Below are 72,089 nucleotides of genomic sequence, written 5' to 3' on the forward strand. Positions count from 1 at the left end.
ATGAGGAAGGAAGATCTTGTGAAATATTGTAATAAATGGTGGCTGCTGTGTAAGTTCGATGATTGGGAAAAGTGTCAGGAGAAAAGAACCTTGAAGTATAACACTTTGTTGTTTCTAAAGCGAGAAGAGCAGGACAAAATAAAACTCTACAAGAGATCATTGAATAATTTCAGACAATTTTACAGGCGGAATGGTTTGAACTTCAACAAGCTGGAAGAGAATTAATTGAAAACACACGTCATAGAAAACTTGCTGAATTCTGCGAGATACTTTTCCTTATTAACCTGTTTTCTTTGTAGGTATCTGTTTAAGCATATTGCAGTTTAATAGGTCTTTGTCTGTTATACGGTACAGTAAGTTCATAGACTGTTAAATCATGAGAATCTATGGACTCAAAATGTGCATTTCGTGATAATACAGAAGATCGTAATTCAGTTCTTTACTGCGTGAATGTGATTATAAGATTTTGTGTGTGACAGCCGTTACTTTTCTTTCTAGCATGCTAGCTTTATTCCAATATCCAGACTTGTGCAAATCTGTGATAGGCTGTGTCTCATCTTGATGTGCTGGATTTGGCTCTTTTGTATGCACACCAAGTAAAGAATCCTGGTTTTGGAATAACAGTTGTAGCGCACCAGATGAGAAGCTAATAAAAGCCTTGCCCGGTCCAGCTTGCTGCAGTGGCAGGGAGGTGGGTGCCGACTGGGCTCCAGCGCGCACTGACCTGTTTTGTCAGGGAGACCCAGCAGCACCTCCACCTGGCTGAGCAGTAAGCGGCCCAAAGGTGCAATGCTAAAATCAAGATATTGTCTTGAATTAATGTAACTGTGATCTATCTGCATATTTGAACTTGGTGTTTGGTTTTCATATCTGAGCTCAGTATTTTAATTTGCATATTTATCTTTGGTACCAAGAGAATTTTGTTTGGGTGATAATCACAAAATGGGAACTGGTTCCGCTACTAAAATACCACCTTCTTCCCCCTTAGAATGCATCCTTACAAATTAGAGTAATTGCTCTTATTGTTATTTAATAATTTTGAGACCAGAAAAGAACTGAAGTTGTTAAACTCTGATTCGCATTGAATTTGTGTCTTTGTTGGAGGTATGGGAAAGAAAACTGAATGCTATGATGGATGTGAACTCGGAGGAGGTTGTATTTAAAAGTTGCTAGAATATGACCTGATTTGGATCTAGGAAAATTAAAGTAATCAATTGATAGTTAATATGCTGTTTATTGACATCTGTAAGACGTTGCAAATGGTAAATGGGGCTGAGGAATGTAACTATTGCTCAGCTAATTAGAATTGCATATAGAGTGTATTATGGCTGGAATGAAATGGGAAAATAAAAAAGCAAAATATCCCAGGCCTGTGATGTTCTGTTTGAACATTTCAGGCCTGTGTCAAGCTGGAAGATAAACTTAGCTCCCGGCAGCTCCCACTTAGCACCAGCAATTAATGCCACCTGCGTGGCCTTGCCTGTATCTAAACTGCAGCAAGAAGGAAAAAAAAAAAAGAAAAACCTGGCTGCTGGCTTTTAAAGCGTTTCTCTCCCCCCAGTGCACCAATGTTGTAATACTTCATGGAGCAGTCTGAGGGTGAAATTTAGAGGCATCCCTAGCGGATCCATAGTTCTAATGAAACTGGGAAATTAAACCAAAAATTTGTTAATAGACTTATTCTGTGGTAACTAGTTGTAAAAGACTTCTTAGTAAATTCACCATGCTAGTTTTTGAGTTTGTGGGAAAGAAAGAAAGAACATTTTTTGAAACCATTTTTTTCGTATTGTATGAGGTTGTATTTAAAAGTTGCTAGAATATGAACTGATTTGGATCAAGGAAAACGGAATAATGGATTGATGTTTAATATGCTGGTTTTTGACATCTCTAAATTTTAAACAGTAAATGGAGCTAAGGAATGTAACTATTGCTGAGCTATTTGGAATTGCATATAAAGTGTTTTATGGTTGGAATGAAACAGGAAAACTAAAAAGCAAAATATCCCAGGCCTGTGTTTGAACATAAATGTCAGGCCTGTGTCAAGCTGCAAGATAAACTCAGCTCATTGTAACTGAGGAGTTTGCCAGAGCCTCCTATACCTAAACTGCAGCAAGAAGAGAAAGAAAAAAAAAAAGGAAAAACCTGGTTGCCCACTGCTAAGCAGAGAAAGGGGGGCTTTACTCCCCCCGCTCTGTCTTTTTTTTCCTGAAGTGTTGTCATCCATCCTTGTTGTGGCACAGCGTTGCTTCTTGGCTTTGAATCAGGGGTTGTTGGTGCTGTTTCTTTTTGCTTCAGTCTTGTTTCCTAGGTTTTGGCACATCTGGGGAGAGAGCTCATAATTTTACCTCCTTGCTGAAGTCAGTCTTTTCACACTGGTCAGCTTTGGCGGGTCAGAGTGCTCAGTGCTTCTCTGGGTCAGACTGGTACTAATTTGGGTGTGGAGTGGAGCCAGGTTGGTTGGATGTGGAGTTCAAACTGATTTGTTTTCATGCTGGGCTGGAGATCCTGCCATCTCAGATGGGGGCAAGAGGGAGGTTTTATTTCCCCCTGCCCCTCCCCAGCAATGTTACTGCTAGAGAACTGTCTCAAACAGTGTCAGAGAAAAGGCCACAAATGGTTTGTACACTCATAATGAATGCTTTTGTTCCCAGCCAGGTGACCCTTACTGGACTGCTTGATACAGGAGCAGATGTCACTATAATTTCACAACAGGACTGGCCTCCTTCTTGGCCCTTGGTTTCATATACTGTGGGTGATGGGACTGGGTGGAGTCACAAACAGTTTGATGTCAGCTAAACCAATAGTGATTACTAATCCTGAAAAACAAAGGGCTACAGTGAGACCTTATGTGGCCCCAGGCCCGCTGAATTTATGGGGGAGGGACTGCCTAGGGCAGTGGGGAGTACGGATAACTACGGATTTTTAGCAGGGGTCACTGTGATGCAGGGTGTTTCTCGGCCCACTTTAGCACTAAGATGGTTAACTGAAAGACCAGTATGGGTCAATCAGTGGCTCCTTGCTCAGGAAAAACTTACAGCCCTGCAATCTCTTGCGATGGAACAGCTAGCTGCGGGACACATAGAGGTCTCACATAGCCCTTGGAATACTCCTGTGTTTGTTATCAAAAAGAAGTCTGGAAAATGGAGATTATTACATGACCTACGAAAGGTTAATGAGGTTATGGCAACTATGGGAGCTTTGCAACCAGGTTTACCTTCTCCTACAATGATTCCAATGCAATGGGAAATTGTTGTAATAGATTTGAAGGATTGTTTCTTTACTATTCCTTTAGCAGAACAAGACATGGAAAAGTTTGCCTTTACTGTTCCATCTGTAAATAATGGAGAGCCAGCGAAAAGGTATCATTGGAAAGTGCTGCCACAAGGGATGAAAAATTCACCTACCATATGTCAATGGTATGTGGCAAAAGCTCTGAGTCCAGTACGTGCTTTGTTTCAGTCAGGGTATTGCTGTCATTATATGGATGACATTTTGTTGGCCGCAGCAATGCCACAAGAATTGAGTGAAATGGAAAATAAAGCACGTGAGTCATTAAATCAGTATGGGCTGGTTATTGCACCTGAGAAGGTGCAACGACAACAGCCATGGCTTTATTTGGGCATGAAAATTTTGGATCAGACAGTGATACCACAACCTATAAAACTGCAAGTAAAAATCAAAACACTGAATGATGTGCAGAAATTGGCAGGAATGATCAATTGGGTGAGGCCTTATGTAGGAATCCCCTCTTCTCAATTGCAGCCATTGTTTGATCTCTTGCGAGGAGACACTAATATTTCTGCCCCTCGCACTTTGACAACAGAAGCACAGCAGGTAATTGCGAAAATTGAACAAGCAATCAGTAGTAAGCACGTATGGAGAATTGATTTGACAGTGTCTGTACAAGCAATTGTTTTGATTGATCAATGCATTCCTTTTGCTATGATCGCACAATGGCATGAGAAGTGGGGAGATCCTCTACGTATTTTAGAGTGGGTCTTTTTGCCAGCCAAATCAAAAAAGACAGCCCCAGGTCTTTTTGAACTGGTGGCTCAGGTAATTATTAAAATCAGATTACGTTGCATGGAATTAATGGCAAGAGATCCAGAAACAATCATGCTTCCTGTGCAAAGTGATTATTTTGAGTGGTGTATGGCTAATAGTTCTGCACTACAAGCAGCTATGATGAATTATACGGGTCAAATCAGTTATCATTTGCCCTCACATCCAGTGATTAAATTAGGCAGTCAGGTAAGATTTGGTCAGAAGCAATTGAATCAGTCAAGCCCAGTAAATGGACCTACAGTATTTACAGATGGATCAGGAAGGACGGGCAAGGCAGCCATTGTTTGGAAGGATGGGCCACAGTGGCGACATCAAGTAGAATATCAGGAAGGATCACCGCAAGTGGTCGAACTTAGAGCAATGACCATGGCGTTTCAGGCCTTTCCTGGCCCTGTGAATATTGTGACAGACTCTGCTTATGTGGCTGGGCTTGTACAATGGTTGGATAAAGCTGTATTGGGACATGTGTCTAATGAAAAGTTATTTGGTATTTTAAAACTGTTATGGCTTGAAATTCAGAAGCGTCATCATGAATATTATGTCATGCATGTTAAAAGTCATACTACGTTACCAGGTTTCATAATAGAAGGAAATGCAAAAGCAGATTCTCTAGTTTCAGCAGTGACTTTAGGACCTGTTCCTGATGTTAAACAACAGGCAATAGCGTCACATCATTTCTATCATCAAGGCTATCGTGCCTTGAGACGACACTTTGGCATTTCAAATTCTGAGGCACGTGCTATTGTTGCTGCATGCCCTGATTGTCAAGGTCAGCATATTCCTACTTATTATGGTACCAATCCCCGTGGCCTTCGAGCCTTGCAAATTTGGCAAACTGATGTTACACATGTACCTGAATTTGGGCGCTTGAAGTACGTTCATGTCTCTATAGACACCTTTTCTTCTGCTATCGTTGCCACTGCTCATACTGCAGAATCTGCACAAGATGTAATACGTCATTGGCAGCGTGCATTTTCCTTCTTGGGCGTTCCGCAACAGGTAAAAACAGACAATGGCTCAGCATATGTATCCCAAAAAGTTGCTTCATTTCTACAGCTCTGGGGAGTATCTCATGTTACAGGTATTCCTCATTCTCCCACAGGGCAAGGTATTGTGGAACGTGCTCATGGAACACTCAAGCGTTTTCTTTTAAAACAAAAAGGGGGAATGTTGGGTGAACCACCTGATGCACGCTTGGCTAAAGTCACATATGTTTTAAACTTTTTTCAGGTTTCTGATGATGTCCAGATGCCGCCCATTCTACGTCACTTTTCCTCTTTAGTGGCTCAAGAAAGGGTGGGTCCAGGGGCAAAAGTGTTGGTGTGGGATTTGCGCACAGGACAATGGACGGGTCCACATGAATTATTAACCTGGGGGAGAGGCTATGCTTGTGTCTCTACAGATCAAGGACCACAATGGTTGCCTGCGCGAAATGTGAAACCTGTGTTGCCTTCCTAATGATGATTGCTGCAGCTGCTTCATCTTGGATGCCTGCACGGACAAAAACTAACATGTGGATTACTTTAGCCAACGTGACTGGCCAGGACTCCATATGCCTAGCTATGGCATCTCCGGAAAACCCGTTCCACACATGCTTGGCTGTTATCAGTAGTGAAAACAGGACTGATCGTTCTGATGATTGTTGTGGTTGTGTTACTAATGTTGCCATGCATGATTTCTCTGCTGCAAAGGGCCCTGCAGCGGACAATGAGGGCAGCATTTTTAGCACAAATAAAAAAAGGGGGAATTGTGGGAAACTGCAGCAGGTCTGTGGAGTCCTTGACAGAAAATATGGGAGTAGAGATCAGCCTTGAAGATTTACCCTTGAGAAGGATGGGAGTAAAGGAGTATCCGGAAATATGGAGTTGTACACGTGAGAGAGGAGAGATGTACCCGTGAGAGAGAAGGGGATAGAAGAATAACATGGATGATAGAAAAATTAACCAATGAGATGTTAGTGTTGTAACTTGTAACCAATAGTGAAAAGACACATGAACTGGTAGAATTGTATAAAAATGCACTTGTAGCAATAAATGGCACCTATTACTTTCATCTTGAAAGAATTTGGTCCATGTCGTTTGTCTGTCTCAACCGTGACAATTATGCTAAAGGCAATGGGTGGTGGAACCTTTAAAAACTGGGATTCACATTTAGCAAAAGCCACTTGATTGATCAACACTAGAGGATCAACCAATCAAGCCGGGACTGCCCAATCAGAAATTCTTTGTACAGTAGAAGGAGATAAAGTTCCTGTAGTACACATGAAAAATATGTTAGGAAAGGCAATCTGTGTTACTCCTGTCTCAGGCAAAGGCAAGCCCATTCGTGGGACTGTTTTTGCCCAGAGACCTGGCAGCACCTGGAGGTTGATGCTGAAGGATGGAGAAGTTCAATGCGTACCTCAAGGGGATTTGATTTTAGGTGAGAATATTCAATATTGAACTGCATGATGTTAATTGCTACATGATGCTATATGCCATACTAACAGTGTTCAATAAGTGTCTTTCAGGTCAACACAGTGGTAATGAAACCAGAGCTGGCTTCAACAAGTGGTGCCTGACAACTTCTTCGAAGCTGATGTCTTTAACCCACAAACCATGGGCATGAGATGCACTAGATATACCATTTTTTTCTTGCCGTGGGAGACTGTTGTGATAAGTGAAACTTAAAGTCATTAACTAAATGAACTTAATGAACTTTTCAAAAGGATGGCCCATGGACTAAGAGAATGATGAATTACATCTGTGTATATATTTGTATATGTATATATGCACATATGGAGAGATATATACATATAGCAGTAGTAATTAACTAGAATGTATTGATAAGGCCTGAGGATGCTGTAAATGGTATGGAATAAAGGGTGGAATGTCCTGGTTTTGTTAAAAACAAGAGCAGTTTCTCTTTTAGTTAGTTTTCCTTTCAGATAAGTTCCTCTAATTAAATGCACTTTTCTGAATTTGGCTGCATGTTTCTTCAGACACTCTTTGCTCCGGGGCTGATAATGGTAGCAATCGTATGCAGAAGAGACCCAGGTCTAGACTTATTGCTATGTCAGCCAAGGGCACTGATAAATTTTGCACGTCCTATAAGTGAGAGGGGTTTATTTGCAAGGACCGGTGAACAGAACAGGTGACTAAAATTGATCAACAAAGTATTCCATCCCATACACATCATATACCCTATAAAAGTGGGAGATCATGAGGGTCTCGTTCTCTTCGACCATGGCTGGCATCTGAAGAGGACCCTGCCTGTTGTGCCTGCAATCTGAGGCCTGGTTCCAGACTCTGCATCCCTGAATTCAGTCCCAGTTTGCTGTGGAGCCCAGCCCAGGACTTCCGGGTGCCTGCCCTGCAGCCGCCAGAGCAGTGCTGGCTCAGCTGGACAATGCTGCGCTGTCCCAGGAAATTCAAGATTGTTTTTGTGTGGATGGGTTTCGATCAGATGGAGATTTGTTGTTGAACTACCCAGGCCTAAAGGAATTTCAAGGCCACCTCGGAAAGCTGAAAACAGGACCTGCTGTGGGAGGGAGGCAGTTCTGTAAATTGTAAAAGGTAAATGGGGCTGAGGAATGTAATGACTGTTGAGCTAATTGTAATTGTGTATAAAGTATACTATGGTTGGAATGAAATGGGAAAACAAAAAAGCAAAATATCCCAGGCCTGTGCTTGAACATAAATTTCAGGCCTGTGTCCAACTGCAAGACAAACTCACCTCATTGTAACAGAGGAGATTGCCAGAGCCTCCTACTTCGCACCAGCGATTACGCCACTGCGTGGCCTTGGCTATATCTAAACTGTAGCAAGAAGAGAAAGAGAAAAAACATGGAAAAACCTGGCTGCCCTCTTTCAAGGCAGTCAAAGGGGGGTTTTCTCTCTCCCTAGTGCAGCAATTTTGTAATACTGAATGGAGCAGTCTGAGGGTGAAATTTAGAGGCATCCCTAGCAGATCCGTAGTTCTAATGAAACTGGGAAATTAAACCAAAATTTGTTAATAGACCTATTCTATGGTAACTAGTTGTAAAAGACTTCTTAGTAAATTCACCGTGATAGTTTTTGAGATCATGGGAAAGAAAGGAAGACCATTTTTTGAATCCAAGGGAATGCCAAATTTGGAACAAAGTTTTACAATATGAATTCTTGTATTTGCCAGAAAGCCCTATACCTCTCTTGGGTCAAGATTTGTTAAGTAAATTTTAAGCTCAAATAATGTTTTCTGAGAATTCTGTTTAGTTGCATGTCCTACAAGAAGCTGCTTGGATGGTGCAGATCTGCTTGCTTCAAGCGAGAAATCTCCAAGGGAATTTCGAATGCTGCATTTCCACTAGTATTAACAGCCAATGTTTCGATAAAGCAAACACTACGCTGATAGACCTGAAACAGGACTTCGATTTGGAAAGAGAAAGCAATATCCAATAAATATGATGACCAAAATGGAGTTAGAAACTTGGATGAATACATTTATGAAAACTTTACAGGGTGATTGCATTCAATTGGACTTGCAGATTTGTCTGTTTATAGCTACAACATAGAAACAACCTGTGGCTCTTGCAGGACAGTATGATATACCGATTGTTATATACCGATTGTTACTCTGATCAAGAAATGCAGGGAATGAATTTAAGTCTTAATAGGCCATGATCGTTTTGTCATATATGTACCATTTGTGAAATCTAATTTTGATTTTTTTTTTGTAATCTGTCCTTGTAAATTGCACTAGCTGGTTTTCTTGACAGCACAGCTTTTGGCATGCTTAAATGTAAATTGCTGCAGAACCTGCAAGTCTTTAACATCAGGTCACAGTCCATACTTGTATCTGGTCTGATCCTACATGCTTGCACAGTTTTTGTTGATGGTTCTGGCAAGTCTCATAAAGCTGTAGTGGTCTGGCGTGAAGATAACAATTGGCATCATTCTGTAAAAATTATTGAAGGTTCAAACCAATTAGCAGAACTTGGTGCAGCTTTACATTACTTAGAGCTTTTTAAGGAGAAACCTCTAAATTTGATTTGTGATTCTGAGTACGTAGTCAAGGTGCAACGCATGTATCTGGTTTTCTTTGTTTGGTTTTTGTTTAAAAATAAAAAAAATAAAAACGGGAAGGAGGGGAAACACCACAAAACCAATTGTCAAAAGCATTGTATGTGATGAAATACTTTGCAAGTATGACCCAAAACCATGCTAAATCAGAAAGAACCTACATTAGTTATGATCAAATGACTAGTCAATGGAAAACGCCACATCAATTGATAACCTGGGGAAAAGGTTATGCTTGTGTCATTATAGGCTGAGGATCAAAGTGGATTCCCGCGAAATGGGTCAAGCCATGGCTGAATAAAGACAACAAAGACTTAATGGATGCAGATGGACAGGAGGGAGATAAGTTGTGAGGACTGTTTCAGATGTAAACCATGGATCCTAATTCAGTGTTATAGATGCTCACAGACCTGGTGGTCCAGAAGCCTATTAGCAAGCAGGTGGTGTACCTTCTGTGGAGAATGGCAATTTGAACAAATAGCAGGAGAGCCAAAAGGGCGATATTACACTTTTTTACATTTAAGCATGCCGAAAGCTGTGCTGTTAAGAAAACCAGCTAGTGCAATTTACAAGGATATAGATTACAAATTAAAAAAAAAAATCAGAATTAAATTTCACAAATGGTACATATATGACAAAATGATCATGGCCTATTAAGACTTAAATTAATTCCCTGCATTTTCTTGATCAGAGTGACAATTGATATTTCGGTCTTTTAGCAATCTCATCATATTGTCCCACAATAGCCACAGGTTTTTTCTATGTTGTAGCTATAAACAGACAAATCTGCAAGTCAAATCGAATGCAGTTAGCTTGTAAGGTTGTCATACATTTATTCATCAAAGTCTCTAAGTCCATTTTGGTTGTCATATTTATTGGATATTGTTTTCCCTTACCAGATTGAAGTCCTGTTTCAGTTCTATCAGTGTAGTATTTGCTTTATAGAAACATTGGCTGTTAATACTAGTGGAAATACAACAGCATTCGAAATTTCCTTGGAGATTCCTCACTTGAAGCAAGCAGATCTGCACCATCCAAGCAGCTTCTTGTAGGACATGCAACTAAACAGAAATCTCAGAAAACGTTATTTGAGCTTACAATTTACTTAACAAATCTTGACCCAAGGGAGGTATAGGGCTTTCTGGCAAATACAAGAATTCATATTGTAAAACTTTGTTCCAAATTTGGCACTCCATTGCTCTCAAAAAAAATGGTCTTTCTTTCTTTCTTTCTTTCTTTCTTTCTTTCTTTCTTTCTTTCTTTCTTTCTTTCTTTCTTTCTTTCTTCCTTTCTTTCCCACGATCTCAAAAACTATCACGGTGAATTTCCTAAGAAGTCTTTTACAACTAGTTACCACAGAATAGGTCTGTTAACAAATTTTTTGTTTAATTTCCCAGTTTCATTATAACTACAGATCTGCTAGGGATGCCTTTAAACTTCACCCTTAGAATGCTCCATTCAGTATTACATCGCTGCAGTGGGGGGGAGAGAAAACCTCCCTTTCACCGCCTTGAAAGCGGGTAGCCAGGTTTTTCCATTTTTTTTTCCTTTCTCTTCTTGCTGCCGTTTAGATATAGCCAAGGCCACGCAGCTGTTGTAATCGCTGGTACGAACTGGCAAACTCCTCAGTTACAATGAGCTGAGTTTATCTTGCAGCTTGACACAGGCCTGAAATTTATGTTCAAGCACAGGCCTGGTATATTTTGCTCTTTTGTTTTCCCATTTCATTCCAACCATAATACACTTTATATGCAATTCCAAGTAACTCAGCAATAGTTACATTCCTTAGCTCCATTTACCTTTTACAATTTACAGATGTCAAAAACCAGTATATTAAACATCAATCCATTATACCAATTTCCTAGATCCAAATCAGTTAATATTCTAGCAACTTTTAAATACAACCTCTTCCAAATTCACATCTATCATAGCATTTAGTTTTAGTTCCCATACCTCCAACAAACACATAAATTCAATGCGAATCAGAGTTTAACAACTTAAATTCTTTTCTGGTCTCAAAATTATTAGATAACAGTATGAGCAATAACTCTAATGTGTAAGGATGCATCCTAAGGGGGAGCAAGGTGGTATTTTAGCAGTGGAAACGGTTCCCATTTTGTAATTATCTCCCCAAACAAAATTCTTTTGGTACCAAATATATCTATATGCAAACTAAAATACTGAGCTCGGATATGAAAACCAAATACCAAGTTCAAATATGCAGATGGATCACAATTACACTTATTCAAGACAATATCTCAATTTTTGCATTGCGCCTTTGAACCTCTTACTGCTCAGCCAGGTGGAGGTACCGCTGGGTCTCCCTGACAAAACAGGTCAGTGCACAATGGAGCCCAATCGACACCCGCTCCCCCACCGCCACAGGAAGCTGGACTGGGCAAGGCTTTTATTAGTGTCTCATCTGGTGTACTACAACTGTTATCCCAAAACCAAGATTCTTTACATGGTTTGCATATAAAAGAGCCAAATCCAGCACATAGAGATGAGACAGCCTATCACAGATTTGCGCAAGTCTGGATATTGGAATAAAGCTAGCATGCTAGAAAGAAAAATAACTGCTACTAGACACAAAAATTTTACCATCACATTCACACAGTAAAGAACTAAATTACTGTCCTGGTTTTATTAAAAACAAGTTTCTCTTTTAGTGAATTTGCCTGTCAGCTAAAGCCTTCATATTAGCTGCATTTTCCTGGAGAACCAGACACATGTTTTGGTAAACCTAGCAATAGAATGCTGTGGCAGAATGCAACCCCCCCTCTCTCCCCCTCCCTCCTTCAGTATGGAAGGAGTGCACACATCTCCCTCTTTCTCTGCTACTTGAGGCTAACAGCTTCTTTTGTTTGGCCCAGAGCACCCTGGCTCCTGGGCCATTAGGAGAAGGGAGTGCCAGGCACACTGAGCCGCGCCCAGTGTGGGGGATGTTTGAAGGCTTCAGGGGCACCCACACTCAGTGTGGGGGGTGCAGAGAAGCTTCTAGAGTGCCTACAGTCAGATCTGATCAGATAAAAAGGGGATTCTCATCGAGGCTCCGCCAATTTCGTGTGGGTCTCTCGGAGCACGAGCAAGATGCTGCCGCCGAGAGCCCCCCTCCCCAGGATGGGGACTCCGCTTGCCTTGCCGCCACGGGTGTAAGTAAAACTTCTCACAGGATTGCGAGTATATTTATACTTTTCGTGCACATACGCACGTATAACTTTCTGCGCTCCATATGAGTGCGTGTAAAATTTACCTTCGCAGAATCGCGGGTGTATTTTCCTCCCGTGCACATATGCACGTGTAACTTTCTGTGCACATTTGCACGAGTACTTTATTTCCTCGCACAATCGCGAGTGTATTTTCATTCCGTGCACACTTGCACGCGTAACTTTCCGTGCCCAATACGAGCACGTGTATAAATTATTTCCTCGCACAATCGTGAGTGGCCGCCGAGAGCCCCTCGCACAATCGTGAGTGTATTTTCCTCCCGTGCTTCCACATAAGCACTTGTAGGATTCTGTGCACACTTGCATGTGTAGGTAAATTAACTCTCACAGGATTGCGGGTGTATTATAAATTTACCCTCGCACAATCGCGAGTGTACTCTTCCCGTACTCACTACGAGTGCGTGTATCTCTTTAAAAATAATCCTGCACCGTGTTTAGGCAAACGTGTATTCCTCCGGGACTCAGGGACGGCTCCGGCATTGTTTTGGGTGAAGCCACGTGCATGCACACTGTGGACTGCCTGTTGTATTAGTTGCTGCCTCAATAATTTTCCTCAACTGATATCCGAACCTTTATTTAAGTCACTTTTGGAGTGCTAAAACCCTGTTTCTCACCGGTTTAATAAAAGTTGTTTTTGGACCTTTTTGTCCCTTAAATTAACCTATGGGGTGCCTCCATGACAAATGCAAACTTATTGATAAGCACGGATGGACATCTCGCGAGAGGGGCAACGAGAAACCGGTGACCAAGAAACTGACCAACTGTGTATAACATTCCATTCACGTGAATACTTCATATAAAAGTGGGAGATCACGAGGATCTCGGCCCTTTTTCCCTTTTTTGCCTTTTTCTCTTTCCCTTCTTCCCTTCTGCTTATGGCTGACACTAGGAGAGGACCTTGCTAGTCGTCCCTGCAAACTGAGGCCTAGTGAAAGACTGAATCCAGCTCTGGTTGGCTGCAGAGTCTAATCCAGGACTTGGGTTGCTAGCTCTGCAGTTGCTGAGACTTTCAAGATTGGTTTTGTGTATTTTGTATTATTTTCTCTATTCTTATTAGTAGCATTAGTAAAACATCTTTAATTTTTTCCAACTCTCTTCTCTCTGTCCTTCCTTTCCTCTCGATTGCCTGTCCTGAGTGAGAAGGGGGGAGAGGGAGGGGCAAAAGGGGGAAGTTGGGGGGAGAGGAGGTTAACAATACATCTGCCAGGGTTTTATTGTCACCCCGCAATTTAAACCCTCGACAATTACTCATGGTCTTCTGTATTATCACAAAACGAACATTTTGAGTCAACGGATTCTCATGGTTCGACAGTCTGTGAACTTATCGTACCATATAACAAAGACCTACCAAAACTGTAACATACTTAAACAGATACCCATAAAGAAAATAGGTTAATAAGGAAAGCATCTTGCAGACTTCAGCAAGTTTTTCATGACCTGTGTGTTATCAGTTAACTCTCTCAGTTTGTTGAAGTTCAAACTGCCCCACCTGTAAAACTGTCTGAAATGATCTATTGATCTCTTGTAGAGTTTTATTTTTGTCCAGCTCTTCTCGCCTTAAAAACAACATTAATTGCAACAAAGTGTTATACTTCAAGATTCTATTCTATTGACACTGTTCCCAATCATTTAACTTATACAGCAGCCACCATTAATTACAATATTTCACAAGATCTTCCTTCCTCATATTTCCAAGTGCTTTCCTATGTTCTAAAACACCTCCCAATACCAATTTCTTAGGAACACAACTGAAAACAATCATTCCTGACCCCATCTCATGAGTAAAAACCTTGAGAAGGGGAAGGGAGGGGGGGAAGCACAGGAAACTCACATTCCTGACGAGCTGCTTGATTTTCAGAGAGGCAATACACAGGAGCACATAATATGTACTGTAAAACTCGCAGATAACACATTGATAGCAAACATTAGCATTCTCTACTGCTAATTTCAACACCACTGCTTCCTTAGCTTCTAAGTTTTCAACCTGCTTATTCATGGCCTCTTGAAGATGGTCAATAAATTGTATGTAATTCTCATTGGGACCCTGATTAATAGCTGTAAATGATTTGGCTGCTTTGTTGGTTTCAGGCACCTTTATCATAGCTTGATATGCAAGGTCTGCTGACTGCCTCAGGATTTCAGAAACTAATCGCGCCTGTAATTGTGATGTGTCAATTAGTGTCTCTTCCAAGAGTTGGGGGATACTCGCCACTTTCAACGAATCCCCATAATTCTGTCCTAAATGATCTATAGCTGTTACATTGCATAGGTCAAATTTTGCTCGAGTTTTTCATGGTTTTTATCTGATCTCGGGGCAACATGTACACATACTCCTTTTCAAAAAATGCTGCAAACCGTCATCCTTATCTGAGTCATCAGATAACATGGACTTGAACGGTGCTGGAGAATCATTAGTAACAGGGAGGTTCGGAACAGTGCACATTCTCACCAATATTTTCTAGCATAATTATTCGTATAACCTGAGTCCCCAGGCGCACCCCCTTTCCTGTCACAATCAGCATGACCGCATTGACGACTGCTGGATTCACTCGCTATTAGCTTATCTAATCCTTCACACAGTTCTTTTGCCCGGTTCTTATCCGGCGACTCCTTCTGCTCTCTCATGGACTTTGGAGGGTTAAAAGGCGGTAAAGGCAAATACAAATTGGTAAAAGGACTGATAGTACACTTGTTTACGACTTTAGCATTCTCAGCTTTCACAGGTTCTTTGGGCAGTTTGTCTGATTCCAGTCCTTTGGGCTTGCTGTTCTCATCAGGGTTGGCTAACAGTTTTAGGAGACCACCCGCTCAGCATTTTTCCTCCCCGCGCCACGGACTACTAGACCATCGGGGGTGCCAAAGACATAGCAGAGGATGGAGTAGGGAGGGTATCAAAGACAGGAACTGGGTAAAATTCACAGTAACTTTCAGGATTCTTATCAGGCTGCAATGCTACAAAAACTCCAGCAGCAGCAGACCATTCAGCCTTAAGATCTTTTAAGGTAGTAATTATAAGCTTCCTTGTAGTTGCTAATGATTTAGCTTCTTTATCTCCATTGCTGACCTTATCCCATAATTTCTGCCCTATCTCATCCCAAAGTTCAAGTTTAAAAGCCTTCTCGGTTTCTGCTGGGTAGCCATTAGTTCTGCACCAAACTAACAGTCTACATATGTTACTTTCTTCATATTTATGTCCTCTCATAGAGAGAATATCAGGACGAGCTTCACTCTTCCCTCCTCCTGCCCCAGCCGCTCACCTTTTCCGGTGATTTCTTTGACAAATTTGGCCGCAGAACGTCCGTATGCCTCCGCCTGGTTCTCAGTCCAGCTGATCCGCCTCTGGCTGGGCCACTCCAGGCTTTTCCCTGATCGTAGTGAGACGCCGTTCAGAGCATCACACCGGTGTCACCGTTTGTTGGAGCGAATAAAGGACTCTGCACTCCGATTCAATGTGAATCATGCTAGAGCCATTTATTACAGAAACAAGCCTCCTTATATATGCAACTATTCTCTGATCACGCGTCCACGCTCCAATCATGCATTCACTGATTGGATATCATCTATGTTCACGAGCTGTCCATGCGCTGGAGTCTCACTGCTGATAGGTCCGTTGATTTACGTCTTGTTGAGGCCTTGTTATTGCAGAGCTGCTTCTCTCCCACGGCAGGTCCTGTTTTCAGCTTTCTAAGTTGGCCTTGAAATTCCTTTGGGCCTAGCTGGTTCAACAACAAATCTCCATCTAGTAGAAACCCCTCCACACACCAGGACAAATCTAAGTTAATCAACAGGAGTGTTGTCACCTTCCAGTGATACATATGCTGTTGCTCCCACTTGTTGAGCTAGTATTACTCAAGGTTTAACAACCTGGTGTGGGGTAATTGCCCACGCAGACTGGAAAGTCGTGGCCTGTATTTTTTCAGACTGGACTTCAGTTAGATGTTGTGTCTGTGACACCAATTACATTTTTCCAGTGCTGTCTCCTCTGGACAAAACACTGGTGTTCACTGAAGATACCTGAAATACAAGAACTTGAGAATTTGATATTAACAAAGGATGTAACATAAGAGGAGAAGTCAGGGTACAAAACCATACAGCATTCTCTGGAGTTATATGAATTTTTACATCTAGATCAATAGGCTGCAGTCCCACTTTGCAATCCATTGGTGTGAATAATTCAATTCCCTCTGTAATTATTCCTGACACTGTATCCACAGCAGTGTATGTGTATTACCACCCCCTAGACTGGGGCAGAGGGCCCATACAATCAACCTGACAGGTATTCAAGGCCCACTGGCCATGTTTTATCTTTCCGCATGGCCTACATAATGCCCTTAAATTTAACTGTGTACAAGTAACACAATGATGTGAGCATGTTTTACAAGTATGTAACAGCAAAGGGGTTTAAATGTGAGCAGTGTCCCATGCATGTGCAACATAAGCTGATCCATGTCCACAAGTTATATGCATATTTAGAGCTTGAGCATAGAGCTCAGCAGAGGTCATATTATCTGCTTGCCTGTTGTTTTGTGATTCAAGTATATCAACCTTATTGTGCTCTTCTATTAACCCTTCACAAGGGGAAACCTCCTCCACAGAGGATGTATGGATAAAAGTTCTCCAGTGCCCTAAAAATCCCCGAAAGGTATGTAATTGTTTTATTGCAGCTGAAATCTGCTGGACTGTGTGCTGTACCTTATCTGGTATTTCTCTAAGCTGTCCATGCCAAACTATTCCTAAAAATAGCGCAGTAGCACTAGAACCCTGTGTTTTAGTCAGATTAATTGTCCATCCTTGGTCCTGCAAATGCATTTTCAAAAATTCAGCAGCTGCTTCAGTTTCTGGTTGTGTCGGTATAAAAATTTGCGCCCCGTGTCTATTAAAAATTTCACCAATTGTCCTCGGGAGACATCTGGAATTAAAATGTATGGGTCTTCATCATTTATCTATTGATAAGCTTTTACTTCCCAGACAGGCAGGCTCAGTTGCCATCCAGACCTTACTTGTTTGGCTTTTTTTTCTTTTCTGAATTCATGACCTGCAATTCTTCCCTCAGAGGAAGGAAAGGGTTAACACTCCTTCTCTGAGCAGGCAGCAGAGTAGTTGAAATATGTTCCTTCTTCTCATTATTATCTTGCTTCAGGAATGCTTCAATGAGACCCAAAATAATGCTGGAAGACTTTCTTTGGATTGCAGCTTTAGGAATGTCCAGTGCCAATGCCTTTCTCCAGAGTCTGTTTCTCCACTTCCAGGACTCTGCTTGAAAGTCTTTAAGTATCTTTTCCCTTGATTCAGTTTCTGTCCCCTGTGGGATTATTCATTTCACTGGTCTTACTCGATGAGCAGATTTTGGGTCCGATTTTTTTAGCTGCTGGGCTGTTCCATCCTATCTCATGGGCATGAGTGACAATGTCATGCATTAATTCTGCCCATGTGGGGATTGGAATCTGGGCAGCATTGGAGCCTAATCCATTATTGTAGTGTGTGTCTCTCCTGATTTAATCTCATTTTGCAACCAGGAAGGGTTTAAGAATTGCCGGGCCCCTCTTATCAGTGGTTTTAGCCTTGCATAATCAATCATGGCAGATTTTGGGGTTCCATTTTTTCCTCTTTCATACATCACTTGTATGCAGGCAGCTTTTGTAATAGCTGTCTGGATGTCATCAATAGATTTTATGAGGATCATAGAGGGTTCACCTTGTTCCATAACATCTGTTCCACCAGCCCAATAAGCTACTCAGCTGGTAATAGAGTGGCCATCATCAGCTGGACCAGGTCCCATATTTAAGAAAACTCCTGGACTCCAAAATTGTGGCAAAATCTGTCCTGTCGATGAACTTTGCTCATTATAACCTTATTATAATACCAAAACACACCTCCATCCCAAAAGCTACCTGTCTCCATTCTCACTGGAGCATGCTCTCTGAATTCTTTTAAGTCCGTATATTTAAAATCAAAGCGAGAAAATTTTACACCAATCAATAACAAAGGTATGTATGACTAGAGTCACTGAAGCTCCACCTAAATGTAGAAAATACTATAAAATACCCTAATGACAGGGGAAAGTTAAGGAAGACATCATCATAGAGAAGTCAAGGAGATAGTGTGATAAATGACCAAGATTCAGATAATTTGCCAAACAAGAGTCTGGTTCATTTAATAGGTGAATTGAGGCAAGCAAACAGCGCTGGGTGCACGAAGAGTCTCTGCTCTACCAACACGCACACCTTAGGTTTCTGACCAACCCCTTTTATTTCCTCGGCTAGTTCCTCTCGCACTCTGAGTCCGTGGTTTGTTGTCACTAGGGTCTTCTCTCTCTCTGATTGATGGTTGAAGAGTTCCTTCTTCCTCAGTGCTAGCCCCCTTGCGTGCAGACTCCAGGTTGTTACTGAGGGGTCTTTTCTACCCGGCTCCCCCCCCCCTTCCCCCGTGGTGGCCATTTCGGGGAAGGTCACCTTCTCCTTCATGTTACTCCCCCCCACACCTTTCCTATACACATGTGCATATGGTACAAAACAAGTTCCACAACTTTTACATAAAACTTAACTATCTTTTCATTTCCTTAAGAGCCCATGCCTTATTTGGTTATATCTGTAAACATCAACACAAATCACAACTGCATTTCTCACAGATAGTATCACAGACTTCTTCCCCAAACATAGGGATGCCTTTGTGTAAGACTAGCACATTTGGTTATACCAAGTGTTTCCCCAGGAAACTTACACTTCAAGCTTGTATTTGTAATTATATTAGTAGTGTTGGCCCAAAAACAGGGTTCTTTACCCAGCGTGCATACAAATGAGCCAAATTAGCTTACAGAGAGGAGATAATCATTTGCAGAGTTACACAATCTGGATGCTGGAATAAAGCCATCATGCCAACAAGAAAAGTAAAAGGCATTATATACAAAATCGTATCACTGCATTCGCAACCTAAAGAGCCAACTGGTTATATGTTTGCATATTGCATTACACAATCCTTTTAGTGTATAATGAGCAACATTCAGCTTAAGAACACTTTATCCAACAGTCTTGAGATGTGTTAAAGCAAGACTCAACTAATTGTGCCAGCTTCAAAATGTTTAAAGCTGCAAGGTCAGTAGTGTCTGCAGGTGTTTTGCAAGTCACTCTTTGTTATATGAGCAGACTGACCTAAAACTGAAAGGATTTACAGATCTTTAGGTAAGCAACTGCAGACAGGATTCATTCTTTTAAGTGATGACAACAGTTCCCCCCTTTGAGACTTATTTGTATATATCTGTATATCAAATGTCTCACCTTTTCTAAACTCTTTTAGTGACTTCAACACAGCACTTCATCACACATTGCAACATAACATAAAAATATAACAATTGCTAATACAATATTTACAACCAATTCCATAATCCATGTCTGTAAATCAGGAATACAGGACATCAATCCTGTCCAAATTTCTTAAAAGCTGTAAGAGGTATTGTTTATTCTGTATCTCATGCAAGACTGTAGCACATTTCCAAATCTCATCTAACTCAGACATGATTCTTTTAGATTGATCAACATTCAAATGAAGTGTTATCCCAAAAAGTGATTCCAAAATATATTAATAGGAACCCCTTCATTTGAATTTTCCTGGAAATGTGTGCATACCCAGAAACCGGTTTTGTTAGCTATCTGCATGGTCTTCTGGATCATCATCAAAAGTACATTTTGGGTCCATGGATTCTCCTGATTTAAAAGTCTGTGAACTTACTATACCATATAACAGGCAAAGATTGTGATATGTGTTGTCGTGGTTTAACCTGAGGTAGCAATACAACCATGACAGCCATTCACTCACCCCCTCCCCAACCCCCCCCAAATAGGGAAAGGGAAGGGAGAAACTTGAATTGAGATAAACACAGTTTAATAAGATAACAAAATACTAATACACTACTAGTATATATATATATATATATATATATATATATATATATATATATAATAGAAATAGAATATAAAATAAGATACTCAAGGCAATTCCTTATGCACTCTGTCCACACCAAGTGGCCAGTCCCAGGCAGCAGCATCTGGTCCCAAACAGTGGATCCCGAAGAGAGAAAAAAAGGAAAAAAGGCGGAAAGACTCAGAGGCCTCTGCAAAATGGCAAAAGGTTAAACTAAACATCCCAAACCAAACTCCCCCAGCTCTGACAAAAAGAGCGAAGAAGAACGCGCATGAGAGAGATAGTGCCGGAGACAGAGCTGGGAAGATCCCGACTCTCCTTAAATATGAAGCATGACGCTAATGGGGTGGAATACTCTTATTGATCAGTATGGATGTCAGTCAAGGTCTGCCCCATCTATGCCCCCCTTCCTAGCTGCTTCGTACCTGTGGGCAGAGAGCTCAGAAAGACCTTGGCTCCTAGACAACAACAATTAAAATAATTAACTCTGTCCCAGGGTGTTATCTTCTTGTTCTCAAATGAAATCCAAACAATGACCATGCTAGCTACAAAAAATAAATGTTTCTAACTGCATGAAGAAAATTAACTTACTTTCAGTCAAACCAGCACAAGGTCCTAGGACAGATCTCCAGAGGACTGAAAAAAAATTACTTTTATTCCTACCCTTTATTTCTACCTGTAAACAGTTATTAATCCATGAAGGACCTTTAATCTCATTCTGCCATAGATAGGGGGGGTTTTGGGCACTTCTGTGAGAAACTGTGTCAATAGTCTTCTGGAGATGGGCATGTGTTCACGTAAGCAAGAACTTCTTCAGAGTTCCAACATGTTCCTGAGCTGCTACTTTCTTCTTGTAAAGTCATAGCTGTCCTTCTCCTCTATGACATTGTCACAGAGGCAAACCCAAAAGTCAATTTAGACAGGCAACAAGCTCCAAACAGACTTTATTCTAGCCAGAACTGTTTAGCAAAGAAAACCAACTAGAAACGGGGTTTATCCAAAACTATTCATCACACCAACAACATTATAAAACACAGGTTTGGATACCAGTTGAGGATATTATTACTGTACAACAACAGAAGAATAATGAGGATCCATAGTGTGCATGCACTAACAAAAAGAAAAAGTCTCTTTCACTCAAGGGTACCCAGAAGAAATAACTGCTTGACCAGAATGGGCAAGGGCTCACTCACCAAAGAGAAGGTGAGGGAAATCAATCCCAGGATGTCTCCTTAGATGGCATCCCAATCTAAGGGAAGGGTTCTGTTCACAGACCCACTACTCTGAAGATATTATGGCCAAAGTATGGATCTGATGACAACTGGCTATACCAAGATCTAAATTTGCATGTAAACCAAAAAACACTCTTCTCTTGAGGGGAATCAGATTATGCAGCTTGCTGGATACATTGTACTTTGAAAAAGACAGAGCGCCTTTTTGCGCTAGAAGTGGAAGAGGAAGAGGTAAAAAAGGAGGAATCTCAGCAATGAGATCTCTGCAATATTTACCTTCCCCTTATAATGTACCTCCTCAGAATCCTCCAAACCCCCCTCCTCAAAACCCTGAACATCCTGATAACCAACAAGAGTCCCCCCACCTACAGTGTTTTCCCGGTTGAGGCAGGAGTTAGATCAATGTAAAAAGGATGTAGAAAATTTCCCCATATGGGGAAATGATTGTAAATGAGCAGACCCTGCAGAAAATATGTTTCCTCTTAGAGAAGTCTCACTTGGTCCAGGACAGGTAGGGTACATTAGTGTCCCATTGACTAGTACAGAAGTACGGAATTTTAAGAAAGAAATTAAATCATTAGTTGAAGATCCTGTGGGATTAGCTGAACAACTAGTTCAATTTTTGGGTCCTAATTTTTTTTCTTGGACAGAGATGGTGTCAATTATGAATACTTGTTCAGTGGAGAGGAGAGGGGAATGATCAGGAGGGCAACTATGCTGGAGCAGGAAAGAAGGAACCTGCCTGGGGAAGGGGTTGTTCCTGCAGAGCAGAAATTTCCTAATACTGACTGTCTTACCCCAGGGATTTACTGAATTGCCTAATCTATTTGGGCAGGTGCTAGAGCAAATTTTAGAACAGTTTGAACCACCTCCAGGAGTTCTATTATTACAATATGTAGATGATCTATTACTTTCTGGAGAATGGCCAAGGGTAAAGAAAGCCACTGATTCACTTCTGAACTTCCTGTGGAAACAGGGCTTATGAATTTCAAAAACAAAACTCCAAAATGTAGAAAAGGAGATCAAATATTTGGTACATCTTATTACAGAAGTGTAGAATAAACAGAGAAAGAATTCAGGGGATTGCCAACCTACCGCTCCCAAAACCAAAAAAAAGAATTGAGGAAGTTTTTAGGATTAACTGGATACTGTTGCCTATGGATTGAAGCATATGCACAAAAGACCAAAGGGTTGCACCTCAAGTTATTAGATGAGGAACCCGATGTCCTTACCTAGACAGAAGAAAAGACAGAATTTAAACTAAACCAACGTTTAATAACTACACCAGTTCTAGCTCTGCCAGATTTAGATAAGCCTTTCCATTTGTTTGCAACAGTGGATACGGGAGCCACTCTAGGGGTTTTGACACAGGAGTTGGGGGGGAAGCGACAACCGGTAGCATACTTGTCCAAGCTCTTGGACCCAATGTTTCGAGGTTGGCCAGAGTGTGTGCAAGCTGTAGCAGTAACCGCTCTTCTGGTGGAAGAAAAGTAGGAAGTTAACCTTTGGAGGAACTTCAGTCATGAGCACTCCCCATCAAGTGAAAACAATCTTGATCCAGAAAGCTGGGAGATGGCTAACTGACTCAAGAATCCTGAAATATGAAGCTATATTAATCAAGAAAGATTATTTGATTTTAACAACAGAATCTTATTGAAACCCTGCTGCTTTCCTATGGAGAGGTAACAATGAAGATTGAGATTTAGAGTATAATTGTTTAGACTTGATAGAATAACAAACTAAAGTAAGACTTGATTTGAGAGACATGCCCCTACCTGCAGGGCTGTACCTCTTCATGGATGGGTCTTCAAGGGTAATTCAGGGAAAAAGACACAATGGATATGCTGTCATTTAGGGGGTGAGTGATGAAATAAGGGAAATGGGAACGTTGCCTAATAATTGGTCAGTTCAAACATGTGAGCTATATGCTCTCAATCAGGCATTGAGAATGTTAGAGGGAAAAGAAGGTACTATTTATACTGTTTCTAGATATGCATTTGGAGTAGTGCATACCTTTGGGAAAAAGTGGGAAGAACGGGGTCTAATTAACAGCAAAGGGAAAGAATTGGTTCATGAAGAACTCGTTAGACAAGTGTTACTTAACTTGCAGTTGTCGGTAGAGGTAGCTGTAGTACACGTTAATGTTCATCAGAGGGGAAACTCCTTTTGCGTCAGGGGAAACTGATTAGCAGATGAAATGGTCCGAGAAGCAGCTTTAAAGCCTGAGGTAATAACTATAAATTATCTCATGCCTGAGGTCCCGGCCCCACAGGAAATCCCAGTATTCAATGAAAAAGAAAAATAAGTCCTCCAAGAATTAAGAGCCAGGGAACAGAATGGAAAGTGAGTACTCCCAGATGGTAGAGAAATGTTAAATAAGCAAACCATGAGAGAAGTATTAGCAATTTTACATCAGGGGAGTGTGAGAGTCAGTCTGAAGATGGAGCAGTATTTGCCTGAACATCGCCATCAGGAACTGAGAGAACTGAGGCCCTGACAGAAAGAACACATGGACAATGACTTGGGAGAGAGGCCCAAGGAGAAGCATTGTGTTGCACTGGTTTCCCCGATATGGGGGGGCTGCTGCTCACAATGGCTGCTGTATGGGCTTCACCTGCTGCTTCAGCCAAACAAGCCCCCGCCTCCTGAAAGTGATTGTTATGAGGGTCTCTTTGATCCAGGGACAAAAGCTGCTGTCCAGAAGATGTGTTCTCACATGCAGCCTTAGTCACACCTGTCCCCCACCTGCTCCCCCAAACAATGGCCAAGAAAAAGGAGCATGCCCAGAGGCTTGCCAAGGGTCCTGAGGTCACCCAATGGACCAGAAAAAGACCCTTGAATTCAGGCCACGTAAGTGTTGGCAAAAGGAAGCGTGAATCTTTCAAGCCTGCACAGTACAAGCCTGGGTTGTGAAATCAAGGCGGAGACTGGCCTCAAACAATAGGAGCAAGGGGGGGGGTGAAGAAGAATAAGAGATGACTCCCGAATGGACACTATGGAGATATTCCCACCAGAGGATCCCAAACCACGACGGAGGACCTACAGGACTCTATGGGACCGGAGACCAGAGGGACGCCCCTGAAGCTCTCCTGGTGATAAACGCAACCTCTTTTCTCGTCTTTACTTTTACTTTTTCCCTGTTTCTTTTCCCTTTTTCTTTTTCTTTCTCTCTCTATCGCGTGCCGTTTTACGGGCAAATTAATAAAGTAACACTGTTTGATTGAATTATAACTCCTTGGCATTCTGGTTGCCTTAATTTTGCGCTTCGAGATCAAGGTAAAAAAACCATCATGAGTCCATCACCGAATGGACCGTGACAGGGAGCCACTGGAAAACACAAGCAATGTATGACAGTGTTACGAAAATATGGGTGCACTGGAATCTATACTGTAGCCAAGCAAATTTGTGAGAGATGTGCAGTCTGTAAAAAAAATAAATAAAAAGACACTTTAAAAGCAGCCTGTGGGAGGGCAGAGTTCAAATTTATGACCCTTTGTAGTGGCAGAGCCCCCGCCGCCCAGGGGGATGGGGTTGTCACCAGCCTGGCTGAGAGGTGAAGCCAGAGACAAAAGAAACAAAAGGAGCCCCATAAGAAGGTAACAATGAGTGAGCAATCGCCGGACACACACATGCAGAGCACATGGACAGTGCATGCAGCCTATCATGTTATTGTATAGTGTGTGTTGTAACCAATCACATTGCTGCAAGGCGCGTGGACAGGGCAGCTTTGGTATAAAGCTAGCCTGGTCCAACAATAAAGTGAACTCTGTGAACATGACATTGGTGTGTCAGGTTCCGTCTCTCGCGTGGAAAAGCAACATTTTGGTGACCCCGACGTGATACTTCGTATCAAAGAAGATCGATGGAAGTGAAAAAGCGAGGAAGCCGCCAGGACGGCAAAGTCAGCCGGGCGCTCAAAGAATAGCAGAAAGTAGGCCTACGGGGAATCAGGCAGCATGGGAAATGTGGCATCCACGGAAGAAAAAGCAATAGTGAAAAGTATTCTCCAGCTGGCTGCACGAACAGGAAGATTTTTGGAAAAAGACGCGTTGGAGCATCTTTTACTATTCACAAAGCGGAAGGGCTGTGTCCGATCAATGGACGAATTTTTTTCTTCCGGTACACGGGAGGAGATAGGGACTGAACTATGGGAAGCGGTCACAAGGGGGAGCCGCGAGGCTTGTGATCTTGCCGGACCATGGCGGGAGATCAGGCTGCTGATGGAGGAAGTCTCAGGGGAGCCGGAAGTGTGTGCCGTCCCCCAGAGCCACCCGCCGCAAGCTGCCCCCTCTCTGAGAACTCCGAAAAATCAATACCGCTGGTATGTCCCGTATCAGATCTGGAGTTCTGGAGCGGAGAGCAAATTATACCGTCTGCACCCTTTGACCCATTGCCTGCCTCCAACGACGAATGGCAGCAACCAGCAAGTTTCAACAAGCCAGGACAAGTTAATCCATCTGATGTGCCTCTGCTGGAGGACTCGATGGAGCACTGCGGCCGACAACAAATTCACCCAGACTTCCTGGAGGAGAGCCACATGCAGAGCTTGAAGGACTTACTGAGACGGCAGGAGATTCAGATGCAAGAAGTTCTAAAAGCAATGAAGTGGCTAGATGGTGGTACAAGTAAAACTTCATGGTTAATAGCATATAAAAAGGCATCAGATGCAATTAAGGACGGGTTGGAGGCAATTGGCAGGGAATGTGAAAAACGGGGAAAACAGGAACGGGAGGGGGCAGAATTGGACCTCACTCCTGAGGAGCTCCGTATTAAAAAGGAGCGAGTACAAAAATGGGCAAAGCAATGTGTACAAGATGGGATGTGGTCAATCAGGGAAGCAGATGAATATTTGTGAGCGCGATATGGAAAAGGGCTAGAGACTGGGTCAGCAGATCGTTTTGCAAATATGTGTCAACTCACTGATCCACAGGGAAACACAAGGGAATTGTATAATAGTGATAGTAGTGATAATTTGAGTGCTGCCCCTGTGCATCAGGGTAGAGATATTCCTCGAGATCACTCTTATGATGCAGGGCAGCGCTGGCAAGGGGTAATCAGGGATGCAACCATTGAAAGGATTATGCTACCTGGTAGTATTACAGCAATGCCAGTGCACATAGATAATAGAGGACAAAGGCAGTGGTCGCCCTTTGATTGGAAAACAGTTAAGCAATTGCAAAGTGCACTTATGCAATATGGTATAGATAATAAGCACGTGATGCAGCTAATCAACTCATTTTTCAAGGGGCAAGTACTAACTCTGACAGATATTAGGGTATTGATGGAGTTATTGCTTCCCCCAACGGGGTATCTGCTGTTCTTGGACAAGTGGCAGGGGAAGGTGGAATTGGCCGTATTAGAAAATGTTCATTTACCAGCTGATGATCCATTACGATTAGACAGCATGGACCAATTACTGGGTTGTGGGCAATATGCGGATGGTGCCACTCAGGCAGCACTTCATCCAATGAGTTTGCAGCAAACACAAGGGCTTGCTCTGGCGGCAGTGAAAGAATTACCAAATATAGGTAACCCTGTGCCACCCTATTCTACAATAAAGCAGAATCCTGAGGAACCATATATGAAGTTTGTGGACTGTTTAAAAGAAGCTATAGATGCTTCTCCTAACCTGACTCCAGAGGCAAAAGCTGCTGTGGGGAAAGATTTGGCCATGATGAATGCAAACACCCAATGCCAACAGATATTAGCCAGCTTGGGAAAAACTGCTTCTCTGGCAGAGATGGTGGAAGCTTGTACACAGGTACCGATTTTGCAACAGGAGGTAGAAAAGGCAAAAAGACATGCTCAAGCCCACGCTGCGGCCTTGGCTGCAGCACTTAAGCCTGCAATGAAAGGCCGAAGCCCTTCTTCTCGCGGCCTAGCATGTTTTACTTGTGGACAGACAGGACATCTTAAAAGAAATTGCCCTCAGTACACTCGGAGAGGGGGACCTAGTAACGGCACTAGTCAGTCGCCAGCTCCCCTCGATTATTTGTGCTTTGATGGCACGTGCAGTCGGTGTGATAAGTATGGACACCGAGCAGTGGAGTGTCGATCAAAATTTAAAAAAGATGGGACACCGCTGCCAGGAAACAGGAGGGCCAGCACTGGGGGCTGGGGCACGATGACACCACAATACCAGCCGAGAGGGGGAACAGCCATGGTTGTTTGTCCGAGCTCAGGGCAGCAACCTCAGGAAGCGCAGGCATCGATCTGGTCGTGGGAACAGACGTCACAATAACAGACCAGTCTGTACATGTAGTTCCATCTACAGTAATGGGGCCCCTAGGGTATGGATTGAGTGCACTTTTAATAGGTCGTTCTTCTGCTTCAAGACAGGGATTGTTTGTTTTGCCTAGATTAATAGACTCTGATTGTGTTGGACACATAGGCATTATGTTGCAAGTCTTAACACCCCCTGTGACTGTTAAACAGGGGACCCGTATAGCGCAGTTGGTACCCTTTAGAGCATGTGTCCCAAAGGCTTTAGATGCGGAAAGAGGTCAGAAAGGTTTTGGCTCTACCGGAGCCCCTGTGGTTGCTTTCACAGAAAAACTGACTTTGGACAAACCATCTAGGGTAGTTTCCATATATGGGCCTGGAAGTGAGATTAGGAGAAAAAGAATGCTTTTAGATTCAGGCGCAGATGTGACGATTATCCCTTGCGCTGATTGGCCTCCATGTTGGCCTTTAGAAGCAGTAAACACCATGGTAGTGGGGATTGGGGGGGCCACTCCTATTCACATCAGCACACATATGGTTAAGATAAGAGAAGAGGTCGAGGGCTTAGAGGCATGGGTACGACCTTATGTTCTGAACACGACAATTGCATTATTAGGAAGGGATGTGAAGTCTCAGTGGGGAATAGTCATGCAGTCACCTTTTTGATAATGGCCATTGCGGCGAGCAACACCTGGCCGTGTATGAAGCTGAGTTGGGAAACAAATGATCCTGTCTGGGTGGATCAATGGCCATTACCAAAGGAAAAGCTCGCGCATTTAGAGGAGTTGGTTGAAGAGTAACTCCATCTCGGACATTTGGTCCCTTCCACCAGCCCATGGAATACACCTGTTTTTACTACCCAGAAGAAATCAGGGAAGTGGCGTTTGTTACAAGACCTCAGAGCAATTAATGCAGTAATGAAAGATATGGGGGCACTGCAACCACGTCTTCCTACCCCAACCATGCTTCCAAAAGATTGGGATATAATTGTCGTTGATTTGAAGGATTGTTTTTTCACGATCCCATTACACCCAGAGGATTGTGAAAAGTTTGCCTTTACTGTTCCAGTGCTTAATCATCAAGCTCCCACAAAAAGTTATCATTGGGTAGTGTCACCTCAGGGAATGAAAAATTCTCCTACTATTTGCCAATGGTATATAGATTTGGCTTTAAAGTCATTTAGGCAACAACACCCTCAGATGTTCATCTATCATTATATGGATGATATCCTTTTGTGCAATGAAAAGGAAATTACTGAGGATACAATAATTCAGTTGACGAAGCTGTTAGGTCAGTGGGGTCTGGTTGTGGCATCAGAAAAGGTACAGCGAACCGCACCAATGAAATATTTAGGCTATGAACTAACTCAGGCCATGATTAGACCTCAGAAGCTTACTGTGAAAGCAAAGGTAGCAACCCTTCACGATGCAATGAAGTTGGTAGGGGACTTGCAGTGGATAAGAAATGTTGTGGGAATTACAAATACAGATTTGCAACCGTTGTTTAGTCTCCTTCGTGGGGGACAAGACCCCCAAGAACCACGATGCCTTACATCAGAAGCACAAAAAGCACTTGAGCAGATTGCAAGAAAAGTTTCACAGAATACTGCTCAGCAGATAAGATCAGAATTGCCAGTTACACTTTATGTCTATAATACCAATAAGGAGGTGGCAGGACTTTTGGCCCAGTGGAGCACGGAAGAAAAGGATCCGTTGTTAGTATTAGAATGGATATTTTTAAACAGTCAAAAACAAAAAAACATCATTCAAAGGTGGGAAGCCATTGCCCAGGTGGTAGTGAAAGGACTAAGCCAATATCTGACCTTGTCTGGATCGTATGTTGCTAAAATTGTGATCCCTATTTCTCTCAATCTGTTTGAACAGATCCTTCTCAAACATGATGATCTTGCCTTAGCTCTTGCCTGGATTCCGGTGCAGGTGGACAATCATTATCCACCGCATCCCATATTTAAAACCAACCTCCCCTTGGAGCCTATGTCAATTGTTAGTGAGCATCCATTAGATGTGATAACCATTTTCACGAATGCAAGTAGTCGTTCACGCAAAGGAGGTTTTGTATGGTTTGAAAATGGTCAGTGGCATTCACGGATTGTTGTAGCTGAAGGATCGGTTCAAATTTTAGAGTTGCAAGCGGCAATAGCAGCATTACAAAAATGGCATAACTGCCCAATTAATCTGGTAGCAGATTCTCTTTATGTTGTGGGAGTTGTACAAAGAATACATAGAGCGCTTTTGCAGCGACTTTCCAATTCCTTGTTGTTTGAGGCATTATTAGATTTGTGGAATGTGTTAGATTATAGGACAGTGCCAGTATTTATAATGCATATAAAAAGCCATTCTAACCTGCCAGGTGGTCTAGTTGAGATTATAGACATTATAGACATTATAGACAAACTTGTAGCAGTGACAGATGTATCTCCTTTTGAACAAGACAGACAAGCTCACGAGTTCTTCCATCAGTCCTCAGCATCACTCCAAAAACAGTTTGCACTTACCAAGGAACAAGCTCGATCCATTATTGCAGCTTGTCCTGATTGTGCCCGCATAGTGCCTCTGCAACAAAAGGGAGTAAATCCTTGGGGCTTGCAGCCAGGTCAGTTATGGCAAACTGATATTACTGAATTTGCACCGTTTGGCCGACAAAAGTACATTCATGTGTCCATAGATACCTGTTCAGGACTGCTGTGGGCTACAGCTTTGACCTCAGCAAATGCAAAAGCGGTAAAGCATCATTTATTACAAGCTTTTGCTGTCATGGGTGTTCCTACACAGATCAAAACAGATAATGGTCCCGCATACCATTCTGACACACTTGCAACCTTCCTCGTCCAGTGGAAGGTACAACACCTGTTCGAAGTCCCTTATAATTCTACTGGCCAGGCAATTATTGAGCGTGCACACCGCACCTTGAAAAATCTTTTGTCTGTTTTGAAAAAACAAGGGGGAGTTGGTGTGAGTTCAGAAGAGGTATTGATGAAGGGATTTTATGTGCTGAACTGGCTTAATCCTAAAAGTGAGACTGAAATGGAACTTGTTGTTATGCACCATATCCAAAATTCAAAGATTTTTCCAAAAATGTACCTAAAGTTACTGCGTTTAATCCGACAACACAACAATGGGAAGGTCCTATGTCATTAATAACCTGGGGAAGGGGATATGCTTGTGTTTCTACAGGCAACCATAAAAATTTGCAGATCCCAGCAATGTGGGTGAGACCTTGGCTAGCTAACAAAGAAGAAACCGATTGCAATGATGACGACCCTTAACCTCAGATGTGTTATCACTTTTAGCAACGGATGTAGCCAATGTTGAGAATACCACTTTGTAAAAACAGAGCAGCGATTAATTTTTTGTTATTGGCCATGGTCACAGTTATGAAGAGTTTGATTGTATGTGTTGCTTGAACTTAAAAGATAAAAAGATAAAATATTTGCAGAACAAGAAAATAACAGAAGATTTTGGGTTTTTTTTTGGGTTGGATGCCTTGTTTGGTTAAAAGGAATATTGAAAACAGGTCTGTTCTTGTTAATTGTAATTGTATTAGTCTTAATGTTCTTACCCTGTATTTCGCACTGTCTCAAAGCACGATACGGCGTATTGTTAACATTATATTAAATGAAAGAGGGGGAGATATAGTGGCAGAGCCCCCCCCCCGCCACCCAGGGGGATGGGATTGTCGCCAGCCTGGCTGAGAGGTGAAGCCAGAGACAAAAGAAACAAAAGGAGCCCCATAAGAAGGTAACAATGAGTGAGCAATCGCCAGACACACACATGCAGAGCACATGGACAGTGCATGCAGCCTATCACATTATTGTATAGCGCGTGTTGTAACCAATCACATTGTTGCAAAGCAGGTGGACAGGGCAGCTTTGGTATAAAGCTAGCCTGGTCCAACAATAAAGTGAACTCTGTGAACATGACATTGGTGTGTCAGGTTCCGTCTCTCGCATGGAAAATCAACAACTCTTTCAGAGTATTCAAGTCAATTTCACGGAATTACCTGCAGTTGGTCGAATTAAATACTTACTAGTGTTGGTACTGAGTGGGTAGAAGCTTTCCCTCTGAGCACTGCTACAGCAGTAGCAGTAGCAAAAGTGATTTTAGAACAAATTATTCCTAGATACAGAATAGTGGAAAATATAGACTCAGATCAAGGGTGACATTTTACCTTTAGGGTGCTGCAAGGACTAATGGACAGTCTGGAGATATTTTGGGATTTCCATACTTCTTGGCATCCTCCTTCATCTGGAAAAGTAGAAAGGATGAACCAGACCTTAAAAAAGCAATTGTCAAAATTAGTATTAGAAACTAGATCAACCTGGACTAGATATTTACCTATAGCCCCTGTTGAGAATCAGAACTGCTCCTCGCAAGGATGTAAGAGTTTTGCCTTCTGAAATGCTCTTTGGGCTACCATGCCTAGGCAGAAAAAATGGACCCCCCCAGATCAAAACTAAAGATGTGTTTCTCAAAAACTATATACTTGGCTTGTCATCTTCTCTCAAGCACCAAAGGCTTTTAGCACAAACTCTACCATTAGAGTTTGCACCTCACAAGTTTCAGCCTGGAGACTGGGTCCTGGTCAGATTTTGGAAGGAAACTAAGCTTCAGCCAGATTGGGAAGGATCATTTCAAGTTCTACTGACCACAGAGACAGCAGTACGAACAGCTGAGAAAGGGTGGACTCATTACACATGGATCAAAGGGCCAATCAAACCTCCGAAGGACAACAGTGAGTGGCAAGTACAGACAACTAACAACCCCCTTTGACTAAAGATACAAAGACGAAAATGAGATGGAACATTTGGGGATTATTAATCCTGTATTGTGTAGAATTTACAAAAGGGTTACTCATCATTAACATAATTGAAACTGAAGGTTCCCTAACAATTCTAGTAGATCCTTGCCAGATCCTTCCTTGTGGAGATGTACAGAGCCAAAGAGAATTGAGTCATGAAAACAAATACATGTGTCCAGAGGAACCAAGCTGCTCTAGTAGGGATGATTGGGAGAAGTGCATAGTTTCCACTGCTGTCTCTTCTTGTCCCTTCTGGAACAGTGTTTTCTGGACCACAGAGTTTAGGGAGTGGACAGTGAGTGAGGAATGGTTACTTCCTTGAAGTACAGAGTTGAAAAGAAAAATTACCCTATCCAAAGGTCAATCTCTCCCAGGATGTGAGTCCCTGTAGTGCAACCCTTTGCTAATTACAATACAGGGAGTAGATGACTCAGAGTTTACAGACTGGGAGCAGATATTGGTGGAAAAGATCCCATAGGAAGGTTCAAAATACAAGCGTTAAAGAACAATAGTAATGAAGCAGCAACAGGATCACCTACTCAAAAACCTCCAATAGAGCCTTGGGTCCTACTGAATGACTCTAAAGTGGTCACTGTCATAGAAATATCAGATTTAAGAGACACCTTTGAAAGAGAAACAGGACATGGAGATAGAAATACCTGGGTAGAATGGATCAAATATACAGTGCAAAGTCTAAACAAGAGCAATTGCTATGCATGTGAACCAGGGAGACCTGTGGCCTAGGTGGTACCCTTCTCTCTGGAATGGAGTGAAGATCAGCAGGGGATCATAGAATCATTTTGGTTGGAAGAGATTCTCAAGATCACTGAGTCCAACCATAATCTAGCACTAAACTATGTCCCGAAGAACCTCGTCTAAACACCTTTTAAACACCTCCAGGAATGGTGACTCCACCACTTCCCTGGGAAGCCTGTTCCACTGCTTCACAATCGTTTCCATGAAGAATTTTTTCCTCATATCCAATCTGAACCTTCCCTGGTGCAATGTGAGGCCATTTCCTCTTGTCCAATCACTTGCTACTTGGGAGAAGAGATCGATGCCCTCCATGCTACAACCTCCTTTCAGGTAGTTGTAGACAGTGATAAGGTCTCCCCTCAGCTTCCTTTACTCAAGGCTAAACAGCCTCAGTTCCCTCAGTCGCTCCTCATAAGACTTGTGCTCCAGGCCCCTCACCAGCTTTGTCACCCTCCTCTGAACTCTCTCTAGTACCTCAGTGTCTTTCCTATAATGAGGGGCCCAAAACTGAACACAATATTCAAGGTGGGGCCTCACCAGTGCCAAGTACAGTGTAATGATTACTTGTCTAGTTCTGCTGGCCACACTATTCCTGATATAAGCCAGGATGCTGTTGGCCTTTTTGACCACCTGGGCACACTGCTGGCTCATATTCAGGCCGCTGTTGATAAACACCCCCAGATATTTTTCTGCCAGGCAGCTTTCTAGCCACTCTTCCCCAAGCCTATAACACTGCATGGGATTGTTGTGACCCAAATGCAGGACCCGGCACTTGGCCTTGTTAAACCTCATGCAATTAGCCTCAGCCAAATGATCCAGCCGGTCCAGATCCCTCTGTATGGCCTTCCTACCCTCCAGCAGATCAATACTCCCACCCAATTTTGTGTCATCTGCAAACTTACTAAGGGTGTACTTAATACCCTCATCCAGATCATTGATAAAGAGATTAAACAGAACTGACCCCAATACTGATCCCTGGGGAACACCACTCGTGACCAGCCACCAACTGGATTTGTCTCTGTTCACCACAACTCTTTGGGCCTGGCCATCCAGTCAGTTCTTTATCCATCAAAAAGTACACCCATCCAGGCCATTCAGGATGGAGTGTATCTTAGACTTATATCAAGACTCTACCACGTGGGGAAATAAGTTGTGTCATACTCTCTCCCTACTCTTTCCAGCCTTACGGGGGAAAGATATCAGAGTTCCCCCAGCAGTTTCAGGAATAATTGGAAATCATACTGCCTGTATGATGGGGCGGGACTGATACCAGGTTCCTAGGAAACATGAGTAGGTGTGTAGAGACACTGGAAGTTGCTCCTCATGAAAGCAATTATACTTCTTTAAATGTTCCCCGAGCAGATCCTTGGTGGTACTGTGGGAAGAGGACACTTCATTCCACTTCCCCACTGGGAAGATACTTGTGCCATTGTTCAACTGGCAATTCCTTTCACCCTGGCATTTGAACACCACAATTCATCAGGGTAATAGAAAAGGAGTTTAGGGTTTTCCTTTGATGACAGAGTTTATATTGATTCGACTGGAGTCCACAGAGGGGTCCCCAATGAACGCAAAGCAAGAAATCAGGTAACAGCGGGCTTTGAATCATTTTTATTCTGGTTGGTAACTACAAACAAGAATGTAGATTGGATAAATTACATCTATTATAACCAACAATGATTTAGAAATTATACTAGAGAAGCAGTTAAGGGAATCGCTGAACAATTAGATGCTACTAGTAGAATGGCATGGGAAAATAGGATGGTCCTAGATATGTTAGCAGAAAAAGGGGGTGTATGTGTAATGTTAGGAGATAAGTGTTGCACCTTAATCCCAAACAATACTGCCCCTGATGGCACTATAACCAGAGCATTGCAAGGACTCATGACTTCAGCAGAAGAATTGGCTGAGAATTCAAGGATAGATAGTTCACTCACGGGATAGTTAGAATCTTAGTTTGGAAAATGGAAAGGAATGATAGTATTTGGTTTTACTTCTTTAATCATAGTAGCAGGAGTGCTAACTGTGATAGGACGCTGCATCATCCTGTGTGTCTAGGGACTTGTTCAACACCTTATCAAGATAGCTCTATCAAAGTAAATGCCTTTAGGGCCACGGCCATACCCCGATAAAATGATGCTGATCGAAAAACAGGAAGAAGGGAACAGTACCGAAAACTTAACTCCCGAAGAAAAATGTGAAATCATGTTGGGTAGGCTTGAAGCCACCTACAGAACCATATCATAAGAGAATGCGAAAACAAAAGTAACAATAAGGAGAGGAGGAGATTGTAAGAAGCTGTTAAGGAAAGAATGTTGTCTTTGCAATCTGAAACCTGGCCCAGCAGATAAGGACTGAGGCATCCAGGACTATCTAATCTTGAATGTAAAACAAAGCCTCTTTGCACAAAATCGGGGAAATGTACTAGTGCAAACCAGATTCTGTGATTAAAGGTTAAGTTAGGGGGTGGGTAGTAGTCAGAGAACTGAGGAATTATAGCTTAAATGGAAATAAATAAATAAGGGAAGGGGGGTGTTAGAATTGGATTAGTGGGAGATGCAAACACAGGTGGGACATCCGGGAAGGGTTGGATAGGCTATAAACCCTGAAGCACCTAACCAGTGGGGAAACAAGGGACGGAATTTGCGGCCAGGATTAGGGGAATATAAAGAGGGGGTCGAGCCCTGTTTGGTGTGCCTACCTTAGGTAGAACACCCGGTCTTGCAAAATCATTAATAAAATATGCTTTGCTAAGAGATCATGCCTGAGCTTATTATATTGTCAAGATAATAGTTTCTTACATCGTAAGTCTCTGTCACGGAGGTACCCCGAGGTTAGTTTAAGGGACAACAGGGTCCACAACAACTTTTATTAAACCGGTGAGAAACAGGGTTTTAATACTCCAAAGTGACTTAAATAAAGGTTCGGATATCAGTTGAGGAAAATTATTAAGGGGCAGCAACTAATACAACAGGCGGTCCACAGTGTGCATGCACGTGGCTTCACTCAAAACAATGCCGGAGCCGTCCCTGAGTCCCGGAGAAGTACACACTTGCCTAAACACGGTGTGGGATTATTTTAAAAGAGATACACGTACTCGTAGTGAGTACGGAAAGTGTACACTCGCGATTGTGCGAGGGTAAATTTACAATACACTCGCAAACGTGTGAGGGTTAATTTACTTACACGTGCAAATGTGCACGGAATATTACACGTGCTTATGTGGAAGCACGGGAGGAAAATACACTTGCAATTGTGCGAGGAAATAATTTATAAACATGCTAATGTTGAGCACGGAAAGTTACACGTGCAAATGTGCATGAAAAGTATACGTGCTTGTATTAAGCACGGAAAGTAAGTGTGCAAATGTGCACGGAAAGTTACACATGCAAATGTGCACGGAAGGAAAATACACCTGCGATTCTGCGAGGATTAATTTATACGCGTGCAAATGTGCACGAAAAGTTACACGTGCATATGTGCACGGAAGGAAAATACACCCGCGATTCTGCGAGGATTAATTTTACACGTGCTTATATGGAGCACGGAAAGTTACACGTGCATATGTGCACGGAAAGTATAAATATACTCGCAATCCTGCGAGAAGTTTTACTCACACCCGTGGCGGCAAGGCAAGTGGAGTCTCCATCCCGGGGAGGGGGCTTTCGGCGGCAGCATCTTGCTCGTGCTCCGAGAGACCCGCGACAACGAGCGGAGTCTCAACGAGAATCCCGTTTTTATACTGGCTGATCAGATCTGACTGTAGGCATTCTAGAAGCTTCTCCGCACCCCCACACTGGCTGTGGGTGCCCCTGAAGCCTCCAAACATCCCCCATACCGGCCGCAGGTGACCAGCGGCTCAGTGGTGCCTCAGCACTCCCTTCTCCTAATGGCCCTAGCCAGGGTGCTCTGGGGCCAAACAAAAGAAGCTGTTAGCCTCAAGTAGCAGAGAGAGAGGGAGATGTGCCTACTCCTTCCATACTGAAGGAGGGAGGGGGAGAGAGGGGGGTTTGCTTTCTGCCACAGTCTCCTCTCCCAGTTCTCTTGCCCCTAAATCTCTCTTCAAACGCAGTTCTCCTAGAACTGACTCAAGCTTCACTTTTGCAAAATTTCCCTAGTTCCCCAGGATGATATATGTTTTGCAATGCTCACCTGTCTTCATGAAACAATTAATAACTGGGGATAGCAGCCATAACTTTGTGTATATTGTTAAGTCAAGTGAATGCAGGCAAGTAATTGAATTCTTCCTTATTTGAACATGTCCTGCAAAGACCTCCCCCCCTTAAAAATATAGTGCATGAAACAGGAGAGTTTACCTCATTTTTAATTATCACTGCATTACCAAAGTTCACTAATAAACACTGGTACCTTAAGGTTAAGCAAGAGCACAGCCTGAAAGATCAGCTTTGTATCATGCTTTGAAGGTTAACATCTGGCTTTGATGCACTGCCAGAGAAATTCTGTGATGGTTAACAGAGGCTGCCCTGCCCCCAGTTGTGAAAAATATTCATTTACAGACAGATAGCAGCAGCAGAAGAAAATACAGCCTGTTACATCTGCCTTGCCACCAGTCACAAAAAAAAAAAATAATGGCTGAGTGATGTATTGAAGTAGTTAATGAAGCACTGCTTGTAATGAGAAGAGACTTAAGAGGACTTTTTAATGCTGGAAGTTAGCCATGCTACTGCTAGCAAAGGGGAATTCAAAATATGCCTTTGTATATCAAATCTTTGCTATGCTGTTTATGAGCAGCAATTTGAGATCAAGATTGGATTTGCAGAGGTATGTGAATTGTAAACAGTTTGGAGAAATGGCAACCAAAATTCCAGCATGCTTACCATAGGCCTAGAGAGGTTCGTGAAGCATTATTGTTCTTTAAACCTAATTACCAGGTACAGTTAAATCCTAGGCCAGATTTTTATCTTATACCATGCAAGAAAGGCAGAATTTGATCATGCATTCCCTAGCAGAAGTCATGCCAATTGCATTGTCAGCATCAAATAGGTCCACTTATGTTATTTCAGCACTGCTAAAGGAATCCCTTTAATATTTTATGTTCAGCCCTAAGATGAATTCAACTAACTATGGTGAGGTCCTTGCTTAGACTCCCATGCAGAGGGCACTTCTAGATAATAAAGCTTCAGCAAGAATGGAAAATATGAGCTCTCTTATAATGCTTTGGAAGAAACAGAAATGGTTTGATGCATTACTAAGATAAAAGTTTATGATTTGGAGCAAGTGCAGGAGTTCAGACCTGCAGTTCATTGAAAAACTGCTAAGGAGAGCAGTTCTGTTGCCAGTGGATTTAAGTTGTGAGAGGTTCCATGTATCAGAAAAGGCTGAAAACCCCCAATGTCATGGAGGGACCCCAAAATTAGTTTTAGGCGGACAACCAGGTCCAAAACAGGCTTTTATTCTGTCCGGGAAAGTCCGGGAAAACAACCAATTAGAAATGGGGTTTATACAATCAGTTAGCACTCCGGTAACATAAAATACAGGTTCAGATATCAATTTGAGGAGATTATTTGGGGTACAGCAAAATAAGAATAATGGAGATCCACAGCGTGCATACATGCACTCACAATAAACAATGCCAGAGCCGTCCCTGACTCCAGGAAAAAATACACTCACATGTCTAGTAGAGGAATTATATTAAGGATATTTCCTTGCCTGAGTCTGGCAAGGAAAGTACGCTTGCTGTATAAGCAAGGAAAAAACACGTGCTTATATTTAAGCATGTAACACACTCGCTGGTCCAGCGAGGAAAATACAAAGATATATCTAGTAAGTTATCACTCACCCGAACGAGGTGGCGAGGCTGTCCCAATCCCGGGAGGTTACCTTAGGCGGTGATCCTGCCTTAAGGGGAAGCTTCTGGCATACAGACCCGCAGCTCCGAGAAGACCACAAATGGTCGTCGGCAGGAAGTCCCATTTTATAGTCTGGTCAGATCTGGCTGTGGGCATTCTAGAAGCTTTGCGGCTTCTCTGCACCCCCCTACTGTGGCTACGTGCACCTCTGCACCCCAGTACTGTGGCTACGCGTGCCCCCTCCTCTCTCCTAACGACTCTGGCCTGGGTGTCACAATAAGAGCCATTAGCTGCCACACTGAAGGAAGGGGGGGGCTGTGCACCTGTGCACATATGCAGCTACCACATCAGTTCTCGGGGGGGGGGGGGGGGGAGAGAGAGTGTACTTCCACACCCATGTTAACATATTGCCAGAAAAAGAAGCACAAGTGAAAAAATTCAGATCGAAGTTAACATTTCCAGTGTTCAGTATCCCAAGTTTTGGCTCAACACAAACTTGCAGCAATTTCTAAAGATAGGAACTACCAAAGAAATTCAAATCAGCAAAATCAGCATTCAGAATATAGGTTGCACTAAGTACAGCTTTGACCAGAGGCTCTCAGCACTTCCCCTCTCTTTAAAAATCTACACAAGTGTGCTGTGGCAAGAATATTCAGTCAATAAATGGGGATTTGTAAGTTTAAAATAGTGTCAGCTGAAATAATAGGCTAGAATCATTATAAACATTTTTGCACTTTAAATTCCAATGTCAAGCATTTGGCTGCTAATACAGTCAACATTTTTTCAAGCCATTTATATAACATAGGATAAGTATTGGACTTAACAGAGAAATGGAAAATTGGTTTGACAAATGAAAATTGTTATGACAAAGAAGCAGACTTATCTATTATTGCAGATAAGTGATCAGGGTCCTGCTTGTCACAGAGCAGTGTTTAGATCATTTAAAGAACAACTCAACATAGTTCAATGACAAGGTTTACTCTATTATTTCCTGCATGGGGGAAATATGTCAAGCAGAATCAGGTGAGAGTTGTTTTAGAGTGATTTACATGGGGACAAGAGATGCAAAAAGGTAGAGGGAGGCCCTCCCATTGAGTCATGAGGTTCAGAATGGACCCTTTTGCTTTCTAAACCCCTTCTCAGAGAGGAGTGTAGGTACGGCTGGATACAAACTTGATCAATGGTTCATGTGTAAGAGACATAGAGGGTAAGGTAAAACAGGTAAGGGATTATATATATTTATGACCAAAGGATTATATGTGTACACATGATTCTTTATATCGCTTGGCTAGAATTTCAGTTTCATCATTCTGCATCTCAACCTGCTTACCTCCCCTCTAGGGGTCTGGTGCCAGGTCACTCCTAGGTCTCTCAAAGCAAACTCTCAGGCATCAAAGTTCATATAAATAAATAATTTAATGGAGTATAGCAACAGGGTTGGCTTGAGTTGGGTGCCTTCGCAGATGTGCTGAGCTGAGCATAGAAGTCCTTGGGTAATTATACCTTTAGAGACTATTTACCCACCCCTCACACAATGATTCAGTCCAATAGCAATATGTGAGTCTAGGGTCTTCTTGCTTCTCATTGGATTCTTTCACTGTCTTCAGACAGGCCCTTGTTTTGTTTAGCTGCAGATGTTGTTGATAGTTTATAGTCACTTTGTGCTGGCCTTGAAAGTGTTATTCTGTCCAAATGAATCCTGTTTTGCTCAGTAAAGTGCAAAACATTCCTTATCTTGCAGGTGTTCATGATGGTCTGTAGCTTTGTGTTGGCCTTGAAAGTGTTATTTTGCCAAAATAAATTCTGTTTTCCTCAATAAGGTGCAAAACAGGCCTTATCTTGCAAGTGGTGTTGATGCTTGTAGCTGCTTTGCTTTCATTAAGTAGATATAAGTTGGGTGAATATGAGCAGAACTTCACAATATACAGCTTAAGATTTCAGCAAATTTAGCTTACTAAGTTGTTACAAAGCAGATGGTATATTAAAAATTATATGACCTTATAATTCTAAGTGATTAATTCTATTTGAAACGCACTTACTTAAGCTAAATGATTTATATAAAACTTAATTTTGGCTCCTCCAGTAATCTGTGAGTAGTGAAAGATCATTGCCCTACAGCCACTCTTGTCTATCAGAGTGAACTCAAAGTAGGCTCACCCAGGCTGTTATATTTATGGAAAAAAGTGTTAGAGATTGGAAGGGACCTCAAAAGATCATCAAAGTGGTTGGCTTGTAGTCAAATAGCATACAGTGGGAAAGATATGTACGAGACTCCTTGCACCCACAACTTATTGGTGTTCAGTGTGACATTCTGCTTCCTTGTGGGTTTCCTAAAAGGAGTTCTTGGCCTGGCTGCAGCTCAGGCTTTTACCTCCTTTGGAACCTGTACCAAACTGCTGCTGGTTTGGTTGCAAGGGGGTGAGTCAACTGTATGTGTCACAGATATGTAAGCAGCTTTGCACCTGTGCAGGTTTATAGCACTGAGTGACCAAAACCATTGCAAAGTCCGCAGCACTCAACTAGGTGAGCAGAGGCGGTTCGAGGTTGCGCTTCCTGTTTGCATGCCGTATTTGCAGGGAACTGCAATGCATGTGCTGTGAACCCCGGGAGCCGGGGCAGGGACAGGGGAGGGGGGTGGGGTGGTGGGGTAGCCGCCAGAGGGTGCCATTAGCCTGCGGTCTCCTCCTGGGCTTGCTTGATCCTTTCCTGGCCCTGTCTAATCTCAGTGTTCCCACTTGTGAGAAATGCAGTTGTGATTCTCGCTGAGATGTTTAATGTTTACAGATATAACCAAATGAGGCACGGGCTCTGAACCTGGAAAAAAGAAAAGGTGGTTAAGTTCTTTGTAAAAAGTTGTGAAACTTGTTTATTAAATTATATTGATAGAGGGAACTAACATTTTAAGGGTTAACCAACCACATAATGAGTGCCTACTAACGAACTAACATTTTAAGCCACATAATGAATGCCTAGTTTAGAGCCCTATGTAACCAATTGTGTTAAGAAAAAATAGAACCTCATCGAATGCCAAGATAAGAAGTTTTACAGCACCAGCTGTAACCTTGAGGAGACAAGATAACCAAGATTTACAGCAAAAGGGGGCGCCAGTCTGATTTCGGTCGACTTGGCAGCTTGGGTTCCAGCCAATTCATCATAAGGAGTCAAAAAGGTAAAAAGTTCACTGTGACGAAGCTGAAGGAGCCTTCATCCAAAGACCCTCAAAGACCCCTCCTCAAAACCACCAAGTGACACTGCACAGGCGCAACAGGGAAGGGTCAAGGAGGAGACTACGAAAATGGTTATCTGAGACTCATTTTAATAAGAAGCGGGGAAAGGTTATGAATATGTATAGGCATTCCTGGGGTTATTATGAATATGTAATACCTTACTGTATTTAAACACACTTCTTATTGTTAAAAGGTGTGCGTGTTGGGCGGAGCGAATCCCCTGTGCACCCAGCGCTGTTTTGCTTATGCTTTAAAGAACACGATTTAATGAATTGCATTAAACGTTGCTGTTTATTCCTGGAAAAAGCATAAGTTATTTATTTCACACTTTTTTTTTTTTTTTTTTAACTCAAACCCCCTTTCTTGAGCATTTTCCCTTAACAGGGAGGAGCTATTTGTGCTGGTTTCAAATGCTAGAGACGTTCCCTTGAAAGACAGAGGGCTACATGATGTGGGATAAGCCATATAAACAAGGTAGAAAGGTAAGAGCAATAAGTCTGAGAGCACATTCAGAATGGGGGTGGAGGGATGAAAAAGCATGAAAACAGTTTAGCCTACAGTGCTGTTTTCTTGAGTCTCAATAAAAATAGAGACAAAAACTAGGACAAAATTGAACAAGACTATTGCTACAGAATTCTTGCAGATGTTAACTTTCAGGATGCCTGTTTTCAGCTACTTGTAAAAATATTACCCTTTGTTCTTATTTTTTTTTTTAATTTATTTAGGAGAGATTTTTCCTAAGAATCTGGTGAATTGCTGCTGACAATCAGATGGGAGCACTTTCCTGATATGTTACACAAGAGTGAATAATTTCAAGATGGTTTGGGGTTTGACTTCCCATGGTTGGGATTCTCATATTACTGACACAGGCTTTATTTTCATTATAACTTGTTTGAAATGAATGGAATTGTTCCAAATTAAAATTAATTTGTTCAGAAAGAAAATCAGGTCTTTAGACTAGAAAAATAAATTTATAAGTTATTAGCAGGATTTTGTGTATTCTGTTCTGTCGTTCTGCTTATGGAGTGATCTGGGTGTCACCGTTTACTGCAGGGTGACAATAAACCATGGCAGATGCTCTGTTAACCCCTTCCCCCCCCCACCCTCCCCACTAAGGAAAGGTAATAGGAGGAAAAGGGAGAGAGACTTGCAAGTTGGAAAAGGTTAAAAATGCTTTACTAATACTACTAATAAACAGAGAAAATAATACGAAATATACAAAACCAATCTTGAATTTCCCAGGGCAGCGCAGAGGCAGGGTCCTCTTCAGATGCTGGCCATGATTAAAGAGAGCAAGACCCTCGTGATCTCCCACTTTTATAGGGTGTATGATATGTATGGGATGGAATATTAGTTGGTCAATTTCAGTCACCTGTTCTGTTTGCCCCTCCTTGCAAATACACCCCTCTCACTTACGGGATGTGTGAAATTTATTAGTGCCCTTGGCTGCCATAGCAATAAGCCTAAACCTGAGCCTCTTCTGCATACCATTGCTATTGTTATCAGCTCCAGAGCGAAGAGTGTCTGAAAAAAAATGCAGCCAAATTCAGAAAAGTGCAGTTACTTAGAGGAACTTATCTGAAAGGAAAATTCACTAAAAGAGAAACTGGTCTTGTTTTTAACAAAACCAGGACACTGGGTCATAGAATTATGCCGTCCATGGTCCAATGTTTTTTAAATGTTATGTTAATATATAACCCTTACAATTCTCAGGAAAAGATACTGATAATCAGAGTTGAGTAGTGCAATGATGTCTTCTAAAGTTCTTAAGGTTTTTCTCCACAAGTGAACTTACAAATTAATTATCAAAGGCATTAATTTCCCTATTTACTTCAACAGGCTGAGTCTGAAATGTGGTCTCAACACTTGACCTGAACTAATTTCAGTGCTTGCTTTTTTAGAGGAAATAGTCAGCAATTGCACTTACACTGACTGAAGTTCCAGAAGCACTACCTGCCAAAACATCTCCAGCTTCACATCTCCAGATTTAATGCTCTAGTTACTTGCTTCTAATACAAAGATACTTGGTCTTACTACTACAGTCAGACATCTGGTGAAACATTGTGGAGAACCTACCTTAAACATAGTATTTCCACCAGGGATAGAGCTGAGCAAAGTATGAAGGATTATGCTTAATTTGAAAGCCTGCATGTAATCTCACAGTAGTTTATCATACAATTATTAATTAATTCTATGATTCTATGAATTAGGTGCTTCCTAAACCTGCTTCTAATTTAAAAGCTCTGGACTTACCTTTTTTTTTGCATAGACTGAAGTTGTCATTAAGACTGAAAGGACTGTAAAAGCACAGTCCTAAATATATCAGGAATATCAATAATGCAGTATGTAATTCCTTCAGTTAATATTGGCTTTCACAAATATTTCTGGTACCCATGCAGCTGAAGTCTCTTTCAACAGAGAACAGAAGAAACATTGGATAAAGCCTTTGGATATATTGTTTTTCTCAGTCGCACTGTCCACTCCAGTCTGTCTCAATTTTTTCACATACCAATTAACAGGTGTGAGAAATGCTGCTTCTTACCCAGAGATCGATGTCTGCATTACAGCAATACTATCTTGACAATCCAGTCCGCAGCATAAATATCAAGGTGTATGAGCCCTTGGAACCTGTGAGGTTTACAACTATATTGTCAAGATCTCTTTGTTGGGATAGTCCTTGAAGTCCTGCCAAGAAACAGTGGATAAGAGGGATAAGACGGTCATTAGGGGCAGTCAACATGGCTTCACCAAGGGGAAGTCGTGCTTGACCAACCTCATAGCCTTTTATGAGGACATAACGAGGTGGATAGATGATGGTAGAGCAGTGGATGTGGTCTACCTTGACTTCAGTAAGGCATTTGACACAGTCTCCCACAGCATCCTTACAGCTAAACTGAGGGAGTGCAGTCTGAACGATCACGTAGTGAGGTGGACTGCAAACGGGCTGAAGGAAAGAAGCCAGAGAGTCATGGTCAATGGGGCAGAGTCTAGTTAGAGACACATATCTAGTGGACTGCCTCATGGGTCAGTACTGGGGCCAGTACTGTTCAATATATTCATCAGTGATCTGGATGAGGGAATAGAGTGTACTATCAGCAAGTTTGCTGATGACACCAGGCTGGGAGGAGTGACTGACACGCCAGAAGTCTGTGCTGCCATCCAGCGAGACCTAGACAGGCTGGAGAGTTGGGCGGGGAAAAGTTTAATGAAATATAACAAGGGCAAGTGTAGAGTCTTACATCTGGGTAGGAACAACCCCAGGTTCCAGTATAAGTTGGGGAATGACCTATTAGAGAGCAGTGTAGGGGAAAGGGACCTGGGGGTCCTGGTGGACAGCAGGATGACCATGAGCCAGCACTGTGCCCTTGTGGCCAAGAAGGCCAATGGCATCCTGGGGTGTATTAGAAGGGGGGTGGTTAGTAGGTCGAGAGAGGTTCTCCTTCCCCTCTACTGTGCCTTGGTGAGACCACATCTGGAATATTGTGTCCAGTTCTGGGCCCCTCAGTTCAAGGAGGACAGGGAACTGTTGGAGAGAGTCCAGCACAGGGCAACAAAGATGATTAAGGGAGTGGAGCATCTCCCTCATGAGGAAAGGTTGAGGGAGCTGGGTCTCTTTAGTTTGGAGGAGACTGAGGGGTGACCATTAATGTTTATAAATATGTAAAGGGTGAGTTTCACGAGGATGGAGCCAGGCTCTTCTCGGTGACAACCAATGGTAGGACAAGGGGTAATGGGTTCAAACTGGAACACAGGAGGTTCCACTTAAATTTGAGAAGAAACTTCTTCTCAGTGAGGGTAGAAGAACACTGGAACAGGCTTCCCAGGGGGGGTTGTGGAGTCTCCTACTCTGGAGACATTCAAAACCTGCCTGGACATATTCTTGTGTAGCCTCATCTAGGCGTTCCTGCTCCGGCAGGGGGATTGGACTAGATGATCTTTTGAGGTCCCTTCCAATCCCTAACATTCTATGAATCGGTGATTCTCTGCCTCTGGTGCCTGTATGTACTGCATTCCCAGGCAAGAACAGCATTCAGCATTGTGTCAGGATCTGTTTGCATCATACTTTGTCTAATCCAAGGATTAATCATATTGCAAGTCAATGAACTATTATGCTCTTCTAGGCACTCCAGAGACTTCCTGGAGAGAAAAGAAGGGGTTGGTATGTCAAAATGGTGATGCTAAAAGGTGCAGAGCACCTATGTTTTCCTTGTAATAAAGAACTACACAGGATCAAAGTATTTTAACACATCTTGGAAAGAAAAACAAGAGTTCAAGGCAAAGTTTATCTCAAAAAATCAGGAGAGTTGCATCAGTTCTAAAATTTGCTCTCTGCATATACAGTAAATGGAAAGAAAGAGCAGCAGTTTGGAGTCTGAAGTACTTTGCTTTTGATATTTCTCAGGAATCCTCAAAGCCTTCAAAATTGACACAACTTGTGCAATACATGTGTCGAGGTTTTGATTGCAGGGTGACAATAAAATTGTGGCAGATGTATTGCTAACCCACTCTCCCCCCCCTCTCCCCCTTTAGCCCCTCCCTCTCCCCCCTTCCCACTAAGGACAGGCGATTGGGAGGGAAAGAAGAACCAAGAGAAGAGAGTTGGAAAAATTAAAAATGTTTTACTAATGCTACTAATAAAAATAAAGAAAATAATGCAAAATATACAAAACCAGTCTTGAAAGTCCCGGCAACTGCTCCGGCAGATGTAGGCCCGGCACCCGAAGTCCTGGACTAGACTCTGCAGCCAACCGGAGCTGGATTCAGTCTGTCACTAGGCCTCAGTTCGCAGGGATGACTGGTAAGGTCCTCTCCTAATGTCAGCCATAAGGAAAAAGGCTGAGATCCTTGTGATCTCCCACTTTTATATGAAGTATCATGTGAATGGGATGGAATACTTAGTTGGTCAGTTTCACTTCACTACTTCTTGTTGCCTCTCTCCTGGGATGTACATCCATCCTTATCAGTCCAGCGACCTTGCATACCATTGCTATGTCTACCAAAACATGTATCTAGCTTTCAGGAAAGCAGTTATTAAGAAGACTTTAGCTGACAGGGAAATTCACTAAAAGAGAAACTTGTTTTTAACAAAACCAGGACAACATGGCATCATTGACAGGTTTCTGTGCATTACTTGCATTTCGTCTGCTGTTAAGCCATGAATACTGAGATAACAGCATGCCTTCTTTTCCCCTGGGCCAGAATTCAAATGGAGGTCTAAACAGAGCATTTAAATGACAGCGTTCATTCTGCTGACAGCTGGGGATGATTTTGTAGCTATCCTCAAGCTCTACTGCCTACCACAAGTAAATGAGCTGAAATCTTTTAGCTTAACCATGGAAGCTCTGATGAATGTCAAGTGGTTCTGCCACTTGCATTTCACTGTCTTGTGTTTTAGACTATTTATCTAAGAGTAGCATTAAACCCTTTGATGATATTTGACGCTGCCTGTATCAGCACCAGCAACTGGCCATGCAGTCCTAGAATGGTGAGGGAGGCTGCTAGACCACTCACTGCTTCTGAAAAGCTTTTCTCTTGTGGTTCACACTATAAGGCACAGTATCCAGATGAGGCAAAAGTCAACAGCAGAAACCATACCTGAGAGATATCATTAATGGACATATTGTTCCTTTCTCTGTGCTGGCCTTCAGAAACAAATGCATTTAGATAAGTGTTGATTTGAAACAGTTTTTGCAGGAAACAAAGCTGTTAAGTGTCACCAATCTCTTTTAAGACTATGAAATAAATCCATGTTCAGGGTCAGTTCTGCTATTTACTCAATGTCCTTAACCTCTGATAGAGAAAGGCTGTGATAATGAAACATTTTTGACAGGATTGTTCAGACTCTTCTTTAATGTTCAATACTGGAAGATGCTGAGAATCCTTCTGTTCCCTGAAAGTAGCAAAAATTCACATAAATTACAGGTTCAGAGCCAACATGCTGTCTTCCCTGATAAGATTTATTTTGAGCGCAATTCTGCAAGGTATTGTCTTTTTACTGGAAACCTGTAATTAATACAGGTTTGATGATATTCAGTAGCCTGACAGAGATTCTTGGTCCCTTGTAAAACTGAACTCTTATGAAAAGCACTTTAAGTGGTGATGTCTTTATAAAAATGGAATAAAGTTGAATTTACCTGTCAAAGTGGTTCCTCTATAAAGCATCATGGAAAATGATTCGGTTAAGCCTGTGAACTGAAATCTGAAATCTGTATTGTATTGCTCAAGGATAATGAAAGTTATACCAGGGATGTGTACATATACCTCTTAAACTCAATTTAAAATTTTAAAAGGACCAATTTGTGTCTTATCACACAGTTCCTAATGAAACAGTCATGTACTGTCAGACCCAAGATAGAAACATAGTTAGAGGTTCCCTACGAAGGAAAAGCAGGTTGGTACTATAGCGTCCTGTACTTGTACCATTTCAGTTGACATTCATAGTAAACACATGTAGGCTGATTGCTAAACATTGGCTTTTCCCAGTGACCATCACTTGATGGGTTATAGGATTCAAATTGAAAGACTGTCCCCAGCACTCTGAGAGATGAAAGGATGAGTCTGCAAGTTGACAGCTTTAGCTAAACCTAGATCTTATGTGAAGTTGAGTAAACAGAAGATTTGGCCTCACAAAAATCTCTGGCCATATGATCCTGGAGTTACAGCACGATGCCCACACTGAGGAGTTGCCATGCTACCAGGCAGCACTGTGTCTTCCTACTATCACTTGCTCTTGAGCTACCTCTTTGCCTAGCTGACAGCTTTGCTTTTACATCTGCAGTCAATAGAAGATTGCACTTTGCTGAAATATATGGAACAGAGCTCCTTCCTGCAGGAAAGATATATTTAATTTATTCATGTCCATATTTAAAGAATTTTATATGGAAAATATTTTCAGGTTTGGTTTTCTTAAAGATGTTTGCAGAGCAATCTGTGCTGGCCCTGAAATTCCTTTTATCTCCTCTTCAGGGTATATGTATTTCTTAGTATGTTAAAAGCATTTCCTTAGGTTTCTTGATCACTACCTGCTTGTTTTCTGCTGTGTTGTGATAAATGAAAGATACTGAATATAAATATTTTTAGAGAGGGAAGGTAAAATCAGCAGCCCATTTCCTGGCACAATATCACTCATGCTTGAGCAGCTTATGGACTCAGGTAGCTGCCACCAGCAATCTCCTCTATTCCCATGACTGTGTGGATCATAATTTGGGCAGACAGCTGCTACCAACACTGTTCACTGTATGGTGTGGTGACTCCCTCCCAATGGCAGTGTGTAAATGATACTGCCACATACAAACACTTGTTCTGCCCTCGTGGTAGTCTGCTACCAAGGTGGTCTGTAGAGAGATGGCAGACATCTCCAAACACAGGACAATGTGCCTTCTGGAACTGGGGCATGTCTGTCTGTTGTTATGCAGTCAGACATGCCAGTCTGGATCTTAGTTCAGGCATCCAGTCTATAATGCAACCCAGACCACTAAAAACATGTGCACCACAAGCTCAGAAATGCAGATGAACAAATTCTCTGCAGCAATGCCTGCAATGCTGGAGGAGCCATGGCTAATCTCCATTCAGCATCCTATTTAGGTCTTGTAACTCCTGGGTTTCCCCTTGAGCTGTCTCAGGGCTTCAGAAGCTGCTTTATAAAACATTGTTTAGAATTTCTATGGTCCTACCTACCAGGGCAGAGTAAAGCTATGATGAGGAGACACCACTGAGCAAGGTGAAGCTGTACCATAGACACTGCAGCTCCCTGCCTTAAGATCTTTCAGATATGTTTCTGCCAAAAGAACTGGAAAAGCTATTTCCTTAGAGACATGTGAGTACTCTGACAGTCTCACCACATAATTCCAGATGTTCCCAAACATAGGGCAAACTTGTTCACAACATTAGGGCATGACCCAGAAATGGGTGATACTCGGCTTTGTGCCTGCTGCCATTTGATACACTTCTGAACCTAAGTGGAAATCCACATTATTAAGAATATATTCCCATAAAAGAAGGTTGTAGATTTCTCTTTAGTTAGGACTTATATTTCAGAAAGGCAAATACTGCAAGATAATAATTAATTTTTTTTTGTCCAGCTTCATTCATCCTATATGGTACTTTGCTCCACTACATTGGAATGGAAAGGAGTATGAAACTGTATTAGCTTCCAAAATGAGCAGGTTTTACCTTCAGATACTTCAGGCTGATGATTACTGAAATGACACTGTACTCACTGGAAGGAGGCAAAGTATTTTGAAATGTCTTATTCAACAACTGTTCCTAAAGTTTGAAATGCTATCCCTAGCCAAAATCTCTTTTCATCCATCTGTGGCTGAACCTCTGTACCATCGTATTTACCAGGGAGGATCACATTACTGGAATTACAGTGGCTGACATTACTTCCTCTGTGCAAGTGTGCAAGGTACTCCTTTGAACCTGTCCAACCCAGCTTGGCCTGAACCTCAGCTCTTTGGGACACTGCCTTCCCTTAAGAGCTGAAGCAATCCTGAAATTTAACCTTTCTTCAGAGTGGGTTAGGACAAGGATATTTTCTTGACTAGGAATTTGATTCTGTAAACAGCCAAGCGGATATAGAGTCTGGGATCTTCAGGCCATACCAGCTAGTTGTTCTCCACACCATCTGCTCACTGAGCACATTTCCATGGACAGCTAATACAAAACAGAAATGCAATGTAAATCACACACTACCTCAACATGTAATATCTTCCCTGCCTAGACCAGCCCTCTGCTGAAATGGATGCCTTGATGCAGTCAATCTCAGCAGTTAGCTTATGTTAGAAAAGGTGATCAAGTCAGGAAAACAAATTGGGCCAACTACAAAGCTGGTAAGAGCAACCTGGTCCTCAGCTAAATACAGGTCTAGACAGGGATCTATGATTAGAATGCAAGTTTAAACCTTATTAAAAACATAAAAATATATATACAATTATGAACTGCATTATTTGAAAAAAAAAACAGGTAAAAAACCAAAACAAAACAAACTCCATTCATTTCAGTGAGAAGATCACTGAGAGAGCCACTCCTCCCAGCTTCGTGTCATCAGCAAACTTGCTGATAGTACACTCTATTCCCTCATCCAAATCATTGATGAATATATTGAATAATATAGGCCCCAGTACTGACCCCTGAGGCACTCCACTAGATACAAGCCTCAAACTAGACTCCGCCCCATTGATCATGACTCTCTGGCTTCTTCCCTTCAGCCAATTCGTAGTCCACCTCACTACCCGATCATCCAGACCGTACTCCCTCAATTTAGCTGTGAGGATGCTGTGGGAGACTGTGTCAAATGCCTTATTCAAGTCAAGGTAGACCATGTCCATCGCTCTGCCATCATCCATCCATCTTGTTATGTCCTCATAAAAGTCAATGAGGTTGGTCAAGCACGTCTTCCCTTTGGTGAAGCCATGTTGACTGCCCCTAATGATCCTCTTATCCCTGATATGCCTTGAGATGGCACCAAGGATAAGTTGTTCCCAGGTTTCCCAGGGATGGAGGTGAGGCTGACTGGTCTATAGTTACCCGGGTCCTCCTTCTTGCCCTTTTTGAAGAATGGAGTGACATTTGCTTTCCTCCAGTCCTCAGGCACCTCTCCCATTTCCCAAGACTTGGCAAAGATGATGGAGAGTGGTCCAGCAATGACCTCAGCCAGCTCCCTCAGAACCCGCGGGTGGATCCCATCCGGACCCATGGATTTATGGATGTCCAGACTATTTAATTGCTCCCTAACACAGTCCTCATCAACCGAGGCAATCTCCTCCATTGTCCTGCCTTCCTCTGGGGCCTCAGCAGTATGGGTGTCCTCAGGACATCTTACAGCAGAGTAGACAGAGACAAAGAAGGCATTCAGTAACTCTGCCTTCCCTGTATCTTCTGTCACCAGGGCACCCACCTTGTTCATCAGCGGGCCTACATTGCCTCTGGTGTTAGTTTTATCTGCCATGTATTTGAAAAAGCTCTTCCTGTTGTCCTTGACTCCTCTCTCCAGGTTTAATTCTAAGGAGGCCTTAGCTTTCCTAGTTGCCTCCCTACATCCCCTGACAACAGCCTTATATTCTTCCCAAGTGGCCAGCCCCTCCTTCCATGATGTGTAAACTCTCCTCTTCCACCTGAGCTTACCCAGCAGCTCCCTGTTTAACCATGCAGGTCTCCTGGCTTCCTTCCTTGACTTCCTACGTGTCGGGATGCTCTGATCTTGTGCCTGGTAGAAACATTCCCTGAACACTAACCAACTATCTTGGGCCCCTTTACCTTCAAGCAGCCTTGCCCATGGGATTTCCTTTAGGAATTGTCTGAAAAGGCCAAAATTTGCCTTGCTGAAATCCACGGTTGCAATTCTGCTTGCTGTCCTGCTCCTACCACATGAGATCCTGAACTCCACCATCTCATGGTCGCTTTGACTCATTTTGTGCATCCAAAGATAAATATAAATCAAGCCTTATGATTATCTAGTTCTGAATTATTGCTATGTGTTGTCTACTGTGTGTAGTCTTACTGTGGTACAACATTTAACTCTCATTTCTTAAAAGAAGAAAAAAACCCTCTTAATCCAATTTTCTTCTTAATTCAATTCAGAAATTTGCATTCAGTTCCCAGATGTATTTTAGCTTTGAGCTTTAGGAAAGGAAAAAATGTTTGAACTTAGGAAATTTCTTGCATCATTAGTTTTATCAGATGCAAAATACAGTAATCATCATGAGGGCTGAAACACTCATGAAGCTGGCATTTTCTAAAAAAATGGAAATATACAGATGGGCTAATCCATGCAAGGTGCACACTTTATTCTTAGGCCATGGTGCCCAACAGAACAAATATGTGGGCATTGATGATTTCCCCTGCACTGTGCTCCATCATCCCAGCACCATATTTATCCTGGTTCAATAAAATGCTCTGAGCAAGTAACATAAAAGAATCTACAAGGTTGTATTTGAGGCTTTTTTATATTCTAAAATGCACCCAAAAGATCATTACTATCTGCACACATGCTCGTGTGGGATAGCTCCAGCATGATAAAGTTGATGCGCAGGCACTGAATCATAGAATATCTCAAGTTGGAAGGAACCCATGCCTCCTGACTCTTTGTGAGATATGCAGAAGGTATAAGTTGTACTTAAGGATATCAGGTCTGTGAAAAGTGGAAACATGAGTTAAACAGAGGTGCTGACTTTTTGTCTGACATCGTGGATGACATAAGCAGCCATATCACCAAGTGACTAAAGAGCTTTTTATTTTCCCTGCAGCTATGTGAGCTCTAAATATATCTGATATGCCTGCAAAGCCTTCGTGGAGCATAAAATAAGTGTCTTGCAGAGAAAGTTTGACTTAAACACAGTTCTGCATGTCGGATCTGATTTTGGAATAGATAGGCTAACAGTGCTATTAGAGAGACGTGCCAAAGACGTGCCAAGAACATAAGTTTGTATTTGTACGCAGGAAAGGTTTATCTCACAGGGGCAAAAGGATGCTGGGGCAGGAATTAGCTGGGCTCATTTGGAGAGCTTTAAACTAGGCTTGAAGGGGGATGGGGTTGTAGCTGGGCTTGTCCCAGTGGGGCGGCATTCTAAAACTGATGAGGACCGGGTGGCCTCCTATGCCCCTAGGGAGAAATTGGTGTGCTCTGCTCGCTCCCTGAAATGCCTGTACACCAATGCGTGCAGCATGGGGAATAAGCAGGAGGAGTTAGAATCCTATGTTCTGTCGGGAGATTATGATCTGGTGGCAATTACAGAAACATGGTGGGACAGTTCACATGACTGGAATGTGGTCATGGATGGCTATGCCCTTTTCAGGAAAGACAGGCCAGCCATGCATGGTGGTGAGAGAGCAACTACAATGTACTAAATTCTGCCCAGGAGCGGATGATGAGCGAGTTGAGAGTGTATGGGTCAGGATCAAGGGGCAGGCTGGCAGGGGTGACACTGTTGTGGGCGTCTATTACAGGCCACCAGATCAGGCTGAGGAAGTTGATGAGGCCTTCTATGGGCAGCTGAGAGTGGCCTCACAGTCACAGGCCCTGGTTGTTGTGGGGGATTTTAACTTCCCTGATGTTTGCTGGAAGGACCATTCAGCCAGCCAGCCACAGTCCAGGAGGTTCCTCCAGTGCATTGATGATAACTTCCTCATGCAGATGGTGGAGGAGCCGACTAGGAGAGGTGCACTGCTGGATCTCATCCTCGCTAACAAGGAGGGTCTGGTTGAAGCAGTAAAGGTTGAGGGCTGCCTGGGTTGCAGTGATCACGAGATGGTGGAGTTCAGCATCTTGTGTGGCAGGAACAGAATAGCAAGCGGAACTGCAACCCTAGACTTTAGCAGGGATAACTTTGGCCTTTTCAAGCAATTGCTGGGGAAATCCCATGGGCACGACTGCTTGAAGGAAAAGGGGCCCAAGATAGCTGGATTGCATTCAGAGATTGCTTCTTCCACGCTCAGGATCAGAGCATCCCCACACGAAGGAAGTCAAGGAAGGGAGCCAGGAGGCCTGCGTGGTGGAATAGGGATCTGTTGGGTATGCTCAAGCAGAAGAGGAGAGTTTACAGGTCATGGAAGCAGGGGCTGGCCACTTGGGAAGAATATAAGGCTGCTGTTAGAGGATGTAGGAAGGCAGCTAGAATAGCCAAGGCCTCCTTAGAATTACAGCTGGCGAGAGGGGTCAAGGACAGCAAAAAGAACGTTTTCAAATACATAGCAGATAAAACTAATACCAGAGGCAATGTAGGCACACTGATGAATGGGGTGGGTGCCCTGGCGGCAGAAGATACAGAGAAGGCAGAATTACTGAATGCCTTCTTTGTCTCTGTCTACTCTGACGGAGGCTGTCCTGGGGAGCCCTGTACCCCTGAGACCCCGGATGAAGCCAGGTCAATGGAGGAGTTTGCTTTAGTCGATGAGGACTGGGTTAGGGAGCAATTAGGCGTACATGGGTACAGATGGGATGCATCCACGGGTGCTGAGGGAGCTGGCTGAGGTCATTGCTAGACCGCTCTCCATCATCTTTGCCAAGTCTTGGGAAACGGGAGAGGTGCCCGAGGATTGGAGGAAAGCAAATGTCACTCCAGTCTTCAAAAAGGGCAGGAGGGAGGACCCGGGTAATTATAGACCTCACCTCTGTCCCTGGGAAAGTAATGGAACAGCTTATCCTTGGTGCCATCTCAAGGCATATCAAGGATAAGAGGGTTATTAGGGGCAGTCAGCATGGCTTTACCAAGGGTAAGTCATGCTTGGCCAACCTCATAGCCTTTTATGAGAATGTAACAAGGTGGATGGACGATGGCAGAGCGGTGGATGTGGTCTACCTTGACTTCAGTAAAGCCTTTGACACAGTCTCCCACAGCATCCTCACAGCTAAGTTGAGGAAGTGTGGTCTAGACAATAGAGTAGTGAGGTGGGTTGCAAACTGGCTTAAGGAGAGAAGCCAGAGAGTGGTAGTCAATGGTGCGGAGTCTAGTTGGAGGCCAGTATCTAGTGGAGTGCCTCAGGGGTCAGTACTGGGGCCAATATTATTCAATATATTCATTAACGATTTAGACGAGGGAATAGAGTGTACTATCAGCAAGTTTGCTGATGACATGAAGCTGGGAGGACTGGCTGACATGCCAGAAGGCTGTGCTGCCATCCAGCGGGACCTGGACAGGCTGGAGAGTTGGGCAGGGAATAACCTGATGAAATTTAACAAGGGAAAGTGTAGAGTCCTGCATCTGGGCAGGAACAACCCCAGGTTCCAGTATGGGTTGGGAAATTACATATTAGAGAGCAGTGTAGGGGAAAGGGACCTGGGGGTCCTGGTGGACAACAGGATGACCATGAGCCAGCACTGTGCCCTTGTGGCCAGGAAGGCCAATGGCATCCTGGGGTGTATTACAAGGGACGTGGTTAGTAGATGGAGAGAGGTCCTCCTTCCCCTCTACTCCGCCCTGGTGAGACCACATCTGGAATATTGTGTCCAGTTCTGGGCCCCTCAGTTCAAGAAGGACAGGGAACTGCTGGAGAGGGTCCAGTGTAGGGCAAGAAAGATGATTAAGGAAGTGGAGCACCTCCCTTATGAAGAAAGGCTGAGGGAGCTGGGTCTCTTTAGTTTGGTGAAGAGGAGACTTAGGGGTGACCTTATTAATGTTTATAAATATGTAAAGGGTGAGTGCCACGAGGATGGAGCCAGGCTCTTCTCGGTGGCAAACAGTGATAGAACAAGGGGTAATGGGATCAAGCTGGAACACAAGACGTTGCACTTAAATTTGAGACAAAACTTCTTCTCAGTAAGGGTGACAGAGCACTGGAACAGGCTGCCCAGGGAGGTTGTGGAGTCTCCTTCTCTGGAGACATTCAAAACCCACCTGGACATGTTCCTGTGCGACCTCATCTAGGCGTTCCTGCTCCAGCAGGGGGATTGGACTAGATGATCTTTTGAGGTCCGTTCCAATCCCAAACATACTGTGATACTGTGGTACTGTGAACTTCACTCTGGTACAGTCACATGGCATCTAGATTGTAGCTGTTTATGGAGAAAGCTGAGAATGTGAGGGACCATTCACAGGACTGTAGGTGTGATCTCATTCTCCATGTGAAGAGGATTTTAAGGATTTCTTCCATAGGAAAGATAAGGGTTAAAAAAAACTCCAAAAGAAAGCAAGAATAAAAAAACATCAGTTATCTGTTTACTTTGTTGGCTGTGCTCCCAGAAGGCCAAAGAGCTGCTGTTCTGTGTATTTCTTCCATGTCACCTGAACAAAAATGAAGCAGCATAAATTAATTGCACTCAAAAAAGCTCCCAGGGTTGGGCAAGTTACTCCATTTCATGTAAACTCCTGGGATCCTGACTATTAACACTGTCCTCTGAAAAATTCAGAAAACTCTTGCTGTACACACATTTCTCTGGAGAGGGAGAGAAACGCATACATGCAGAATAAATATTCCTGAAATAATTAGTTAACAAAACTCTCATGGTAGAAGAAGTTTTCTTTTCCATTTTGAGTTGTAAAATTGCTTTTAAAATAGCCCATCTGTTTAACTCTTTCCAAATGCTACATTATATTTTAATATGCTGTGGGAATAGAAAATGGGCAAGGAGAAGATTCGTAAATACACTCCAAGCGTCTGCAGCTGGGTTGTAGAAAAACACATATGTCATACTAATTGCTATTTAGCTTTGTGTGCTTGACAAAGTAGAACCTCTGTGTTTAGATAACATAGGCCTATGAAAGACTTAGAGGCACCTTTCTGAACATCCTTGAAATTCCTGCTCTACTGCAGGCAAAGATCAAAGCAGTGTGGTAAACTGTGTCTGTGTGAATCCCTGAAATACAGGTGAAACCAGCAGGCTTGGGGATCTTCTAGCAAGGACCGAGCTCTGCAGTGCCTGTGTTCCCACTTGTGTACCTCTTCCTGGGTGCTTTGGTGCTTTTTTGGGGATCCCCCAGTTAGCAAGGTAACAAAAAAAAATTTACTCTTTGCATTTCATCTGTGGTTTGTGGTTGTTCCTGTGACCTGCCTGTGTTGGCTCACACATATGTATTTTAATGTCATATTTCAGGTCTTTAGGTAATTGCATCTTCAACAAATTGCATCATGGATTTATGGTGTTATTTGTACGGTGCTTGTTCCTACAACAGCCTCCTCAACTGGGATTAATTTTGCTTTGCTGTAATTACATAGCAATATGGTTTGGTACAATGTCCTTCCCCATCCAGTCCTTAAGAAGCCAGAACTTTCACTTTGATTTTGTGCATTTATAGTCAAGGAATTGCAAAGTAAAGAACATCGATCTGAAAAAGGCTTACAGTCACAATCATCATTTTTAAAGTACTTCAGTACATAGACTAATCCAGAGGCTTAGTGTTTTGGGTGTTGCATGCATCTTGTTTTTCTCTATTTTACTTCCATGATTTGAACTCATGGGGTTATCTTCTAGAAATCTATTGCATTAAATGCCATTCTGCAACCATTAAGTATTTTTTTCAATTTTAAGTAAGGTTTATTTCTTAACTGAACCTATCAGTGACTAACAGGTTTTTCTTTTAAATTAACAGACAAATACAGTTAGGCTGTAACACTGAAGTAGATCTGCCCAGCCTCTGTGTGTGTATATGCTGCTTAGATTTTGCAGTTGTTTTCATTCCTGTTATTCATAAGTCACCCTTGTGCTTAAGCATCCTCTGAAAATGCACACAGTAATAATAGTATAATTACTAGGTTATGGTTTGCACACAAATGCATCTGACACATCAACTTGCTATCCATCAAGTCTGCTATTGCTTGATAGCACACATGAGAAAATACATAACAGGATATATATACACACCTCTTGCATTGTCACAAATACAGACAAGCATTAATAATTTGATCATCCCATTAGAAATCCCTCCCATTGTTTAGAGTGATTGTATTGGTCTGGGCTCAGTTGCTTAGAAGGGAAAGGAAAATCATCAGGAATTCAAAGAGTTGTCCCTCTTTCTGAAAGTCAGTCCAGTTCCACTATGGTCTGAATACACCAGTGGACCTCATCTACATGTTGTAGGGAAATAAGGAATTAGGATTTTAGGCCTATATCAGTGTTATAAGCTGTGCTGCTAAGGCTGAAAGTCTCAGCTTGTCCCCTGTATAGCCCTTACCCAGAACCACGAGCGTGGTTACCTTATGCTTGCTTTGTACCCTTAGTTAAGACATTGATAAATGCTATTCTTAGGGTTCCTGATTTCCATGCTAGACTGATGAACTATGGATAACAAATGAGACAGTTGGAACTTCAAAAGAAGCTAGCCCTGCGACCCGATGACCTTTCGTTCGGTACTTGCCAAGAAAGAAGAAGTGGAACCCGCAGACCACTGGGATGGAAGGAACCTGAGGATATTGACAGTGATAGATATCGACAGTGATAGACAGTGATAAATTTTGCTTAGTTGCATAATACCTGTTAGAACCCTATATAATGACTAGTTATACTGCTGTATGATTGTCACTCTCTGAGGAGGTGACCCAATGCTGCTGTTCCTGTGAATCTTCTACAATAAATACTGCTCAGAGTAACCCACAAGAGTTCAAGTCCCTATCCAGCGCCTACCTACTACCTTTTTCACTACATCTCTGCTTAATACACCTGAATGCTTAATATACTACATTTCTAATGGCATCATCATTTAGGTACTGATATTAAACTTCACACAGGGCTATCAACTGAAGTAAAATAAAGAAAACCACATCACTGAAATATTAGCTGTTAACATGATGGTGATTGATCTGGATTTCAGTCTCTATCATACATTGAAATGTGATCTTTTTGATGAATGGTATTTTTCAGGATCAAAGATAACATTTTGTATTTTAAAATAGAATTAGGACAGTGATAAAACTGAAATTTGTCCAGCAAGGCAATTAAATGTGTGAGTGATACCACTGCATTACTACTTACGTGCTCAGAAATAGGCATTTACCAAAATACCTTCTTGAAGGGTTCCATATATATTGCTTGAGTTTGTGTATGTAAAAACTGGGCAACAGTTAATAACACAGAATGTAGTGTCTAATACAGAGGTGGCATACGAAGCTTCCTATTTCTTAAAATAAGAGCTTTGAAACCACAGGAGTAAAAAACACAGGAGAAATGGGAGAAATGGCTGATTTACAGAATAGGACACAATAAGAAAAAAAAAGTGACTGTTATTGTCTGAAGATAAAATCTTGATGCTGCATTTGTATTTGCAGAGGATAGAAGAGAATTTTAGAGTAAAAACTGAAGCCCTGACCTCCACTGAAAGCAACTGTAAAGTACAGTACACTTTTATGGGTTTAGGACTTGGCTCTGCTTTCCAAGGGCAAACTTGTGTCCTGGTTGAAGCTGTCTTGGATATCTCCTGCATCAGAAGTGAGAGAAAAAGCTCCTGCTCCCTTATAGTGGGTGTCTCTGAGGGTGGGCAGGTTTTTTCCCACTGGATAATTCTGCTTGTTACAAGATAAAGGAAGGAGAAGTGGGAGAGGACTAGAAAATAGAAATCCATCCACCATCCAGAGTCCTGTTCCTGGGTCAGCTACAGTCCTGGACCTTTTGCAGAGGAGGCATGGCAATCATGGATATGTGTAGGAAGACGAGTGGCAGGAGCTTTCAGAGAAAGGAAGCTATATCAAGTAGACAAGAGACCCTGAGCTTGCATGATACTCTTCTACATGCAGTAAATATGGTCTGTAGCATGTACAAAGCAGGTCTCAAACATCCATGCTGGCCTTTTTGTGTACTACTTGCTCAGTGTCCTTTGAGCACAGGCCTGAATGTCCCATGGGTCCATGCAGTAAAATGGCACTGAGAAAGTGTGCTAAAGGGAGGGGACAAGTCTTCTTCCATATTACAGCTGTTCTTGTAATTTATATTTGACTCACAAACCTCTGGAGATGTTCATTCTTTGGAGAGAAATCATCATTATCATCAACTGAGATACCATGGGCTGGAAGGAAATCCTGCAGTGTCATTGCAGTTGGTGCAGAGAACTGCAGTCAGTCAGCATTGGTCCAGCTGCCATCACCAGCATTGGTTTTCACATTAATTCCAGTAACTTTGCTGTCAATTCACTGATTTGATTTTAATATACTATCATGGATATTAATTCCATGTGCACACAGTCTGGGCAGGGTTTGTTTGTGTTTTGATGGTTTGTTTGTCTTGGAGATTTAGGGCAGGACTGGCATCCTCACTTTGTCCAAAGCAAAGGCAGACCATAGCATCACTGCCACAGTGCAAGGATCCTATTTGAAGTTTACTCCTCTGCCAGAACAGGCAAATTATAGCATGGAATCTGACAGCAGATACTTCCTCAAGTGGGTGGTTTTCTTTGTTTTGATTTTTTTTTTTAAAGTCATCTTTAAAATATGCATCTCCTGCCATATGCATTCAACACAGAATTCATTTCACAGTCGTGCCTTCAGGTTTGTGCAACTACTATTAATATATCCTGAACCACAATTTGAATCACTTTTTTTTTCACTTTTTCTATTGAGAGTCTGTGCAAACACAGCAGGATCAATTAGACTGAGTAAATGATCCATTTTTTTTTCATACAGTGCTTTGAACATAAAAAACTCAGAGGTTACCTTAGATATTATAAGTGTTACAGTTTTTTATACCATCTTCTTGATGAACATAAGTGTTTGCTACACAAGGCTGCTACAACATCCAGCAGTTTTCCACATATTTGCAGTTATAGAATTAGGAACCAGGGTGAAAGTGAACATTTCTGATTGTTAGTAAGAAGAGAGGCTGTGAAAGGTCTCCTTGGGGATCTTTAACCATGAGAATTAAGAGGGTTGCATGTAGAAGTAAGAGAGTTTTGTTGCTGTCTCCATACCAAGGCTGGGGAGCTGACATGAAGGCCATGGTATTTTGCTTCTCTGACTTCTGAGCAGAGGCAGTTCTTCCATGGCTGGATCTGCTGCTACTAAACTCCTGCTTTATCAGATGAACATGTTGTTTCTGTTGTCAGGAGCACACACTTATCCACCCCAGCCTACAATGCTGCAGTAGTTTGAGACTGTGTGTTTTTTATGATAGACAGCTAATATCTGGATATTTGAGAACAAGATTTTTTTTTATGACTTTGAAGAGCACAAGTTCATCCAGAAATCTGGTCAGTAAAGGCAAATGAAAGCAAATCCAAAGTATTTTGTTGCTGTTGTGAATCATACTAGACACAATTTGACTAATCTTTTCCTTTTTCTTTAATAAAAACAGGCTTATCAGTTTATTCTGTCAGTGAAACACTTTCTGTCTAACAATTCCATCTGCTACACCAACACAATGTACACCAGCAGTTTGACCATTTCTATTAGCTGTGTTGACTAAATACATTTTTAAGATCTTAAATCCTTTCCACTCTTGGAAAAAAAAAAGTCTCTATTACAAACACATATTATTTTGGATTAATGAATGTCACATAATTTAGAAGTTTGTGTGTATAGTACATAATTTCTTCAATGGAGAAAATTCACATGGTGAGTTCCAAAGCCTACCATAGAATGGTTATAATTCCGCACTATAGTGGTCAAGGCTCAATTAGCTTTACATCATTTTGATTTTTGACTCTCATCTTGAAGCGTGGCTGTAATGACTTTTGGTCTTCCATCTCATCGATTGCAGCTCCAGTCTTGGTATTTAAACAGACATGAAGAGCAACCATGATTGGGTAGGCATTTAAGACAGCCAGAAGGATGAAGACATTTCTGGAAGTGAATGCAAGCTAAGGATAGATTGTAAAACACAATTGACCTTGTTACCACTTACTGTTTCTCTTTTCCTCCCTCAAACAGATAACAGATAATAGTTTAACAGAATCCAAGAACCTGATTCCATGTATCCCAATTTAATTTAATTTGTAGATAGGATCAAACACAAAGCATTTAAAAAAATAAATTGAATTTTGGTTTAGACTTCCACATTTTTTTTTTTCCTATTTGAAGAGAAGAGAAATTACTCTGTCTTTCTAACTGCATGAAAAGGTCATTTTCTAGTAGCATTCAATACAGCATAACTTGGTGTTGTGTCCACTTTCACAAGGTATTTTCTGATGCAAAGCACAGCCTGGTGAAATGTAGGTCAAATACAATCTGAAACGCTGAGAAGCAAACTCCATTATTTATTGTTAACTCAGTTAATGATATGCCCTAAGCAGAGCAGGAGGCAATCACAAATTGCATACTGCCTAAAAACCTGAGATGTGGAAAAGAAGTAGCGAAAAAGTAGAACATCAGAGCAGTGGCTGTAAGCATCCCCTACCAGAGGAGATAACTGAACATCCATTCAGCATTAGCCAACTGCATTTGAAGATGGAATTAGGAATAGAATGAACTTCCAAAAGAACAATATTAGAATGGAAGAGAGCCATAAAATGATTTAAACTTGTGAAACAGCAAAGGGGAAGCACTGTGGGTTTCCTATGGAAACTAATGCATTGTCTTTTCCTCCAACTCATGGTATCTTGTAAATTATAACAGTTTTTCTTTCTACAGCAGAGCAAAGGATACAATGCGATGAAATCATGTGATGAAAATGGTGTGTGAAGAATAGGGTCTTTTCTGTGTTTTTTTTTTTTAAGATTGTCAGAAGCTGCAACTCTCATTGATTCATATCCTCAGGAATGTAGTGAGAGACTAATTTGTGCCAGAGCTTAGCACTAGTGACTAAAGTAAATGAAGCCTTAGGCCACATGAAGTGTACTTTAACCTTTGATTTGTGACTACGGAACAGTAACTGGTAGATAAGGAAGTGTCACGGAGGCACCCCGAGGTTAGTTTAAGGGACAACAGGGTCCAAAACAACTTTTATTAAACTGGTGAGAAACAGGGTTTTAGCACTCCAAAAGTGACTTGAATACAGGTTCGGATATCAGTTGAGGAAAATTATTAAGGGACAGCAACTAATACAACAGGCGTTCCACAGTGTCCATACACGTGGCTTCACCAAAAACAATGCCGGAGCCGCCCCTGAGTCCAGGAAGAGTACACGCTTGCCTGAACACGGTGTGGGATTATTTTAAAGGGATACACATACTTGTATTGAGTACGGGAAGTGTACACTCGCAATCCTGCGAGGGTAAATTTATAATACACTCGCAATCCTGCGAGGAGAAATACACGTGCAAATGTGCACGGAAAGTTACACGTGCTTATGTGGAAGCACGGGAGGAAAATACACCCGCGATTATGCGAGGATTAATTTTACACGTGCTCGTATTGAGCACGGAAAGTACGCGTGCAAATGTGCACGGAAAGTAGATACACTCGCAATCCTGCGAGGAGAAATTTTACTCACACATGTGGTGGCAAGGCAAGTGGAGTCTCCATCCCGGGGGGGGCTCTCGGCGGCAGCATCTCGCTCGTGCTCCGAGAGACCCGTGACAATGGGCGGAGTCTCGACAAGAGTCCCGTTTTTTATTGGCTGATCAGATCTGACTGTAGGCATCCCAGAAGCTTCTCTGCACCCCCACACTGGCTGTGGGGTGCCCCTGAAGCCTCCAAACATCCCCCACACTGGCCGCGGGCGCCCAGCGGCTCCCTGGCACCTCAGCACTCCCTTCTCCTTTCTCTTAATGGCCCTGGCCAGGGGGCTCCTGAGGCCAAACAAAAGAAGCTGTTAGCCTCAAGCAGCAGAGAGAGGGAGATGTGTCTACTCCTTCCATGATGGAGGAGGGAGGGGGAGAGAGGGGGGTTTGCATTCTGCCACAGGAAGTATAAGTAAAACTTTAATTACAGGATGTTCTGTAAGAAAATATAAGGAAATGTCACAAGGCACAGACAAAAAGGGTATCTAGAAACAATGAGAGTGAACCAGAAGAAAAGACCCCAGAATCTACAAACAGGATTGGATGAGCAGAAGTGCCATCAGGAAATCAGGCAACCTATAGAGAATATAAAATCCTATAACAATTGACAGGTGGGGTCTCTCTTCAGAGGTACCCAGCTCAAGCTGTAACTACTATTGCATATTAATCATAGTAGAAGAAGGAACTCTGATTCTTTTATTAAAGTGGAACCTAGGTTGAAGCCCTGTTGAGGTGGTGTCCACATAATTCCTACCATAGTCTAGGGGGCAGTTGCATAATTCCTACAACAGTTTTAGCACCCCAGATGGGACCCTGTGTGGCTGTGTTTGTATATGACAGTTGAGAAGAAAAAAAGAGAATGGAACTGACAAAGGAGAAAGAAAAAGGAACAAGAAGCAAGTCTCTTGGCAGCAGTGTTAACACAATGCTTGCAGTTGAGAAGGAAGAGGATTTTCCTCTTCCCAAGAAAGGGGTAGAGGAATAGGAGAGGATACGGAGGAGCAGGTAGATTTGGAGATGACCCTTCAGATTTCTGAAGTCTTTTCTGTAATGGGTAAGTGCATGCATCACCTGGTGCATGGCAGCATATTACATTGCCCAGTGCTAATGGGGAACAGTTACAACTGCACTTCCTTGCAAGAACTAACACATTTTTCTGCAGTAGTGGCTTCCACATTCTCCTGAATGAGTTTGGAACAAGGCGTACTACTGTCAGTTCAGGACAAAGAGCCCATTCTCAATTTTCCCATAGCTGAACCAGGCTGTACATCTCGTATGCACAGTTAGGTAGCTAGATCAGGGCGCAGGTTACATGGCTACACATGCAGGCCAAGATCAGAATCCTGATTGTGTGAGCTCAGATATTGTACAGATGCCAATTTCACAGAATCACAGAGTGGTTAGGGTTGGAAGGGACCTCTGGAGATCATCTAGTCCAACCTACCTGCTAAAGCAGGTACACCTAGAGCAGATCCCACAGGAATGTGTCCATGTGGGTTTTGAATGTCTCCAGAGAGGGAGATTCTACCACCTCTCTGGGCAGCCTGTTCCAGTGCTCTGGCACCCTCAAAGTAAAGAACTTTCTCCTCATATTCAGATGGAACCTCGTATGGCTCAGTCTGTGCCCGTTGCCCCTCATCCTATCATTGGGCACCACTGAAAGGAGTCTGGTTTCATCCTCTTGATATCCACCCTTCAGATATTTATAAACATATAAACAGGCTGCTCAGACCCAGCTGTCTCAGTCTCTCCTCATAAGAAATGTGCTCCAGGCCCCTAATCACCTTCACAGACCTCCGCTGGACTCCCTCCAGTAATTCCTTGCCCTTCTTAAACTGGGGAGCCCAGAACTGGACACAGTGCTCAAGATGCAGCCTTACCAGGGCAGAGTAGAGGGGGAAGATAACCTCACTCGACCTGCTGGTCACAATTTTCCTAATGCAACACGGGATACCATTGACCTTCTTGGCCACAAGGGCACATTGTTGACTCATGGTCAACCTGTTTTCAACCAGAACTCCCAAGTTCTTCTCTGCAGTGCTGCTTTCCAGCAGGTCTGCCCCCAACCTGTACTGGTGCCTGGGGTTATTCCTCCCCAGGTGCAGGACTGTACACTTGCCCTTGTTGAACTTCATCAGGTTCTTCTCTGCTCAGTCCTCCAGCCTGTCCAGGTCTTGCTGAATGGCAGCACAACCTTCTGGTGTATCAATCCTTCCTCCCAGTTTGGTATCATCAGCAAAACTGCTGAGAGTGCACTCAATCTCTTCATCCAGGACATTGATGAACAGATTGAACAGGACTGGACCTAATACTGACCCCTGGGGAACCCCACTAACTACAGGCCTCCAACCAGACTCTGCACCTTTGATCACAACCCTCTGAGCTCTGCCATCCAGTCAGTTCATGATTCATCTCACCGTGCATTTATCCACTCTGCACTTCCTGAGCTTGCCTATGAGGATGTTGTGAGAGACGGTGTCAAAAGCCTTGCTGATGTCAAGGTAGACAACATCCACTGCTCTTCCCTCATCTACCCAACCAGTCATACCAACATAGAATACTATGAGGTTGGTCAAACATGATTTGCCTTTGGTGAATGTGGGAGATTTGAGGGATTTTCTTGAGGTTGTTGTGTGGATGGGTTTCTATTAGATGGAGATTTATTTCTGAACTAGCCAGGCTCAAAAGGAATGTCAAGGCCAGCTCGAGAGCTGAAAACAGGACCTGCTGTGGGAGTGAGGCCTCAGGGCCTCAACGAGATGTAAATCAACAGACCTATTAGCAGTGAGACTCGGGCGCGTGGACAGCTTGTGAACATGGACAATATCCAATCAGCTAATGCATGCTTGGAGCGTGGATGCGTGATCAGGAAATAACTGCATATAGAAGGAGGCTTGTTTCTGTAATAAATGGCTTTGCTTGAATTCATATTGGATTGTGTGGAGTCCATGATTTTTTGCCCTCGCAGGTGAATCCATGCTGACTATTCCCAGTAACCTTCTTTTCCTCCACATGCTTGGAGGCAACGTCCAGAATGAGTTGTTCCATCACCTTTCCAGGGATGGAGGTGAGGCTGCCTGGCCTGTAGTTTCCTGGGTCGTCCTTCTTGCCCTTTTTGAAGACCAGAGTGATGTTGGCTTTCCTCCAGTCCTCAGGCACCTCTCCTGTTCTCCAAGACCTTTCAAATATGATGGAGAGCGGCTTAGCAATAACATCTGTCAACTCTCTCAGCAGTCATGGGTGCATCCCATCGGGGCCCATGGACTGAGGGTGTCCATTTGGTCTAAACGATCTCTAATCTGATCCTCCTCAACCAAGGGAAAGTCTTCCTTTTGCCAGACTTTGTCTCCTATCTCTAGGATCTGAGATTCATGAGGGCCAGTTTTAGCAGTAAAGGCGAAAGCAAAGAAGGCATTCAGTAGCTTTGCCTTTGTATCATCCGTCACCAGGGCACCCTCCTAATTCAGCAGCGGACCTACATTTTCCCTAAGCTTCCTTTTGCTGCTGATGTACTCGACTTCTTCTTGTCCTTGACATCCCTGGCCAGATTTGCTTCCAAGTGGAGCTTAGCCTTCCTCACCACATCCCCGCATACTCTAACGGCTTCCTTGTATTCCTCCCAGGTGGTCTGTCCCTTCTTCCATATTGCATAAACATCCTTCTTCCACCTGAGTTTTGATTGGAGCTCCTTACTCATCCATCCTGGCCTCCTACTCCCTTTACTTGATTTCTTCCTCATAGGGATGCATTTGTCTTGGGCTTGGAGGAAGTGATGTTTGAATATTAACCAGCTCTCTTGGACCTCCCTGCCTTCTACAGCCCTATCCCATGGGATTCTTCCAAGCAGGACCTTGAAGAGGCCAAATTTTGCCCTGCTGAAGTCCATTGTTTTAGTCCTACTTATTGTCCTGCTTCCTCCATGCAGGATCCTGAACTCCACCATCTCATGGTCGCTGCAGCTGAGGCCGTCCCCAACCGTGACATCTCCAACCAGTTCTTGGTTTGTTAGGACAAGGTCCAGCAGCATGCCTTTCCTTGTTGGCTTCTCTGCCACCTGTGTCAAAACGTTGTCATCAGTGATATGTAGGAGCCTCCTGCACTGTGCGTGCTTAGCTGTGTTGCCCACCCAGCAGATTTCAGGGTGATTGAAGTCTCCCATGAGAACCAGGGCATGTGATTGTGAGGCTACTTCCAACTGTCTGTAGAAAGCCTCATCATCTTCCTCCTCCTGATCAGGTGGCCTGTAGTAAACATCCACAACGGTGTCCCCCTTGTTAGCTTGTCCCTTAATTTTTACCCATAAGGATTCAACTCGTTCTTTGTCGCCCCCTAGGCAGAGTTCAAGACATTAGAGTTGTTCTCTCACATACAGTGCACCTCCTCCACCTTGCCTTGCTGGCCTGTCTTTCCTAAAAAGTACGTAGCCTTCCATGACAACATTCCAGTCATGTGAGCTGTCCCACCATGTCTCCCTGATAGCAACGAGATCATGGCCTTGTGAACGCACATAGATCTCTAATTCTTCCTGTTTATTCCTCATGCTATGCACGTTGGTGTACAGACAGTTCAGGGAAGTACTCAAGCATGCAGGTTTCTCATAAGGGGTGCAGAAAGATCCACCGCAGCAGTGTGTACCCTTGAGGTGGTTGGCCTTCTGATTCTCATCTTGGGAGGTAGCTAAGGAACATTTGTTGCTGCTCTGGTTGGCCTGGCATATTCCCCAGTTGGATGTGATGGCGTGAGCACTGCCACTTTGGACCCTGCCCCCCAAGCTCATCACTTTAAAGCCTGCTTCACCTTGCCCTTCTCTGCTTGTTGCGTCATCCCACAGCATGTCACTGGCAAGCCTGATTACATCCCCCTCCCCCATCATATCTAGTTTAAAGCCCTGTCAATGAGCCCTGCTAGCTTGTGCACAAAGACCCTCTTCCCCTTATGTGTAAGGTGAACTCCATGCAACAACAGCAAACCCCATGCTCTGTAGACCATCCCATTATCAAAAAATACAAAATTGTGGTGGTGACACCAGCCATGGAGCCATGTATTAATAGAGTTCACCCGTCTGTTTCTTCTAATGTCACTGCCTACAACTGGAAGAAGAGAGGATAAAATAACCTGTGCTCCCAATTCTCTTCACCAACCATGCCAAGGCCCTGGACTCTTGGACTATGGGTCGCAACTTCATCGCCACCCACATGGAAGACCAGTAAGGGGTAGTAGCCCAAGGGCCATACCAGGCTAGGACGTTTCCTGGTGATGTCCTTAACTCAGGTCCCAGGAAGGCAGCAGACCTGCCTAAGAGGTGGGTCTGTCTGGCATATTGGACCCTCTCTACCACCCCAGAAGGGAGTCACCTACAACTATAACCCTTCTTTTCTTTCTTGTGGAGATGGTCGTAATACGGGGGTAGGCCTTTCAGATCATGTGAGCACCTGTGGTGTAGATGGTGTAGATGATCCTTTGTTTTCATCGGCCATTGACTGGCCTTCCAATTCCAGAGTCTTGTACCTGTTGTATAGAGGCACCTGGGAGGGTGGGGTGGGCAAGGGAGGGGGTTTCACCTGCCACCTCGGGTGTGGACTTGTTTCCATTCACCACTTCCCCTTGATCTGCTGTCTTCGGTCAGATGGGGGGAGGGTAATGGACTCTCTTGGTCTTGGTTACTTCGTGGTGGTCTTTCATGTCTCAGGGAAGCCAGAGCTTGATCCCACCAGTCTATTTCCTTCTCGGCCTCCCCAATGCTTCTCAACCTTTCTATCTCCTCTTTTAGCTCTACCACCAGGCTGATCAGGTCATCCACTTGGTCACACCTAACACAGCTGTTCTCTCTCCTACCATTCCATACCAGTGAGACACTGTGGCATTACCTGCAGCCTGACGTCTGGACGGCTGCATGTTTCCATGGCAGGTCTGTCTGGTTTGCTGCGCCCTTCATGGCAAATGCAGGGGACTTAACTTTACTCCAGGTGGCTACCATAGTTAGGCTCCTCCTGTGCGTGTGATAACCCCTAACTGAACTAATCTTTTCAGCTGGCAGAGCTCCCTTGCCATTCCTGTTTGCCCTGCCTGTGTAAACTGCCGCGCTAACTGTTTGCTGGCCCTGTTCGCTGAGCACCTGGTCGCCAGGACAGCTCCCTAGGGGCTGTTTAAATCTCCTGCCAATGCCCACTCCACATCAGCCTCACTCCTGAGATCTGCCGTTTTTAGGCACGAATGTCACAGCTGCCTCTTCCTCGGGTTTCCCTGCCTCCAGGAACCCTGCTGTCCGCCCCAATCTAGCTCTCAGACGCGGGAACTAACCAATCTGATGCTCAGCTGTGCGAATTAGCCGCTGCTGCCACTCTGTGCCTCGCTGACTGCATCTTGCCTCTTCAAAGAAGGGCTGGCCAATGAAAGACTCTCAGGTTTGGCTTCCTACATCCCTTTAGAAGTTTTTCTGCTTGCAAAAGTACTCTAATTTGATGTATATGAACTGGAGGGCTTTGAAGAACAGAACTTCTCGTCTCCCTTGTAGATGGATGCGAGGGCGAATTATCATGGACTCCACACAATCGAATATGAATTCAAGCGAAGCCAATTTCTTACAGAAACAAGCCTCCTTATATATGCAGTTATTTCCTGATCACGCGTCCAAGCCTGCATTAATTGATTGGATATTGTCTATGTTCACGAGCTGTCCACGCACCTGAGTCTCACTGCTGATAGGTCTGTTGATTTACGTCGTGTTTTCAGCTTTCCAAGGTAGCCTTGAAATTCCTTTGGGCCTGACTAGTTCAATAACAAATCTCCATCTAATAGAAACCCATCCACACATTAACTTCAAGAAAATCCCTCGAATCTCCCACAGACGGCTAGAAGCAAGGCCAGCACCTGCCGGCATCATTTATGTGACCTGGACTGGTTCTTCTTCATAGTTCATCACACTTTTTTTTTCTTGCTTTAGCTGGAATGTGTCAATGTTCTGACCATAAAACTATGGTTAGAGACTTCCTACATCTGTCTGCAGGAAAGGAAAAAGGAACTGTGCAAAACAGGCCTTGGGATGTGTACCTCATCCAGGGTGTATTGGTGGTGGGCTCTGGTTTGGTCTGTGGGACAAGGAGAGGGCAGAAGTCTCCATTACAGTCCAGGGGTTGTACTTTGCTTTGGATACTTACTTCACCTGACTGAGAAATCGAGTTGGGGGGGCGTTGAAACCACAGAACTAGATCAGTGGGGCTGCACTGTGGGACTTCAGGCCAGGGACTGAATCTGGCAAGGATACAGAAATTCAGAGTTTGATGTTATTGTGACAATCAAACCAGAGTAATGACAACGAAAATCTGATTTTGCTACAGAAATTAGCTGAATAACAGTGATTCCTGTGAGATCTTCTGACTATGTCTGTGCAATAGAATAAACAGTACTGGGTACTGGACCCTGATTTTCTGTATTGTTAAGTTGTTAGAATGGTCCCAGGCATGACTTTTGCCTGAGTTAACTCTCCCGAACTCTGTGAATGTCTTGGGAGTTAATACAAGAGCAGGCTAAATCCCAGTAGGCAGTTTTGTGACAATGTGGGTTTGATGGTATAGACTCATATAATTTCATGCCAGCTGGTCTCAGCTTAGAGAGTGGGCCATTCAACTGCTGTTACAGACATTGCCCATCAGTCCATCTATGGCATGTCAGAGGAAGTTTTGGTGGAGCTGTTGTCTTGTTGTCATTGCCACTGAAAAGAACGAATCCTGTCTGCAATTGCTAACCTAAAGATACATAAATCCTTTCAGTTTTAGGTCAGTCTGAAAAGATAAGGGTGACTTGCAAAACACATAATCAGAGAGATTGACCTTGCAGCTTTAGACATTTTGAAGCTGGAACAGTTAGTTGAGTCTTGCTCTAACACATATCTTGAGACTTTTGGACAAAGTGTCTTTCAGCTGAATGTTGCTCACTATATGCTAAAAGGATTATGTAATGCAATATGCAAATGCGTAACCAAT

Source organism: Columba livia, chromosome W (assembly GCF_036013475.1).
Source record: "Columba livia isolate bColLiv1 breed racing homer chromosome W, bColLiv1.pat.W.v2, whole genome shotgun sequence".
Lineage (NCBI taxonomy): Eukaryota > Metazoa > Chordata > Aves > Columbiformes > Columbidae > Columba > Columba livia.